General features: G+C 44.1%; 3 protein-coding genes across 16 annotated transcripts in view; 2 read left to right on the forward strand and 1 right to left on the reverse strand.

Moving 5' to 3' along the window:
• xrcc3 (X-ray repair complementing 3) overlaps window positions 1-6,899 on the forward strand; it is a 13,019-nt gene extending 6,120 nt beyond the window's left edge. For 2 of the 5 annotated variants that reach the window (XM_026194314.2, XM_026194316.2), the window contains exons 4-7: window positions 6,015-6,169; window positions 6,237-6,449; window positions 6,514-6,566; window positions 6,652-6,899. In XM_026194314.2, the coding sequence (XP_026050099.1) occupies window positions 6,015-6,169; window positions 6,237-6,449; window positions 6,514-6,566; window positions 6,652-6,883 (653 nt within the window). In that variant the 3' untranslated portion in view covers window positions 6,884-6,899. The remainder of the gene's footprint in view (window positions 1-6,014; window positions 6,170-6,236; window positions 6,450-6,513; window positions 6,567-6,651) is intronic. The other 3 variants (XM_026194315.2, XM_080289519.1, XM_026194317.2) reach the window with 2 other exon arrangements.
• Window positions 6,900-10,667: 3,768 nt separating this feature from the next.
• LOC113006872 (protein Z-dependent protease inhibitor-like) lies at window positions 10,668-18,975 on the forward strand. 5 transcript variants are annotated; one of them, XM_026143101.2, is made up of 6 exons: window positions 10,668-10,807; window positions 16,041-16,332; window positions 16,403-16,684; window positions 17,001-17,274; window positions 17,440-17,587; window positions 18,776-18,975. In XM_026143101.2, the coding sequence occupies exons 2-6, from the start codon at window positions 16,047-16,049 to the stop codon at window positions 18,956-18,958; spliced, it is 1,173 nt and encodes a 390-aa protein (XP_025998886.1). In that variant the 5' UTR covers window positions 10,668-10,807; window positions 16,041-16,046; the 3' UTR covers window positions 18,959-18,975. The 5 variants fall into 5 exon arrangements, with proteins under 5 accessions (XP_025998886.1, XP_025998887.1, XP_080145642.1 ...); XM_026143102.2 differs by having other exon boundaries at window positions 10,705-10,807; window positions 16,008-16,332; XM_080289516.1 differs by having other exon boundaries at window positions 10,733-10,807; window positions 16,013-16,332.
• Window positions 18,976-22,626: 3,651 nt separating this feature from the next.
• On the reverse strand, window positions 22,627-48,953 carry ppp4r4 (protein phosphatase 4, regulatory subunit 4). 6 transcript variants are annotated; one of them, XM_026142650.2, is made up of 25 exons: window positions 48,219-48,953; window positions 39,256-39,329; window positions 33,951-34,053; window positions 33,690-33,877; window positions 33,188-33,261; window positions 32,410-32,516; window positions 32,214-32,321; window positions 31,909-32,030; window positions 31,689-31,811; window positions 30,326-30,468; window positions 30,117-30,236; window positions 29,896-29,973; window positions 29,671-29,754; window positions 29,435-29,608; window positions 29,224-29,329; window positions 28,969-29,116; window positions 28,744-28,888; window positions 28,598-28,636; window positions 28,437-28,508; window positions 28,298-28,361; window positions 28,147-28,224; window positions 27,992-28,082; window positions 23,967-24,028; window positions 23,494-23,884; window positions 22,627-22,882 (listed from the first exon to the last, which is right to left on the reverse strand). In XM_026142650.2, exons 2-25 carry the CDS (start codon window positions 39,284-39,286, stop codon window positions 22,837-22,839), a joined length of 2,697 nt encoding a protein of 898 aa, XP_025998435.1. In that variant the 5' UTR covers window positions 39,287-39,329; window positions 48,219-48,953; the 3' UTR covers window positions 22,627-22,836. The 6 variants fall into 6 exon arrangements, with proteins under 6 accessions (XP_025998435.1, XP_025998432.1, XP_025998431.1 ...); XM_026142647.2 differs by having other exon boundaries at window positions 33,690-33,837; window positions 48,219-48,471; XM_026142646.2 differs by having other exon boundaries at window positions 28,298-28,355; window positions 33,690-33,864; window positions 48,219-48,471.
• Between the last annotated feature and the right edge of the window lie 11,995 nt (window positions 48,954-60,948).

A 60,948-nucleotide genomic window follows, 5' to 3' on the forward strand; every position in this document is an offset into this window, starting at 1 on the left:
CCAAAGAGCTTTCGAAGGACACCAGGAAAAGTATTGTAGACGTGCACCAGACTGGGAAGAGTGAATCTACAATAGGCAAGCAGCTTGGTGTGAAAAAAATCAACTGTGGGAGCAATCATCAGAAAATGGAAGACATACAAGACCACTGATAATCTCCCACGATCTGGGGCTCCACGCAAGATCTCATCCCGTGGGGTCAAAATGATCATGAGAACGGTGAGCAAAGATCCCAGAACCACACGGGGGGACCTGGCGAATGACCTGCAGAGAGCTGGGACCAAAGTAACAAAGGTCACCATCAGTAACACACTACAACGGCAGGGAATCAAATCCCGCAGTGCCAAACGTGTTCCGCTGCTGAAGCCAGTGCATGTCCAGGCCCGTCTGAAGTTTGCCAGAGAGCACATGGATGATACAGCAGAGGATTGGGAGAATGTCATGTGGTCAGATGAAACCAAAGTAGAACTTTTTGGTATAAACTCAACTCGTCGTGTTTGGAGGAAGAAGAATACTGAGTTGCATCCCAAGAACACCATACCTACTGTGAAGCATGGGGGTGGAAACATCATGCTATGGGGCTGTTTTTCTGCCAAGGGGACAGGACGACTGATCCGTGTTAAGGACAGAATGAATGGGGCCATGTATCGTGAGATTTTGAGCCAAAACCTCCTTCCATCAGTGAGAACTTTGAAGATGAAACGAGGCTGGGTCTTCCAACATGACAATGATCCAAAACACACCGCCCGGGCAACAAAGGAGTGGCTCCGTAAGAAGCATTTGAAAGTCCTGGAGTGGCCTAGCCAGTCTCCAGACCTCAACCCCATAGAAAATCTGTGGCGGGAGTTGAAAGTCCGTGTTGCTCGGCGACAGCCCCAAAACATCACTGCTCTCGAGAAGATCTGCATGGAGGAATGGGCCAAAATACCAGCTACTGTGTGTAAAAACCTGGTAAAGACCTATAGTAAACGTTTGACCTCTGTTATTGCCAACAAAGGTTATGTTACAAAGTATTGAGTTGTATTTTTGTTATTGACCAAATATTTATTTTCCACCCTGATTTACGAATAAATTCTTTACAAATCCTACCATGTGAATTCATGGATTTTTTTTTCACATTCTGTCTCTCACAGTTGAAGTGTACCTCTGGTGCAAATTACTGACCTCTGTCATCATTTTAGGTGGGGGAACTTGCACAATCGGTGGCTGACTAAATACTTTTTTGCCCCACTGTATGTGCTCCTGACAGACATGTACCTAAGATAATGAATGCTTTTGGTCCCCTTTCGATATTTGTGAAGTCAGCTATCAGGAACCTTCATTTGCTCCCTGTTAAATCCAGAATTGAATTCAAAATCCTGCTCCTCACATACAAGGTCTTAAATAATCAGGTCCCGTCTTATCTTAATGACCTTATAGGACCACATCACCCCATTAGAGCACTTCGCTCTCGCACTGCAGGCTTACTTGTTGTTCCTAGAGTATTTAAAAGTAGAATGGGTGGGTAAGGCTTCATTTTTCAGGCCCCTCTTCTGTGGAACCAGCTTCCAGTTTGGATTCGGGAGACAGACACTTTCTCTACTTTTAAGATTAGGCTTAAAACATTCCTGTTGGCTAACTATATGTTAGGGCTGGACCAGGTGACCCTGAATCCTCCCTTAGTTATGCTGCAATAGGCATAGGCTGCTGGGGGACTCCCATGATGCATTGAGTTTTTCATTTTCAGTCACCTTCTTCACTCACTATATGTTAATAGACCTCTCTGCATTGAATCATACTTGTTATTAATCTCTGTCTCTCTTCTACAGCATGCCTTTTATCCTGTCTTCCTTCTCTCACCCCAACCGGTCGCAGCAGATGGCCACACGTTCCTGAGGCTGGTTCTGCCGGAGGTTTCTTCCTGTTAAAAGGAAGTTTTTCCTTCCCACTGTCGCCAAAGTGCTTGCTCATAGGGGGTCATTTTATTGCTGTTTTTTTCTGTGTATGTATTATTGTAGGGTCTACCTTACAATCAATGTTCCCTCTAATTTTTCACGTGTCTGAGCGAACACACAAACTCCCTGAGCGATCCCTTGGACCACTGTGAGCGACATCACACGTGTGCACTGTGGTCACGCCAGCGTTTACATTTATGTTAGACTACTTTTAATTAACTGCTTTAGCCCATTTACAATGAAAATGTAAAAAAAAAAAAAATCTAGTCATTGACCTGTGTAGTATGTTAACACTATTGGAAGTAAAAAATAACTTGAAGTCCAATTTCGAAAACACAACTATCTTTTTTTTTTTATTTTTTTTTTTTTAAATATATAAAGCTTTGACTTATTATGAGTCTGTGGTCTGGGAGAGAGTCCTGTAACTCTGTCTGCAAAATATAGTACATAATGACCAATGCTGGGCAATTAATTATATAGTTACGTCTTCAAAAAAGTAACTGAGTTATGCAAACAACATTTTTTGCAGCTATTTTTTTTTTAATGCAGCCAAGGCGTTTTTTAAACTAACATTTCAAACTATTTACAGAACAATCAGCTGTTCTGCATCAAATCTGATGCCACACAAATAATTTGTGCCACTCCAAAAAATAATTTCTGTCCACTATAAGATAAAGGAGAACAACAGCCTGATACGTCTGGGAAGGTTCTCAGTCATCCAGGTCATCGTGGCTCAAGAGTTGGGAGTTCGCCTTGTAATCGGAAGGTTGCCGGTTCGAGCCCCGGCTTGGACAGTCTTGGTCGTTGTGTCCTTGGGCAAGACACTTCACCCGTTGCCTACTGGTGGTGGTCAGAGGGCCCGGTGGCGCCAGTGTCCGGCAGCCTCGCCTCTGTCAGTGCGCCCCAGGGTGGCTGTGGCTACATTGTAGCTTGCCATCACCAGTGTGTGAATGTGTGTGTGAATGGGTGGATGACAGGTTGTGTAAAGCGCTTTGGGGTCCTTAGGGACTAGAAAAGCGCTATACAAATACAGGCCATTTACCATCGTAGTCAAAGGAGCTTGCAAAGAAAAGCGTCTGGACTTCTTTAAGTTGCTTGAAGACGTTTCACCTCTCATCCGAGAAGCTTCTTCAGTTCTAAGGTCAAATGGTGGAGAGTCCCAGATATAAACCTAGTGGGCGTAACCCCCCACAGAGGGACAAAAGGACCCCCTGATGATCCTCTAATCGCCTGAGCCAAGGTGTGAAACTGGGTGTGGGTCCCAATCAGCCAGAGTTTCGGGTGAGTTCATTGTGAAACCTGGCCCCACCTTATCATGCGAATTCCTGAGATCAGATGGCCCAGGATGTGAGTGGGCGTTAAGGCGTCTGGGAAGGGATCTCAAAACTGGATTATAAATGGCAGAGAGTTGGTGTCGTAAAACCACCGCCTCTGTTCAAAGATGGTCGCTCACAGTGGACATAGATGGCTTCTTTCACTCGTCTTTCAAACCATCTGTCCTCTCTGTCCAAAATGTGAACATTGGCATCCTCGAAAGAGTGACCTTTATCCTTAAGATGCAGATGGACAGCTGAGTCTTGTCCTGGGGAGGTGGCTCTTCTGTGTTGTGCCATGCGCTTGTGAAGTGGCTGTTTGGTCTCTCCAATGTAGAGGTCTGGGCATTCCTCGCTGCACTATACAGCATACACCACATTGTTAAGTCTGTGTTTTGGCATTTTGTCTTTCGGGTGAACCAGTTTTTGTCTGAGCGTGTTGCTGGGTCTGAAATGCACTGGGATGTCATGCTTGGAGAAAACTCTCCTGAGTTTTTCTGATACACCGGCTACATAGGGGATAACAACATTGTTGCGTCTGTCTTTCTTATCCTCCCTCGCTGGTGTCTGGTCTTCTTTTCTGTGCCTCTTTGCTGACTTTAAGAATGCCCATTTAATGATGGTTTGAAAGACGAGTGAAAGAAGCCATCTATGTCCACTGTGAGCGACCATCTTTGAACAGAGGCAGTGGTTTACGACACCAACTCTCTGCCATCTATAATCCAGTTTTGAGATCCCTTCCCAGACGCCTTAACGCCCACTCACATCCTGGGCCATCTGATCTCAGGAATTCGCATGATAAGGTGGGGCCAGGTTTCACAATGAACTCACCCGAAACTCTGGCTGATTGGGACCCACACCCAGTTTCACACCTTGGCTCAGGCGATTAGAGGATCATCAGGGGGTCCTTTTGTCCCTCTGTGGGGGGTTACGCCCACTAGGTTTATATCTGGGACTCTCCACCATTTGACCTTAGAACTGAAGAAGCTTCTCGGATGAGAGGTGAAACGTCTTCAAGTAACTTAAAAGAAGTCCAGACGCTTTTCTTTGCAAGCTCCTTTGACAACAGCCTGATACCTGCAGGCCTGACAACAGGAGATGTATCACTCCTGTAACACCTGTAACATTCAGCAGTCGCCTCATTGTTCTGACACACACAACAAAACTATTGACTACACTACACACTAACTACACAGGATTTGCACTAAACGTCTCAAATCTCTCACATCTCAAAACACCGCCATCACTCCTAAAACTTCCCCCCGTTTCTTAACAACTAAATGCCACATTGCCATATCATTTTTTGATTGGTTGACATGGTACTTTTTTGGACGAATAGGAAAGGGAGAGGGGGGTAGGGTTTGTTTTTGCTCACAGGCAGAGAGTGTTTTCGAGCCTTTTTTTCGTATAAAACGCCGTTTTTACCGTTTCTTCCCGCAGTAAATATAAACAACGATAGTATTCAGGAAGAAAACCAAACATTGCAGATATTTTTATCATAATTATGGTTTTACGTGGCCTATCAACTCAATTTAAAAACTAGTATAAAGTCCATACTTTTTCCGTCAATTGTTCCGTCTGTCCTGCTCACATCTCCAATGGTTGTACACGTTGTCATTAACGTGGCTTCACTCCACATCAGCCACGGCGCTTTGCTAGCTAAAACACCGGTGTCAGCATATAAGAACGCTGTCATAGCCTGTCAACGATGTTGATTAGCTGCGTATGTGCGAATGTGAATCGCATTATTGGCTGGACTATGGGATAAGATGGCATCGTTCTAATCCCATATGGGAGCAGCCAGTCACTTACTGACTAACACTGCAAAACAGAATTGTCAAAGTATTAATTTTAATTTCAATTCAGGTTAGAATTTTTGTGCGCAGAGACCGTGCCTACAGTGCGCAATTGCGCACGTGCGCAGCTTAGAGGGAACATTGTTTACAATATAAATCGCCTTGAGGCGACTGTTGTTGTGATTTGGCGCTATATAAATAAAATTGACCCACCTCTCACTTTGGATGCTCATGTCAAATCTCTGGTTTGGTCTTGGTTTTGTCACTTAAGAAACATTGCTAAATTAAGCCCTATTGTATCTCGCACTGAACTGGAGTTGTTATACATGCATTCATTTCATCATGATTAGACTACTGTAATTCACTGTTTACATGTCTAAGCAAAAACTCCTTGGAGCATCTGATGATTGTTCAAAACGCTGCAGCAAGGCTTCCGGCCAGATCATCAAAGTACTCACATGTGACACCGTTGCTAATACAGTTGCACTGCCTCCCCATTAAATTCAGAGTCCATTTTAAGATTCTGGTTCTGACCTTCATGGACAAGCACCAGCTTGCATCATTGAACTTTTAAAGCCCTATGTCCCTAGCAGGTCCCTGAGGTCATGTGATCAAGCCCTACTTGTTATTCAGCATACAAGGCTGAGAACTAAGGGAGACAGAGCTTTTACCACTGTGGCTCCCAGACCATGGAACTCTCTCCTACTGAGCTTAAGATCTGTGGACTCAGTAGTCTCTTTTTAATAACAACTAAAAACACATTTTTAAATTTGCATTTTTGTTAACTTTTGTCTGTTTTTGTTTTATACTTAATCTCTGTGTGAAGCACTTTGTAATCTTTTATCTAGAAAAGTGCTATATAAATAAAAATTTACTTACTTACTTTACCTGTTCAATGACCTGCTGATTTGTAAGTTAATAAATAACCTCTGATATGTCACATTCATTATTTGTGTGTTCGTTGTTGGTTCCAGGTGCGTTGTATGTCTGCACTGAGGACTCATTTCCCATTAAGCGTCTGCACCAGCTGATTGGCGAGCAAGTCTGTCTGCGTTCTGACGTTCCTGCGGACCTTGTAAGCAGTCTTCGCTTCAGCGACCACGTTTACATTGAGCATACCGCGGATCTGGTAAGTCTGATCATGCGACATCTGTTCAGACCCCGTTACAACCCATAACTTCTTGCTCTGTCCTCAGGATTCCCTCCTGGTGTGCCTAACACGCCGTGCCCGCCTCCTACTGACACGCGGTCTGGTGCGACTAATCGTGGTCGACTCAGTGGCAGCGCTGTTCAGGACCGAGTTCCAGGCCGATGATTGGCTAGAGAGGAACAGACAGCTACTCACCTTCTCCTCCATGCTGCATCACCTGAGTCAGGAGTTCAGCACACCTGTGCTCTGCATCAACCAGGTAACACCATCCAGGTAGCACACCAGAGTTCAGTCTCTTATCTCTGACCACTAATCAGTGACAGGTGTTTGTTTTCCAGGTAACAGATGTTTTCAGCCAATCACACAACAGTATGGGGTAAATCAGATATCTTCTTTATGAGCTGATCACATTTTGACCTTTGACCTCAGAACCACTTCAGCATAAATTTCCTCCTACTCAGGCCTTCGCTGTCCACCGTGTCTCCTGCTCTTGGGTTGGCGTGGGCCAATCAGGTGATGGTTCGGCTGATGATGAGCCGTCTCCAAGGAACGGTCGTCCGTGGTGACCAGAGCAGTGCTCTCCGCAGGTTGGAGGTGGTGTTTGCGCCTCACCTGGCACGTGACGGACAAAACGCTGCCGTGTGGAGGGAGGGGCTCAGAGGAGTTGAGAGCTGGACTTCAAATAGAAAATAAACTTTATTAAACAGCATCAGTAGCATCAGATTATTAAAGAGTGATCACACTGTTTCCTGACTGTTCTGAAGGTTGTGGACACTGATGCATTGACTGGGGGTCAGACAGGTGTGTTAGTGGCCTCATATCTCTTTGATCTGGACAGAATGAGCTGGGAGGTCCAGACTGATACATGATCCTGATTTTGCTGTGCAGGTGGACTCTGGTCTGTTCAGGAGCCTATGATTCGGTTCTGGTTGACCCGCTAAAGTGGATTCAGATTATTTTCAGACTGAACCTTTTCAATTCAATTCAATTTTATTTATATAACGCTAGATCACAACAAAAGTCGCCTCAAGGCGCTTCATAGATACAGAGAAAAACCCAACAATCATATGACCCCCTATGAGCAAGCACTTTGGCGAGAGTGGGAAGGAAAAACTCCCTTTTAACAGGAAGAAACCTCCGGCAGAACCAGGCTCAGGGAGGGGCGGGGCCATCTGCTGTGACCGGTTGGGGTGAGAGAAGGAAGACAGGATAAAAGACATGCTGTGGAAGAGAGACAGAGGTTAATAACAGATATGATTCAATGCAGAGAGGTCTATTAATACATAGTGAGTGAGAAAGGTGACTGAAAATGAAAAACTCAATGCCTCATGGCAATCCCCCGGCAGCCTACGTCTATTGCAGCATAACTAAGGGAGGATTCAGGGTCACCTGGTCCAGCCCTAACTATATGCTTTAGCAAAAAGGAAAGTTTTAAGCCTAATCTTAAAAGTAGAGAGATAGTGTCTGTCTCCCGAATCCAAACTGGAAGCTGGTTCCACAGAAGAGGGGCCTGAAAACTGAAGGCTCTCCCTCCCATTCTACTTTTAAATACTCTAATGTCATTTGACATGATTTAGTGACTGAACATATTTAACAGGAAGTGTAATCAGATTACAGCAGAAATAGAAGCGGTGTCTGCAGCAGCCTGAAAGTTTTGTCAGCCTGATCGTTAAGCAGGCGTTCACATCAGCTTCCAGCTGTGACTCGTTTATCCCTTTAAATATGTTACTGCTTTGAGGATCCAGTTTTAAATCTTGTTACGTGTCTTGATGGTTTGGTGCTGCATTCCTGCGGCCTGTGAAACAGCTAATCTTGGATGTTTCTTGATCCAATGTTGATTTAGTAACTTTTATGTACTTTTTCAGCTGAGGTTTTTAAATGTGCTATAGAAGTAATCTTTTTACTTGACATGAATGTCCTAAGTAAAAAAAATATGCTTTTTGTTGAGGACCAACAGTGATGCTGTGTACGAGAAACTACTTTCTAAAGAAGCTTGGGTCCTTTAATGTGTGCAGCAGGATGTTGGAGATGTTCTACCAGTCTGTGGCAGCAAGAGCCGTTTACTCTGCTGAAGGGCAGCATCAGTGCAGAGATGCAGCTGAATCAACAAACTAATCCACAAGACTGCAAGCATCATTGGTCAGAATTTGGAAGTGTTTGAGTCGAATCATGGACAGCCCATCACCCCCACAGTAGAGCTCGTCCTCCGTCAGACTGATTCAACCTCACTGTCACTGCTATCATGTGTGAACACGCGTTTCTATTGTAGCCTCATGCCGCTGCTTTTCTTAGATTTGTGATTATTGTTCATATTATTTATTAATGTAATTTTTTCTCCTACACTGTGTTAGCTAAAAGACAAGCACTAAAGCACTTTTCTTTGCTTTTTTAAACATTTGTATCATAGTATAAGGCAGGGGTCGTCTACCTTTCTGATGAGTGCCATCTAAAATTTCCTCAGAAGTCAATGTGCCATATCAACCATTGCATTAGCAATAAATTTAATAACGCTCTATATCAACAGTTACACACTATATAGAACAACTTTATAGATCTATATTTGTTGGCATGTTGGCGTCGCCTCTGTCAGTGCGCCCCAGGGCGGCTGTAGCTACACTGTAGCTTGCCATCACCAGTGTGTGAATGTGTGTGTGTGTATAGTGTAAAGCGCTTTGGGGTCCTTAGGAACAAGTAAAGCGCTATACAAATACAGACCATTTACCATTAGTACACTATTGTATTTCCGTGGTGCTGATGCTGCGCTGAGTGGACAGCTCTGAGGCATTTGAAGTGTCGGAATGTGGAAATTTCAACATCGCTTGAAAAAACTGTCAGCTAGCAAGGTCCCTCTCACCGTTAGGCTAGGTGATTTTTGGCCAATTACAAGTTGAATCTGGTAATTGGGTAATTAGCTAAGATGCCGTCATTAAGAAGCAACACAACTAATGTGTCTATGCGAGCTAACTTGCGATGTGCATCGGTGCCCTTTATTTTTAATGCACCTTCTCAGAGTAATTCACTGCGGGTCGTGCCATCAGTTAACCCTTTTCGTGCCAGCTGTGGCAGGCGTGCACAGGGTTGCCGACCCCTGGTATAAGGTCTCAAAGGGATTGTTACTTAATTGATCCAAACATTTCATTCATTTTGTAGTTTGAAAACCAAAACCGTCAGACTATTGCCTCGCACGGATCTTTGTTGCAGCCTATCCTCTAGCTCGGCTAATGTCGCCATCCTTTTACTGCGCCTGCAGTTTCACTGCCATAACAACAGGAAACCAACCCAATCTTTCAACATAAAAGAAGCAAGAGAGTATCCCGGTGTTGTGGCAAAAAGTGGATTGCCTGCCAAAAACTGATTTCCAATGTTTGCGTGTGTTTTTTTATTTTTTATGTGTAATATCGTTACGTTGCTAAAAAGTCTTTGGTGAACAGGTATTACAAAGTGGTTATATATAAAATTAAAAAATTACCTGTTTCTCAAGTATCATTGTGACTGTGTTATTGCACTTACATTATAATCAATCAGCTCCCTTTTGTCCACTTACAATATATTTACAGAACTATTTTTGCATTTGTTGCAATTTCAGCTGTCCTCTTGGTCAGATTACTCTTAAAAGATATTTTTAAAGTCAATATTTTTTTTTAAACTGCAAACATAAAGGATACATAAATCTCACTGCCAAAAACTGATTGCGGCTTCTACCTTGTTACAGGAATGTTGTTTGTTGCTCAAGATGACGTGATATCATTCATGAGGGATACATTTGATATATGTTTCACATATTATACACTAACAAGAAGGCAGTTTTTGGCAGACAATCACCGGTGTGGATGGTACAGCCACATTTAGAAAAATAAAAAGCCATTATTGGTCATTTTAAGAAATAGCAGTGGTAATGTGCAGATTACAGCTGTTGTTTCAGGACAAAGTGCCGCTGTGTTAGCGAGGACGTACTTTCCGTTGTAGTAATAAAGGAAACAATTTGTCTTTGGAATCATAAACACAGGGCGGAAATCAGAATGAGGACGATGAAGCAAGCTTCGTCTGATCAGAAGGAAAACACAAATGTAGAAGATAGGATTTGTGCAAAACGAAATGTCTGGTAATGGAGATATGCGAGGTTATCGATGGTTACACCCTCGTGCATGAACGAGGATGGATGATGTATCACTGAGGGACTGATCGCTTTGTTTCACTGACACGAGGAGGGGACAGCAACGTGTTATCTCCACATTCCATATATTGTTCTCATACCCTGTCGTATGATGGTGTTTTGTGATTCACTGAGTGAAAAATTCCACTCTGTCATCTTCTCCAGGTAAGGGGCACAGTCTGTTACCATGGTAACTGACGCTTTCCGGAAGAGAAAAACTTGCGTTTCTAGAACGTGATGAACACCACAAAGCGGGGTGAGATCCTTTATGACCGATCAGCTGATCTTATTGAGTTTAAAAAATAGTTTGGTTTGACGTAATATAAAGTTTCGGCTTTTATTTTGAAATGGGCGTGTCGTACTCTGAGCTGTAGTTTCCGGTGAGGGTCGGAATGGGAGCTGGTCGGTGATGCACATCGCGTGAAGCTTCAGATCGAAAATCAGAGATTGAACATCAGCTGCAGGTCAGACCCAGCGTGTTTGTTTCCTGTCGGTTGTTTGCTGTTGTTTACAGCGGTAGACTCGATCATCAGTAAGATTTGTGATTGATTTTCTTCCTGTTGTCAGCTAATCAGCGATCGATCAGTGATCGAGAATTAATTCACATTAAAAGTCTGATCAGGAAATGGAAACAAAAACAAATGACGTCACGAGATGTTAAGGGCGTGGCCCTATGGACCGATGACGTGGTCGATCATCTGTTCATGTGATTATTGTGATGTCGTGTTTACCTCACAGGTAAGGCCCCGGGCCCTATTTCAGGAAGCCGGTTTAGTGCAAACTCTGAGTAAGTATACCCTGAGTTAACGAAAACTCTGGGTTTTCGGTTTCACAAAGCGAGTTTAGATTAATTCTGAGTGAGTTACTATGACGACACACTCCGTGAAGCTGACCTGCCCCCTAGCAGGTTTACTTCAACTAACCCTGACGTTCTCCGCCTCTTTGTCAGAAACCTGACTGCAGGAAGTGTCAGACATGGCCTGCCCCTTCCTTGAAGAGCCAGTAGATGTTGAAGCCCAAATTCTCCGCAGAGCTCTCCGCCGGGAGAGAGTGATTAGAGCGCGTTTGGACATTTTATCATTTCCTGATGATTTCCTGTGTGAACGTTACCGTTTTTCAGCACAATCTATAATTTATTTGAATAACATCCTCAGGCCTAATATTGCTCATGTGACACATCGCGGACATTCTCTCAGTTCTGTACATATTATTTGTATTGCACTTCGTTTTTTTGCAAACGGGAGCTTTCTGTATAATATTGGTGACGCTGAGCACGTTTCCAAGGCTACCGTCTGTCGGGCAGTCAGGAATGTTACAGTTGCACTGAAACGTCTCCTGTACTCGTTTGTGGTGTTCCCCGGTCATAGACCCACAAGATTTATCAAAGAAGGATTCCACAAAATTGCAGGTATCAGGATGAACAAAACTTAATTCATGATGTGGTGATACTTGAACTACTACTTAAATTTTACATTTATTCTCACGGTTCCCAGGCGTGATTGGCTGTATAGATGGCACTCACATTCCAATCAGGAGCAATGTGAACAGGAAGTCTTTCCACAGCATTAATGTACAGGTACATGGTTCCCTGTAGCATTTCAAACTAACAAATTATGTCATTATAGTAATGGATGCTAATTTGTGTTCTCTGCACTGTGAAGATCATATGTGATGCTGCCAACATTATCACAAATGTGGAAGCCAACTGCTCAGCCTCTGTGAGTGGTGGTGGTGGAGGACCCCCACCTGTTTTTCGGGCCTCCGCTTTTTTTCTAGTGGCTATAATGGGTCACATTTGAGCATACAGAGTAAGCAAATATGTACTTGTAATGTGCTCAGATAATTTCAATAAGTGCTTACAGAAAGAAAATTAGCCTCTAACTGCAATTGATTTACATAGGACAAACAGACAAAGCACTATGGCTCATAATACAATTACACCTTACCTGTTTGGACTATATTTTTATATTTCATTTTTACTTGCTGCCAGGAACGTTTGGGGCCTGTTGGGTTGCACCTGTGCTCACATCACATCACAAAAAAAAATGTATAAAATAAAAAATAAAATAAAATGTAATAAAATAACGTGTTAAATGGGTGTAAATCCCTAGATCAATGTTTAAATTAACACTCACGCATTGACTCTGTCGGCTATATTTTGCCATGCATGCTCCCTTTCTTTTGCAGCTGAGGCTGTGTTACTTTTTTTCCGCAAAATTTGCATGTTATCGGCATATGCTGCCATCAGAATTTCGGCCTCAAGCGCTGTAAGATACATTGACCGCGCCTTCTTTCCCTCCGTCTCCATGGTGACTCACTTAATCTGTGCTCCACTGATCAGGGCTTTATGTATCCTCGTGCGCTCGCTTAATTTGGGGTTAAAGCAACTCTGCGTTGATTGAACTAATTGTTATCAGCCTTTCTGAAACCGAATATTCCGAGTTGGACAGTTCAGGGTTACTCAACCCTGAGTATCGTTTTTAACTCTGAGTTTTCTAAACCTACTTTCTGAAATAGGGCCCAGGGGTCCGTTCTTCGTACCTCGCTAAGTAAGTTAGCTGGATTTGATTGTTGACGATATCGCGTGACCTTGGATCGTTCGGTTCTCCGAAGCTCATCCGGGACTTGCTGTCATAGCAACAGATCCGTAAGCGTAAACCTGCTTGGGAGCAGGCTTACTTTATGTAAACTGGATTAGATCGCGGCCACTCAGGTATGTCCGCTTCATTTATACGAAAGCAACAGCGATATTTTACCACTGTTTGTCCATAAATAAATATTATCAATGTAACTAAAGATAATGCAGCACTTGATTCTTTTATTGATTTCATACAGATACATACAGGTCATTTCCTTAAAAAAGGGAAATGTACTATTAATCATTCTATTTCATGTATTTGATTATTTCAGATGTAATTCATATTTTAGAGTTGTAATTGTAAGTTACTTCATGTAAGCAAGATGAGAGACCACGGCTATAAAAGCGAAGGTGGATTTGGGAAGTCTGTCGCAGCCACCCATTGCGGAAGGTGCAAGATTGATAAGGAGAGTTTTCAGAATTCAGCGTATATTGCGGGATAGACAGGATCCTTTAGCTCAGCGCGACAGTGTGCTCATAGAGAGATATCGATTTTCCCGTGAGGGTATTATTTACTTAACCAACTGGCTGACGAAGGGGTGCAGGACCACCACCTGTCTTTTTTTGCTCTGCCCTTTTCCTGGTTGCTGTTATAAACAAACAAACAGATTATTTCAGGGTCTCTTTTCAAGAGACTAAAAGCAATATAAGTGATAAATATTACCATGCTGTAGAATATTCTTATATTTCACTTTTACTTGTTCCCATGTTCTAGTGGGTCCTGTTGTGGCTCTAATGTGATAGAGGATATAATGTAATATAATATAATATGATATAATGTAATATAATATAATAAATGTACCCTACCGCCTACTGGTGTTGGCCAGAGGGGCCGATGGCGCGATATGGCAGCCTGGCTTCTGTCAGTCTGCCCCAGGGCAGCTGTGGCTACAACCGTAGCTGCCTCCACCAGTGTGTGAATGTGAGGGGGAATGAATAGTGGCATTGTAAAGCGCTTTGGGTGCCTTGAAAAGCGCTATATAAATCCAATCCATTATTATTATTATTATTAAATTACTTACGAGTTTAATTTGTCAGCAACTTTCTGCCAGCCTTGCTTTTGCAGCCTTTGCAGTGTTCCCTTGCATTTTAATTAAACTCTGAAACTCCTGAAATCCCTCAATCAAGAGTTCTTGCTCTGCTGCCGAAAAATACGAAAAATACTGAGCGCGCTCCTTCGACATTTTCGCTGACCAATCAAAGGGTTGCCAATCAATGTTTCTACTATCGATGCGTAGCCCCTGTTAAGCCACCCAGTGATCTCACATTACTTCATCCAGCTATACTAATCGTCAACAACAGGTGTGTTCGGAGAACCGGGATAGCGAGGTCAAAGTAGGCGCGATGATTTGATCTTGGATGTGTCATTTGATCTTGGATGTAGTAAGCGAGGTACGAAGAACGGACCCCAGGTATACAGTGGGGCAAAAAAGTATTTAGTCAGCCACCGATTGTGCAAGTTCCCCCACCTAAAATGATGACAGAGGTCAGTAATTTGCACCAGAGGTACACTTCAACTGTGAGAGACAGAATGTGAAAAAAAAATCCATGAATCCACATGGTAGGATTTGTAAAGAATTTATTCGTAAATCAGGGTGGAAAATAAGTATTTGGTCAATAACAAAAATACAACTCAATACTTTGTAACATAACCTTTGTTGGCAATAACAGAGGTCAAACGTTTACTATAGGTCTTTACCAGGTTTTTACACACAGTAGCTGGTATTTTGGCCCATTCCTCCATGCAGATCTTCTCGAGAGCAGTGATGTTTTGGGGCTGTCGCCGAGCAACACGGACTTTCAACTCCCGCCACAGATTTTCTATGGGGTTGAGGTCTGGAGACTGGCTAGGCCACTCCAGGACTTTCAAATGCTTCTTACGGAGCCACTCCTTTGTTGCCCGGGCGGTGTGTTTTGGATCATTGTCATGTTGGAAGACCCAGCCTCGTTTCATCTTCAAAGTTCTCACTGATGGAAGGAGGTTTTGGCTCAAAATCTCACGATACATGGCCCCATTCATTCTGTCCTTAACACGGATCAGTCGTCCTGTCCCCTTGGCAGAAAAACAGCCCCATAGCATGATGTTTCCACCCCCATGCTTCACAGTAGGTATGGTGTTCTTGGGATGCAACTCAGTATTCTTCTTCCTCCAAACACGACGAGTTGAGTTTATACCAAAAAGTTCTACTTTGGTTTCATCTGACCACATGACATTCTCCCAATCCTCTGCTGTATCATCCATGTGCTCTCTGGCAAACTTCAGACGGGCCTGGACATGCACTGGCTTCAGCAGCGGAACACGTCTGGCACTGCGGGATTTGATTCCCTGCCGTTGTAGTGTGTTACTGATGGTGACCTTTGTTACTTTGGTCCCAGCTCTCTGCAGGTCATTCCCCAGGTCCCCCCGTGTGGTTCTGGGATCTTTGCTCACCGTTCTCATGATCATTTTGACCCCACGGGATGAGATCTTGCGTGGAGCCCCAGATCGAGGGAGATTATCAGTGGTGTTGTATGTCTTCCATTTTCTGATGATTGCTCCCACAGTTGATTTTTTCACACCAAGCTGCTTGCCTATTGTAGATTCACTCTTCCCAGTGTGGTGCAGGTCTACAATACTTTTCCTGGTGTCCTTCGAAAGCTCTTTGGTCTTGGCCATGGCGGAGTTTGGAGTCTGACTGTTTGAGGCTGTGGACAGGTGTCTTTTATACAGATGATGAGTTCAAACAGGTACCATTCATACAGGTAACGAGTGGGGGACAGAAAAGCTTCTTACAGAAGACGTTACAGGTCTGTGAGAGCCAGAGATTTTCCTTGTTTGAGGTGACCAAATACTTATTTTCCACCCTAATTTACGAATAAATTCTTTACAAATCCTACCATGTGGATTCATGGATTTTTTTTTCACATTCTGTCTCTCACAGTTGAAGTGTACCTCTGGTGCAAATTACTGACCTCTGTCATCATTTTAAGTGGGGGAACTTGCACAATCGGTGGCTGACTAAATACTTTTTTGCCCCACTGTACAGCACAGGTTCAGGCTTTGTTTATCTAACACGCAGGACGCCATGACTCACCCGGGCCCCATCTCATTGGTCAGCATTGTCCTCGTACTCCTGCTAAGCCCCGCCTCCTCAGAGACCAGTGCTCTGCAGGACCTGATCAGCAGGAACGCGGACTTTGGCGCCCGTCTGTACCGAGTACTCGCCGCCCGCACTGACGAGAACGTCCTACTGTGTCCGTTCACTTTGTCTGCTGCTCTGACAGTGCTGCTGAGTGCCACCAACGGACAGACCCGCGAGCAGTTGCAGGCGGGACTTACGCTGACCAGGCTGGACGCTCAGACACTCCCAGGTGGGTTTAAGGTCAAGGGTCACCAGATTCTGGTTGTGGTTCAGGTTCTAAGTGGTGCTCCTGTGCTCAGATGTGTTTCAGACTCTGAGGAACGCCATTCCGACAGTCTCTCTGCAGCAGGGTGCGGCCATCTTCCCCTCTCAGAGTGTCCAAGTGGCCTCGTCCTACCTGAACCTGGTTCAGACCAAGCTCGGAGGCACAGTTCAGGGTGTGGACTACACAAATGCTTATGAAGCCATCAACACCATCAACCAGTGGGCGCTGGAGCAGACTGTAGACCAGGTCCAGGATTTCATTTCCGAAGTGGACCATCAGACCCAGCTGCTGCTCGCCGCCGTTACAGCCTACAGAGGTATGTATCATCTGCCAGAGGGCAGGACTTAGAGTGTTGAAGCAGTCCTGCGAGGCTCCACAACTCCACCTCCTCAGTCTTTGAACTAAGGTGTGACAGCTCTTTTGATTGTCCTGTGTTCTTGATCCACGCTCTGCCGGTATGCCAATAGCATGGAGTCCGCATCAACATGCTTAAAATCTCCACACCAATTAAAGTGTCAGGACGTTAATACCGTAGGTCACTAACAGTCCTGTGCATGACTCCTCTGCTGGACGTCAGAAGAACTGCAGCTTGTCTCAATAATATGTTCAAATAAAGTTTCTGTGTGTTTCAGCAAGCTTCACTCCGCCCTTTAATGCGTCGTCCACTCAGGACGAGCGGTTCTATGTGGATAGCTATCATGTCGTCATGGTTCCGATGATGTTTAGGGCCGATAAGTACTTGCTGGCGTACGATGCTGCGGTGAAGGCTGGCGTGCTGAAGCTGCCGATGACAGACGGTGCAGCCATGTTGGCCGTGCTTCCCGATGAAGGTGTGGACGTCACCGCCGTGGAGGAGGAAGTTACGGCTGATAAGATCCAGGCCTGGATCCGCCAGCTGAAGAAGACGTGAGGCCCTCTTCCTTTCCTTTCCTTTCCTTTCCTTTCCTTTCCTTTCCTTTCCTTTCCTTTCCTTCCTTCCTTCCTTCCTTCCTCCCTCCCTCCTATACTGTTCTTCCTCCCACTGGCTTCTTAATTAAAACCAGGAAATAAATGTTCTTCTTTTGTAAATAGGAAATTGGAGGTACAGTTTCCTCGCTTTTCATTGGACCGTTCATACTCACTTAAGGATGCACTGCAGACTCTTGACATCACCCAGGTGTTTCAGGATGACGCTGACCTCAGCAACATGGGTGGAGCTGAAGGGTCCAAACTTAAACAGGTGAGTGTCTGCCACATTAAGAGCTGTTTGGATATGAGGCATCTCCACCTGGAGGGGGTTGTGATGTCATCACAACCACCTGGAGGGGGGTTGTGATGACATCAAAGGGCAGAGTTCAGAATAAATTCTCTTTATGGTTAAACCTGTAATTCCAGGTGTTGGAGCTATTTATTCTTTATTTTTATTATTTTTGAAATTTGTTAAAGCTTGTTGTTGGTTTACTCATATTTTCGGGTTGTTTGCTAGTTTAATTTGTAGGTTAATACTTCTTTTTCTTTTTTTGTTGTTATTGTTTATCTTGTTAAGTCAGGTAGGAAGAACTCTAGGACCATTTTCTGTAAGTAAAAGGACTGGTATAGGACCAGCATGCACTGGGGTGGGCCTATGGTTTTTACCAGTTTTTCCTTCCCACTGTTGCCAAAGTGGCATCATATGACTGTTGGATTTTTCTCTGTATGTATTATTGTAGGGTCTACATTACAATATAAAGCACCTTGAGGCAACCGTTGCTGAGATTTGGCGCTGTATAAATAAAAAAACAAAAAAACAAAAAACAAGAGCCTGGAGCATCTAACATCCAGCCAAAAGGGGTAAAAAGTTGCCGGTCAATCACTTTTTATGTGATCACAAGCGTCCCCTGGGTCATCATCCTTTCTGAAACATAGGACTGAGCCCTGAACTGTGGTCAGAGGTCAGGAAGCCCTTTTCACCACCAAATTTCATAAAGGACTAGAAACCTTTTTGCCCTCAGTTATCTCCTTCAAGTTGCCATTACAGAGAATACAGGTTTAAGTCATTTCAGTGTTCGCTTCACTTTTCAGACCCAGACATTACGTCCATATTTTAGAGTGTCCATGGTCACAGAGATTTGATCACCTGATGATGACATCTGTGTTGATTTATTCAGGAAAGGTTTAAATCAGGGGTGTCGAACTCCAGGCCTCGCGTGCCGGTGTCCTGCAGGTTTTGAATCGCACCCTGGGTTAACACACCTGAATCAAATGATTAGTTCATTACCAGGCCTCTGGAGAACTTCGAGAAATGCTGAGGAGTCATTTAGCCCTTTAAATCAGCTGTGTTGGATCAAGGACACATCTAAAACCTCCAGGACACCGGCACTCGAGGCCTGGAGGTGCCTAACCCTGGTTTAAATAATCGAGATTCTGCTGTGGTTTCTTCTCCACTCAGGTGTATCATACGTCCGTCATCTCCGTTGAAGAGAGCAGCAGTGACACCAGCGCCGGAAATGCAGTGTTCTCCTCACCTCCTCCTCGACTGACATTCAACAGACCCTTCATCTTCATCATCTACCATCAAAGCACCAGTGGCCTGATGTTCATTGGCCGAGTCAACGACCCCACCTGCAAATAAATGGGCCCAAACACCAACCCAAGCCTCCCCGGCGGCAAACAGTCACCCCCCCCCCCCCCCCCGTCCCCCCCGTCCCATCTTCTAATGATGTCCTGTGACAAATATTAGCTAGATATATAACAGCGATTTACATTATTAATTCTGTTAGCGTCCCATTAGCGGCTTGTCTGTAACATTCTCTCTGACATCTGACTGTAACATCTTTATCATTATCAATAAGAGCACAGTCACACTAGGAAAAACAATGGTTGGAGATCACGGTGTGACCGTATGCAGTCACCTTGTGATCTCTGTGAAGCTTTGAGATGGTCACTTTGAAGACAGAAAGTAGTTATTAGAGGAACCACTCCTACTCAGCTGCTGTCTTCAGGCCAACATTGGTGGATTAAGATGTGATAAAGGGTTGATCAATTAGTAAGAAGATTTTCATATTTTGGAGTTCTGTATCCACAGTAAGAAAGCGTCGCTATGAGGGCATCTCTAAAGAATTACTAGGTAAATGGTTCTAGAGCTGCTTTAATGGACCCATAAAGAAGAACAGACACACTCCTGAATGAAAGAATCAACACCCGTGGTCCATGGTGATGTGATACAGAGTTGAGTCATTTTCATTTTATTCCCTCAGACTCTGAAAGATTGCCTTTGATCTCAGTGAATGGAGCAAGACTCCTTCCCAAGTTCACAGTTGAGGCAGGAATGCAGAAGAAAAATCCTTCATCAAAGCGGTCTGTTTTCTTAAGAATCTACTGAGTATAAATTTTTATCACTTCTTTCTTTAAACTGGCCGCATTTTCTGTTGTTGCAGTTTGACACATACATGGCACAGCTGGATTTAGTTCTTGTGTGGTAAACATTTGTCTTGTATTTGGAGAATGCGTAAGTCTTTGCACGCATTAATTGAACCCATTTAACATATTGTGACGTTCAAACATTCTAAAACACTGACATGGCCACATTAATAGCTGCATGTTGGCAGAGATACATTTTGCATTATGGCCTATTGAGGGAAGTAAAAGAAGGAAATATGAATGTAGCTCTGTGTGTGCGCACACGTTTTTGTTGTGTACTGATCTCTGTGAAGAATAAAGACTTTTAAAGCCACTCTGCTCTAAAAGGCAATAGGACCTTGCATCCACAGTGTGTTGGGATTCTCCTTCTTCCTCTCCTTGATGCTCCATCAAGTTCAGTTTTGCTCAGTTTAAGTCAAATCCCAGTATTTGTCTTGATGCATGCTCAATCATCTAGTTAAGGAAATCCCCAAAAAGTTGATTCTGTTCATCTGGACGTTTTCAGTGGGAGAAACGTTTCGTCATCATAAGGTGACTTCTTCAGTCTCAGCTGACTGCAGGTTTCCAACCTTATAAACAGTACATTTGCACAATAACTGAAACTAGCCCACTGAATTTCTCTCTGTGAATGGTACTCATGGCTATTGATCAATAGTGGTTGACCAATGGTCATGACAAGTTGCATATAATTGATCAAGGAACTGACCTCGCAGCCCATTATTCAGTGGGCTGGTTTTAGTCATTGTGCAAATGTACTGTTAGGTTTTGTATTGTTGATTGTCATTTATGCTTAGAAATATCTACTTATATATGCTTAGAGTTTTATAATTAGTTGTAGATTGGTAGAGGTTTGATCCTTGATAGTCTGCAAACTTTGTGTGCATTAGAGAGCACTCTGGGAGCATGGGAGAGGTCGTACCTTGTCTTATTGTTTTATGGTAGGATAAACGTATCTATACCTGTTTTAGGCTAAGTGCCTTTTGTTTAGATGAACTGCTGGACTTCCAGACCAGCAGGTTTAGGGAAGTCATTTATGGGGTCACACTCTGACCCCACACACACACACACTTACACAACACACAGGCAACGTACTCTTTGTTTGTATGTAGACGTCATATGTTAAATATGTTAATGAACCTATGTATATTCATGTAACCTCAATAAAAGAGCAGTGTTACGGGGGAGTGGACGAGAGCAACTGGGGTCAAGCGAAGGAACGGCGTTTGTCCGGTTCTCTCCCGTGCACGAGAAACATGAAGAACTTTGCCTACTTCGTGTCTTGCTTGCTGTGTAATTATATTGTCTTCAACGTTCCAGCGAATAGGTTTGTAGCTTGAACCTATCATGTACTGTTTATAAGGTTGGAAACCTGCAGTGACTTGAGACTGAAGAAGTCACCTGATGATGACAAAACGTTTCTCACTGAAAACGTCCAGACGAACAGAATCAACTTTTTCAGAAGTCCCAGTATCACTGTGGAGCAGGGATATGTTAGGGTTAACGCTCAAAGTGAGTACTGAGTAAAGTGCGACAGGACAGAGCCAAAGTTTTAAGGCTGAGTAATTTATCCATGTTGGCAATCTGTCTGTGTTTATAAGTTAGATGATTGAGTGATAGGTTGCCGGATTACTTACAATCAGCCCCAGACGTGAAAAGAATTCAGTGCAGTCATTGGCTGATTTCTCCTGGTCACATGAAGGTTACTCTCCTGTTTTTTCCTCTAGTGTGACTGAGGCCATAGTTTCACAGAGAATATAGATAATATTCATCAGTAATTTCAGTAAGTTAGCTCTGATATTTTATTTTTGTTTGTTTTAACTGTTGTTTTTTTTAAATTCTTTTCCACTTTTGAAACTTCTATGTGAAACTCTGATGTAGACCTCTCCATCAGCTGCACATTGTGTTTACAGCTGATTAGCATGTTGTGTATCCTGTGCTGTTGCATTTATATTAAACCTATTTAACGTGAATCCTCCGCAGTACTGATGTGTTCATAGGTGCTCACCTGTGGAAGAAGTATTCTCAACCTCCGCTGATGTACAAATATCAAGTAAAAGTACTGCATTACATGTAGGGTTTTTCAGTCCTGGTTTGTTCACCGTGACTGGTGATTGATTATGTATGACTTTGTTAGATAACCAGTAAGGAAACGTGTTAATGCTGCAGGTGGAGTGGGATTGATATTCACTTTTTTCTGATCTTTGGATCATATGAACTTTTATTGAAATGACACTATGAGAGAAGCTCAGAGAAAAAAGTCACAGGACAGCAGCTGAAACCTTTTACCCAGGGGTGTCAAACTTAAATGAGCTGTGTGCCACTCCTGGCACTGTCGTCTCATTGGAGGGCCACTTTAATGTTCAAGTAGTACAAAACAAACAAACAAGAAAACACCCACAAATATTTCCTAATATGTAGTGTTTGTTTGTTTGGTTTTTAAAAAAAATTCAAATATTGTATATTGACAAGACAATTTTTTTCTCTCTCTCTTAACTAACGGAAGCCTTTCATTGAATGACCAAATAAACATGTTGGTCCTCTCTTTCTGGCTAGACATGTGGCAGCACTTCTGCTATCATTTTGTTCATATTTAACAGAATAAAAATGCAGTGTACACATTAGTTTTTGACTCTCACTGAACTAACACAGCCAATCCCTCAGCATGTTTGTACTCTGGTCACATTGCCTTGCTGTCCATTTTTGGCTTTTTAAAGAACTTGTTTTAACATTGCACTCAACAACAAACAAATCCTCCCTAACAAAAAAAGTAACTTCACAGATCAAACTGCATTATATTTCTTCACATTAACATAGGGAGCCCCCCCCCCCCGGGCCACGAGTTTGAGACCCCTGCTTTAACCAATAAGAACACAGCAACAATTTGTGGGTGGACTCTTTTACTGAATCAATCAGGTGGCAGGATGAGATCATCAGTCTACACAGTTCTCAATAGATACAGGTAGAATCAGACTCCCCTGTCTCTGATGAGGTCCTGATGTATTCTGGGTAATGTCCTGAAGCTGAATGGAAACTCTTTTCTGAATGCTGACTGGCTAATGGCCTAGTGGAGGTATGATGATGTCATCATCTTCAGTCTCGTCCCGATTGGACGCTGAAAGAGTTCGACTTCCTGTTTCTGCAAAATATGAGAAAATGAAACCAGATCAGACTTCTTACTCAGTAGCCCTGAGATCAGCTGATCAAAGGTCAATCAATAATCAATAACTTTATTGCTTTGCGTTCATCTGTATGGGCAAAGAAAACCGCCATCATGGTGGTTAGAAAATAAAAGGTGGGGCCTCCTAAGGAGCTGAATTCTGGATCATGGTGAAGGATTTATGTTTAAACTTTAAACAGGAGTGTAATGGGAAAAGATAATAAAGTGTAGATAAAAAATAAACTGTGGATCAAACAGTTTACGATGTGGTTCTTATCTCATGGTAATTCTGTGGTGTCCACAGATGGCTGTTTCTGTCCTCTAATAGATTGACTACTGAAAACTTTGGACAGTCACCGAAGTTTAAACCATTGTTTAATATTTGCAAAGATTTAAACATCAGTAGAAATTTGCCCTTACATTAACTGTCCTTACATTAACTGTATGGAGGAAGAAATAAATAACAGAGCTCTCTGAAAGTTATCCTCAATGATCCTCAAAACTGTTTGGTCCCAAAGCACCTGAACTCACTTTTTCTAATTCCATGTTGTGGAACAGGACCCAGGTTTATGCTAGAACAAAGAACTTACATGGATAGCTTCCTGGACTGGCCTTCCTTCATGCCGCACCCCCGATCCATTGTTTTACTGCGCTGATCCAAGGTACTGGTCCTGTGGTCTCTCTGCTCTAGAGTACTGGTCCTGTGGTCTCGCTGATCCAAGGTACTGGTTCTGTGGTCTCTCTGGTCCAATGTACTGGTTCTGTGATCCATTATATTGTTCCTGTGATCCATGTTAACTGTCCTGTAGTCAAGTGTATTAGGCCTGTGGTCTCTCTGCTCTAGATTACTGGTCCTGTGGTCTCTCTGGTCCAGCGTACTGGCCCTGTCCAGGAGACTAGTGGTGTTGCTACGGATCAGGACTGGCATGGAGGAGGCAGACTGGGCTCCCATGCTGAAGTGAGCTGTCCTTAAAGAGTCATCTGTAAGAGACATGAAAACAGTAAAGACACTCATATAGAGACTGACTTTGAAGTCGATCAGGCCTGAGTGTCAGTAAGCTACCTTTACTGGTCAACATGGAGGCCTTCCCAGATGCAGATCCACTGCTCAGCTCTTTGACCTTCCTGAAACACACAATTGATAAATCAACTAGAATATAATGGACTTCTGGAACCTGACGCCAACACACACCCATTCTCAAACCGATGGATGCATCAGAGTCAGGTTGGATTTTGGTGTCTTTACAGAAGATACATAAACATTACTGTTTTGAAAATGTGAAGCTGGGTGTGCTAGCTAGCAAAGTGTGGAGTAAGGTCTTTCTCAGAGCTTGTTTAGAGTTAAAAAAAAAGTTTCTAATTAAAAGAGCTAATTTTATACAAACCAACCTAAAAAATTTCCAACACACACAAACACGCTAACAAGATACATGTTCATCTGTGGATTAATCAGTGCCATAGAATTATAAGTCTTTACAGTCCAAATTAATGAAAATACAGTCCAAATCAAAAGTTTAAGACCACTTAAAAATGGCATAAAATCGCATTTTGCATTGTTGGATCTTAACAAGGTTCTAAGTAGAGCTTTAACATGCAACAAGAAGAAATGGGAGTGAGACAAAACATTCTTTGAACATGCAATTTATTGAAAACAACGCCTAAACTGAAACAGGCTGTTACAGCTGATCAAAAGTTTAAGACCACACCTGCAAAGAACCCCGTAAACCCCCCAAAACAGAAATCAAATTCCAAACATGAACTCAGTAATGAGTAGCTTCACCGTTATTGCTGTTCATTTCAAATATTCGTATTCGTTGCGGCATGCTTGATGCAAGAGTTTCCATGAGGTGTCTGGGACCATTCTCCAAGTGGTGAAGACGGCCACATGAAGGGCATCTACTGTCTGGAACTGTTTTCCATTTTTGTTAAGTACCCTTACCATCCGTCCTGAAAGGTTCTCAATTGGATTTAGATCAGGGGAACACACATGATAGATGTTATTTTACTGGAAGAAGTACCTTGTCCTGTGGACATTGTGTACTATAGCATTGTCTTGTTGAAAAATACCGATTGTTAGTACACAGACGAGTGTTCTCAGTCATGAAGGATGCTCTCTGCAACATCTGGACATAGCCAATGGCCGTTTGACGCTCCTGCACCTCCTGAAGCTCCATTGTTCCACTGAAGGAAAAAGCACCCCAGACCATTATGGCGCCCCCTCCACTGTGGCATGTAGAAAACATCGCAGGTGAGATCTGCTTGTCATGCCAGTAATGTTGGACACCATCAGGACCATCAAGGTTAAATTTTTTCTCATCAGAGAATAAAACTTTCTTCCACCTTTCAATGTCCCATGTTTGGTGCTCTCTTGCAAAGTCCAAATGGTCAGTTCTGTAGCGTTCAAGGAGACGAGGCCTTTGAAGACATTTTTTGTTTTTGAAGCCCATTAGTCTCAGATGTCATCTGATGATTATGGGGCTGCAGTCGGCACCAGTAACGCCTTAATTTGGGTCAAGGATCTTCCAGTGTCTTGACGGACAGCCAATTGGATCCTCCAGCTCAGTGCTAGTGAAATTTATTTGGATTTTCCACTTGACTCTTCTGCTCCATAAATCTCAGGATCATTTAAGAAATTCCAAATGACCGTATTACTGCATCCCACCTCAGCAGTGATGGCGAGCAGCAAGAGACCCTGCTTATGCAGTTCAACAACATGACCATGTTCAAAAAGGGAAAGTTTCTTTGCCTTTGCCATCAGAATGTCATGACAGTGTGACCTCCTGACAGAAAATGACAATGAATCCACATTTTTGGCCTTTTAAAGGCATGTGGTCCTAAACTTTTGATCAGCTGTAAAACAGCCCATTTCAGTTTAAGCATTGTTCTCAATAAATTTAATGCTCAAAAAATTGTTTTGTCTCACTCCCATTTCTTCTTGTTGCATGTTGAAGCTCTACATGGAACCTTGTTAAGCTCCAGCCATACATAATATGAGTTTTTGCCATTTTTCAAGTGGTTTTAAACGTTTGATCAGGATTGTATGAAGCAGGGACCCTGACATTACACACAGGATACTGAGATGGTGCCTACTGCTACCCCTGATAAGGTACCTGTTGAATATCATTTAGATAAGAAGGTATCGGGTCCGCGAGATCTTCAACGCACACCTCCGGCAGAGCTTCAACAGCATTCCAAGGGAGACTGGGGACATTGAGTCCGAATGGACCATGTTCAGCGTCTCCATTGCCGAAGCTGCTGCATTGAGCTGCGGCCGCAAGGTGGTTGGTGACTGCTGTGGTGGTGATCCCCGAACCAAATGGTGGACACCAGAGGTGAAGGTATCGACAGGCCAAGCGGAATGCGGCACGGGCAGTGGCTGAAGCAAAAATTCGGGTGTGGGAGGAGTTCGGAGAGGCCATGGAAAAAGACTTTCGGACTGCCTTGAAGAGATTCTGGCAAACCGTCAGGCGTCTCAGGAGGGGAAAGCGGTGCTCTACCTGCACTGTGTATAGTGCTGGCGGAGCGCTGCTGACATCGACTGAGAAATTTGTCAGGCGGTGGAAGGAATTGGGATTGGGGCTGCGGCTGCAGTGATGCGGACACTGCACCCGCCCGTCGTGGTGAAGAGGGAGCTGAGTGTAAATGCGAAGCTCTCAATTTACCGGTCGATCTACGTCCCTACCCTCACCTATGGCCACGAGCTGTAACCGAAAGAACAAGATCGCGAATACAAGCGGCAGAAGTGAGCTTCCTCCGAAGGGTGGATGGCCTCCCTTAGAAATAGGATGAGAAGTTCGGCCATCCGGGAGGGGTTCAGAGTAGAGCAGCTGCTGCTCCACATCGAAAGGAGCCAGCTGAGGTGGTTCGGGCATTCGACAAGGATGCCTCCTGGGCGCCTCTTGGGTGAGGTGTTCCGGGCATGTCCCACCGGGAGGAGGCCCCGGGGCAGACCCAGGACATGCTGGAGAGATTATATCTCTCGGCTGGCCTGGGAACGCCTTGGTGTTCCCCCGGATAAGCTGGAGGAGGTGGCTGGGGAGAGGGAGGTCTGGGCCTCTCTGCTTAGGCTGCTGCCCCCGTGACCCGGCCTCGGATAAAGCGGATGAAGATGGATGGATGGATGGTATTGGGTCTTTAAGATAAGATGGAGCATGATTATTCAAGACTTTTATGTGTTAAGTAAGGATTTTAAGCTTGATTCTGGAAGCCAGTGAAGGGAAGCCAATACAGGAGAAATATGCTCTCTCTTTCTAGTCCCTATCAGTACTCTTGCATTTGGGTTAACTGAAGGCTTTTCATGGAATTTTTAGGACATCCTGATAATAATGAATTACAGTAGTCCAGCCTTGAAGTAAGTAAATATTTCAAATTTTAGAAATATTACACAAATGGAAGAAAGCAGTCCTAAATATTTGTTTAATATGTAAATTGAAGGACATATCCTGGTTAAAAATAACTCCAAGGTCCTCACAGTGTTACTGGAGGCCAAGGTAATGCCATCCATTGTGTATCTGTTGCCATAAGGATAATGTTTATATAATTTTTTGTCAATGTCATAGCTGTAATTGCAAGTGGAATCTGTTACTTTTTTTTTCATTTAGTTGAAATGGTGCTGATTTTATTTTGAAGGTCAAGCTTGCCTAAACAATTATTGCACTGCTCGTGTGTGAGAGTGGGTATAAGCTACCGGTAAGCAAGTAGGAAGCAGGAGCGTGCAATGTGCTGGGTAAAAGCTTTAACTAAAAAAGTGGACAATTGTAAAGAAACTTCAGAAGAATGGCAACCAGTTCATTTTGCGACATGCAGCCAACGAGGCATTATTAGCATGATCTTTTTTTTACTGTAATAAATGTTATTTTACATGTGGTCTTATTTTGTATTAATGGTCTTTACTTTGTCAATATTATATATAATATTCACAGTTGGTCACAGATGAGATCTTTGTATAGCAGAATTCAAACCTCAGGCTAGACTCAGAATGACCTTTGTATCAGCCTTGTTAATACAGAGACACACATTTTTTCTGTGCTGCAGAAGGTTTACATGTATGTAATTAAGGGTGAGGGTGGAGGAAGTTGATGTTCTTACAGAGATCTGTCTGAGGTCACAGGTTTAGATGTTGTCGGCTGACTGGTGAGGGACCGACTCCGTGACAGCTTTGCCTTTCTCATCTCTTTACCTGCACAGAGAGGAGATCATCATCACCGTCATCACCATCATTAACATCATCATCATCGTCTCACCATAGGAGGATGAGGCGCCTGCAGATGAGGACACAGACATGGACTTGGTGGCAGATAGACTGGTCTTGCTGTCTCTTCCTGTCAAAGAAACATGGTTTACAGACTGAACTGCAGGTCTAAATTTCTGCTGAGACTGCCCCCCCCAGCTCACTTTTTCTCTCCGGGTGTTTGTCAGAGTTCAGTTTTCCTTCATTCTGCTGCCTCTCCAGCTGTTCCTGACAACACAAAGACATTTTTATAACAAAGCAAGGCAGCTCAGGCTGTAGTCTAGTAGCAGGTCTCAGACTCACCATCTCCAGCAACAGCGTCTCCTCCTTCTCCTTCTTCTGGTCCAACAAGTCCCTCTCCTGCCTCTTATGAAACTGTCCACAGACACAAGACATGAAGGAGGTTAGAGGTCAGTAGTAAACCTGTATTCTCATTTCAGCTCCATGTTAAAGCAACTTCTTACAGGTTCTGAGAGGTCTAGTTTGTCCAGTTCCAAGACTGTCTGGAAAAGACGATGGAAACATTGATCACCTTCATCAACAACACAGTCAGAATCTGAAGTCTGCAGACCTGAATATCTGGAATAGTCTGGACTCTGGTAGGCGTTACCTTGCGAATCATGGCCACCACATCTTTGTCTTTCTCTTTGCAAAGCAGCTTCTGGACGCAGAAGTCAAGTTTCTGTAGCAGCTGTTTGTCAGCTGGCAGACGAAGCGAAGAACGCAACCTGGGCAGCAACTGGCACAGCTTGTACCTGAGAGCCAGAAAGGTGTGTTTAGTAGGATGTCGGACAGATTTGCCAATGTCTCATTGGACGAAATGAGTATGATGTACCTGACATTGGCAACTGGGTCATGGACTAGCTCCAGTGCTGGAATCAGGAAATGTTTGTTGAAGTATTTTCTGGAGAAAATCTCTGTGGCAGTTTCACAAACATCTAGGAACCTCAGACGATGCCAGTAGCTGCGTCCCTGAGCCAGATCTGAGATTATCAGATTGTCAGCATTTACATGTTAGCTGCATTCCTATTGATGTTCTGCTGTTCAAATATCAGAGTAAAAGTGCCAGAAGAACCAGAAATGTTCTGACCTTGTATGAGTCGCCCCATCATCTCCTGACGCTGCTCCTGTTTGCGGTTGTAGCGCAGGAATGTGCAGAATGTGCGAGCTGCCGCCTTCTGTACCGGCAACACTTTCTGCAACCAAAACAGCAGTGTTATTGTCACAGGTTCACCTGTGGGATACTATGGGATATTGTATGTAGCATGCTGTGACGTGGTGTGGCATGTGGCAGTGCTCACATTGGTGGTGAGGATAATGAAGATGCGAGGTGAGAAGCTCTGGTGTAGCAGCTCTCCAGGAAGCAGTCTTGCCAGGCAGCTATAACGTTGTAGCAGCTTCTCGTGAAGCCGCCAACGTAAGGAACGTCCAATCTTCTGTTCAGCTAACAGTAGTCCTGCCATCAGATCTGGGAACTTGATTAAAGGAAGCAATGAGAGATAAACTAAAGTGAAAATGAAAATTTTTATTTTCTCACCTTATTGTCCAACGTCTGGTTCTCTCCTCGTGACAGAACTGCCTCCAAAGTTTCTTCTACATGAGTCATCAGAGCATCCAGCACCTCAAGAGAAAATCCAACATAACACTTTATTCAAATAAAACCTGATGTATGATTTTCTAAACTGTGACATCACAGAAAGTTATTGGCATTTGGCCCTAAATCCTGATTGATGAAACAGTGATAGTGGGTATTGCCGCTCACCTCCAGTGCATCATCCTGAAGCAGACACAGAAGTTCTTTGTGGACCAGCTGGACTTTTGAACCAAGCAACTTGACCACCTGACAGCAAGGTGGGAAAGGAAGCAGTCAATCAGAGTGAGGCAATCATTTAGCAATTTTATTTGATCATTTATGTCTTTCTTTCTCAGCCAAAAGGCCCAATCCCTGAGGATAGACCATCTGGAATCAGGCCTGGATCTCACCTGGTGGAAACTGGCAGCTGCGCTGCGCCGGACACAGACCTCTGGGTCACTACAAAGACTAGAGAAAGAAGGGTACAGCTCCGATAGGAAATGAGCTGTGTCTGCAAAAACCACCATAGCCTGCATGGAGAGAAGAGGAAGTGACCCCACCACCTAAAGAGCTGATGAACTGTGAGTGTTTGTCTGTGGGTTTGTGTGCACATGTGTACCGGCAGGTTGTAGCAGCAGTTGCAGCGGATAAGCGTGGATTCGTTGTTGCTATCAGTCTGGTTTCCATCAGTCTGCAGTCCAGTGGTACACATCTCCTTAAATGTCTGCAGTAAATGACTCTTCTGCTCATCTAACAGTGAGCCTGAAACACGATCATCAAACAGTATGATCCACAGAAGTGATCTAAAACAGAGTGTTTCAGATCACTTCTGTGGATCACAACAGACTGCTCTTTTCAAGCACTCCTTCCAGGTTCCTGTCCCTCAGCAGGCAGTGTTCAGATATTCTGCAGTGCTGGTGTTCTATAGGGGCAAGGCTTTCACACCGGGTGTCACGGTCTGGCTGGGGCAGACCGTATGTGTTGCAGAGGAGGACTCAAACGCAGACCAAAACGTGGTGTGGATTAACAAAACAAGCCGTTTATTGAGGTTAGCAACGAGGGTACAAAATAATAGGGCATCGGTGAAAACTAAACAATAACCTAAACTGGGTGAACTAATAACAAAACATGAAAAACCTTAACCATAGTGAACTGACATGGGTACCTGGAGATGAGACATGGATGAGCAGACGACCTGACAATGGCATGAAGAAAACAAAAGGCTTAAATACAGACATGAGGTGATCAGGGGAAGTGGCGACACATGGGGGAAAACAGCTGACAGACATAAACCTAATGACAGGACCAGGAGAGGAAAGCTAAATACAATAAACAAAGAACACATGACATTGTCAGAATAAAACAGGAAATACTAAAACATGACAACACAACTTAACAGACCTAATATGTGATGAATAAATACAAAACCCCAAAACATAGAAAACCCAGGAACAATAACTGCCTAAACTAAAGGCAGATAGGAAATAACACAAACTAAATCACATAACAAAATGAGACAAATACAAACATGAACTCAGAGCGCTGGGTCAGAGACCCAGCCTGTGACACCGGGTAACTTTAGAAGTGTAGAGCTCACTGAACTCCCAGACTTGCTGCTATTTGCAGCCTTTCACCTGATATGTCTTAACCTCCTAAGACCCAAACTCTTCCACCGCATGCGTTTTTAATTTCTCTTTGATATTTAGGTTGATTGGGACTTGATGAATGTAAAAACAAAGAATTACCAGATTTTTTTTTTTACCTAATTTTTGTTTCTAAGAAAAATGAGAGCCACATATGAGGATATTCATTTAAAATTTCCATAGAACAGTAGCAGTATAATGTCCTCGTAAGTGGATATCAGGCCCTTGTAGAGCAAAATTGAGTATTTTGGTCTAAATAACCCAAAATGTGATGTCCATATATGTGGACACCAAAAAAAATTAATTTAAACAAATGACTTTTGTTTCTACTGGTCCTACCTGCCAATTCATTGCAGAGCTTCCCAAACCGGAATGACAAAGATGCCATAATTGCTTCATCCTCCTGCAGCGAGGCCTCACACACCGCCATCACCAAAGGAATGACAACGTGGAGTTGGTCATCTGAGAAGAAGAATTTTTAAACCAGCTGTTTACAAATACACACTGAATAGACTAAAATACTGGGCCACCTATGCATACCGCATGAAATCTGACTTACCGCTGTCCATCATCTCCATTAGGTTGATGATTGTGTCAAAGGCAGCAAGGCGGACACTGCTGTCCTCATCTCCAGCAAGTTCCACTAGATCAGGAAGAAGCTCTGTCCTGGTGTCATCCACCCTGAAAGAAAAACAGCACATATGTTTGGTAGGTGTTGGGTTTTGTTTGATTTTTGGTTGCTTGGTTACTGTCTGGCTAGTGGTTGGTTAGTGGTGAGATTTCATCTGGTCGGTGCAGGGCTTTTGATTGGTCAGTGTTGTGTTTTACCCAATGATTGTTTATTCAGTATTTGCTTGCAATTACCCAGTGGCTCTCGCAATGCTCTCCAGCTGACGGCACATACAGGCTCGGACTTCAAATTCCGGGTCCTGACATAAAGAACGAGCCAAAGGCAGCAGCTCCTTCTTTACACTGATGCACAGAAACAGAGTTAGTATTAGACCAAATGAGAGAACTCTTTGTATTATAATACTACAGAGTACTACTTGCTGCAGCTCACATGTAGGAATCAAATTTGCAGGCAACTTTTCCTAAAATGCGACAGCTAGCCAGCCGAGCCTGAGGAGCGTGAGACAGCTGAGACTGATGTAGTAGGGGGTTCAGCACCTGTGGAGACAAAGAACACATGACATTGTCAGAATAAAACAGGAAATACTAAATTTCATTGACCATATAAATCTGGTAAATAATCAGTTCAAGTCAATTCTTTTGCAATTAAGCCTAATCTTAAAAGTAGAGATAGTGTCTGTCTCCCTCCTATTCTACTTTTAAATATTGTATGAACAACAAGTAAGCCTGCAGTGCGAGAGCGAAGTGTTATAATGGGGTAATATGGTACTATAAAGTCATTAAGATAATAATAATAATAATGGATACTTTATTGATCCCCATGGGGAAATTACTTGTTTTTCTCTGCATTTGACCCATTCACTCAGTGAAGCAGTGGGCAGCCCACTAAGCAGGTGCCCGGGGAGCAGTGTGTAGGGACGGTACCTTGCTCAGGGGTACCTCAGGGTAGCCGTTAAGTGGATTCGAACCGCCGACCTTCCGATCATGGGGCGACCACTTTACCTACTGAGCTATCCCTGCCCCAAAAGATAAGATGGGGCCTGATTGTTTAAGACGTTGTATGTGAGGAGCAGGATTTTAATTTCTGGATTTAACAGGGAGCTAATGAAGGGAAGCCAAAATAGGAGAAATATGCTCTCTCTTTTTAGTCCTTGTAAGTACTCTTACTGCAGCATTTTGGATTAACTGATTAGCCAGCATTAACTGACCTCTTGTTTGATGGTTTCTTTGGGCAGAGCGTTGATAGCTAATAGCAGAGTTTCCAGCCAGGCGTTGCTCACCACTGTCAATGAAGATGGCAAAATCAGTAACAAACAAGGCAACTTTGATGTCAGAATGTCAGATATACAGATGTTTTATACCTGTATGTTGGCAGTATAAAAATGATGTCATTATTTATAAGCCATGGAATATTCTTAAAATCTGGAGCAAGCAAAAGTTGCTTTTATTGAATATTGTCTTTGGGGTGTGAGGTTAGAGCTTATCCCAGCTGTCATACGTACACCGTAGACTGGAAAGGTCCATCAAAGAATAACACCACAATTATAGCACTTACACAAAAATCGCAACCACACACCTTCTCATCAGGACCTACAGATCTCTACAGGGAGAAAGGACCTGGACACATTTGAAACTGTTATCAATGAAAGGAGCCCAGCAAACCAGGGTTTCTTTTTTTCTTGTTGTCACGTCTGAAGTTCAGGTTTTTACCTGTGTCTCTGTGGTTCAGGTGCAACAAGACAATCTTTAGGATGGAGTAAGTGTGGGTGTGGATCAGTATGATGTCATCTTGAAGGATAGTTAAAAATGACGCCGCTGCAGCCAGCTGGATTTCAGCTCCAGCTCCGTTCAGAACCTCCTGGGTCACACAGACAGGACAGGTTACCTGTAAGACACACCTGTACATTGCACCTGTCATTTTGTGGCCATACTCTGATGTCCTTGAAGTACAGTGTGACAGAGGTAACTTACCCGAACTTTTGGTACCACTCTACGAAATGTTTCAGCTGGATTCTGTCGGACGAGACTCGAGAGGTTACTGATGACACTGACCCTCTGCACCTCCTGACCAACACTGAAGAGCCGAGGGGAGACAGCGGGGATGCAGAGTTGACATAGAAGGGGAGACGGAGGGAAGAGAGAGGGGAGGAAAGAGGGGAGATAGAATGAGTAGTCAGAATGTTTCCAGGTCAGAAAGGTGTGGATTGGTCTATGGTAGCTGCTTTGCACTGTTCAGTTTCATCTTCTACTGCTGTTACTACTGCTGAAACACAACAAACTACTGCTCTTTATTTGATGTTGTTTATTATATTGTTTATTATATTGCTCTCTTTTTTTTGCTTGTTTTCTCTTTTTTCTTTCTCAACATGTGATCTAGGTGATTGATATATGTATTTTTTGTCTGTTTGTTTTGTTGGTTTTTGTTTTTTTGCCCTTTATCACCGTTCCTCTTCCCTGCTGTTTTTCTTTCCCTACCTCTCTTTCTTTCTCCCTTTTCTTTCCCCTGTCCCATGTGTAGCAAGTGAAAATAGAATAAAATAAACAATTGTGGTGGACCACTGGAGGGCTCCACTCACACCCAGTTCTCAGGAAGTGTTGTTGCTGTGTTTTGGAGGGAAAAGTATTCAGTTGTGTGGTGATGAGTAATAAACTAGCAGTGTTAATCGAGAGCTCTCGTGTCATCTGTGTTTACCTCCACAATGGTAACCCCTGACTCGAACATGGTGCAGTCCGATGGTGGCACCGACTCCGCTCTGGATGCATCAGCAGCCGCCAGCCCTCTGCCTACGGCTGCAGCTGCGTTTGCTGTGGCGCTCAAGCTGCCAGACTTTTGGCTTCACGATCCCCCGTCGTGGTTCGTGCACGTGGAGGCTCAGTTTGCTCTTCGTGGCATCTCGGCTGATATCACCATGTGGTGGCCTCTCTCAACCCACTAGCCACCCGTCGTGCGTTGACTCTATTCCGGGACCCACCCACCCGAGGGAAGTATGCCGCCCTTAAGGAGTTGCTTCTTCGGCGCAATGCCCTCTCCAACGCAGAGCGAGCCGAGAAGCTCCTCTGCCTCTCAGGCCTGGGTGGCGGTACGGCTCTCGAACTGATGGAGCACATGCTATCCTTTCTCGGACCGGACGACGGGGGATTCCTCTTCGCCCACATCTTCCTCCGACAGCTGCCGGCTGCCGTGAGAGCCGGCCTCGCCAACTCTCCGCTTCTGGGCACAAAGGATTATCGCTCACTGGCTGAGGACGCGGATCATATTCTCCTGGCTACCCGCACTTTCCACGATCACGACCTAGTTCCAGCCTCACCGGCGGCGCCTTCCACTTCCCCGTTGACCTGCCCCGACGTATCCGATCCTTCGCTGACGGAAAAGATCGCGGCACAGCAACACCACGGACGGGACCTCTGTTTCTACCATCAGCGTTTTGGCGCCGGAGCGCGCTGCTCTCTGCTGCCTTGTGCTTTTCTGACCCTGGGACACGGGCCCCGCCAGCGCGCTGTAGCGGCCGCCACTGCTAGCGACAAAGAAAAACTGCTCTTCATAGAAGACTCGCGCTCTGGGAGACGTTTCCTAGTGGACTCCGGCTCCCAGAAGAGCCTCCTTCCCCCGTCCGGAGGCGACAGTTTAGCAGCAGGCTGCGGACTGCAGCTTATTGCAGCTAATGGCTCTCCCATCGCAACGTTCAGGGAAAGGTTCGTGACTGTTTGTTTTCATGGTCAGGATTTCCAATGGACCTTTGTTGTTGCCACTAGCTCTGTACCTATTTTGGGCGCCGATTTTCTTTGTGCCCACGGACTGCTGGTCGATGTCACTAACAGACGCTTAATTGATGCCCTGTCTTTTTCTTCAATACCCCGTTTCACTCGCACCATCGAGCCCCTGAATCGGGCTAATTTTGTGACTTCAGGGAATGTTTTTCAGCGTTTGCTCTTGGAGTTCCCTTCACTGACTGTTCCTAATTTCTCGAACACGGCAACGAAGCACAGGGTTGAACATTATATTCCGACGGTCGGTACCCCGGTGTTCGCACGCGCGCGCCGCCTCGACCCTGCGAAACTCTCCGTCGCTTGGGAAGAGTTTGCCGCAATGGAGCGCCTCGGCATAGTGCAGCTGCCGAATAGTTCCTGGGCTTCTCCGCTACACATGGTGCCCAAGTCAGACGGTCGGTGGCGGCCGTGTGGGGATTTTCGCCGTTTGAATAATGTTACAGAGAACGACCGTTACCCCATTCCCCACATCCAGGATTTTTCCGGCCACCTCGTATCGTCAAGGTACACGAAGACGAAAGGCAGCCCGCGCAAGACAGTCTGGGCGGCGCCTTTCAGGCCGAATGGTATGCGCGAAAAATTCAAACAGGCCGAAAGGGGTAATAACGGCAGTTTTGGGGACGTCTTCGGTGCGCACGGGAACCCGCTGATACCCCCGCACCAAGTCAATTTTAGAAAAAATCGAGGTGCCTTGATTTTTTCTAAAATTGACTTCAGCGGTTGATGGACTCTGTCTTGCGCGGGCTGCCTTTCGACTTCGTGTACCTTGACGATATATTGGTGGCCAGCTGTTCTGAGAGTCAGCACGCGTCCCATCTGCATCAGGTTTTCCAGCGCTTGGCGGCACACGGCCTGATCGTCAACTTCTCCAAGTGCCAGTTTGGCTTGCCGGTTCTGGATTTCTTGGGCCACCGCATTTCCGCTGATGGTGTGGTTCCGTTGCCAGACAAGGTCCGGGCCGTTTCGGCTTTTCCGCGTCCCGCGTCCGTTAAAGCGCTGCAGGAGTTCTTGGGGATGGTCAATTTGTACAACCGCAGAGCTGCGCACCTGCTGCAGCCTCTCTATGCTGCCTTGAAAAAGGTAAGGTAAAACAGGTAAGGACCCAATTGATTGGCTCACTGAACGCATCCAGGCATTTTCTGGGGCCAAGGCCGCGCTGGCAAACGCCGCCCTGCTGGCCCACCCGTTTCCGTCGGCGGAGATTGCGTTGACCTCCGACGTGTCGGACGTGGTGGTGGGCGCAGTGTTAGAACAGCGGGTCTCCGGTGCCTGGCCACTGCTCGCTTTTTTTAGTCGCACGCTTAGAAACAGTGAGCGCAAATATAGCGTTTTTGACAAGGAGTTGCTGGCCCTGCACCTCGCAACGCGGCATTTTCGTTTTTTCTTAAGGGTCGGAGCTTCACCGTGTACGTTGATCATAAACCCTTGACATTCGCGATGTCCAAGGTCTCTGATCCGTGGAGCGGGCGCCAGCAGCGCCAGTTGGCAGCCATTTCCAAGTTCACAACTGACATTCAGCACGTGGCTAGTAAGTCCAACTGCGTGGCTGACTGTCTATCCCGCGTGCTGGTTTCTCCCGTTTATGTTGGCATAGACATTGAGGCTATGGCCGCTGACCAACAGGCCGACCCGGACGTCCTTGCCCTTCGGTCTGCGCAAACGGGCCTTGTACTGGAGGACAGACCCGTGTGGAACGGTGGGCCTAGCCTGTTTTGTGATGTTTCCACCAGCCGTCCACGCCCTGTAGTTCCCCTTTCGTGGCGTCGTTGCATTTTCGACTCCGTACACACCCTCTCTCATCCAGGCGTCCGGGCCTCGGTCAAGCTGGTCAGCTCTAGGTTCGTTTGGCCGGGCCTTCGTAAATCGGTGAAAGACTGGGCAGCCGCGTGCATCCCATGCCAACGTGCTAAGATCCATAGGCATATAGGCGCCCCTCGAATCCTTCCGCGTTCCAGGGAGGCGTTTTGATCATGTGCATGTGGATCTGGTTGGTCCTCTGCTGCAGTCACAAGGTTTCACGCACCTTTTAACTGTAGTGGACTGCACAACCAAGTGCCTCTGGCGTCTACTACAGCAGCAGCAGTGGCCAAGGCATTTTTGTCAACGTGGGTTTCGCGTTTCGTTCCCCCGCCGACATCACCTCAGACAGGGGCCCCCAGTTCGTTGGTCTGCCATGGCTGACGGCCTGGGGGTCAAGGTCCACCAAACCACTGCGTACCACCCACAGGCCAACGGGATATGCGAACGTTTCCACCGGTCGCTTAAGGCCGCTTCTCTCACAGATGGCAACTGGGTTGACCACCTTCCATGGGTTTTACTGGGGTTGCCCTGCGCGGTTAAAGAAGATCTCAGGGCTTCCTCGGCTGAACTTGTCCTCGGTCAGCCCCTCCGGGTCCCTGGGGAATTCTTGCCCGAGAGCCCACCCCCGTGCTTCGCTCCCTATGTGCTGTCTCAGCCGTTCTGGACGTTTAATTAAAGCAAGGGTTCTGGACTAGGGGATGACCCTACTGGGTGTTCGGGGGGGGGGGGGGGGGGGCATGTGTGGTGGACCACTGGAAGGGCTCCACTCACACCCAGTTCTCAGGAAGTGTTGTTGCTGTGTTTTGGAGGGGAAAGTATTCAGTTGTGTGGTGATGAGTAATAAATGAGCAGTGTTAATCGAGAGCTCTCGTGTCGTCTGTGTTTACCTCCACACAATAAAAGCAAAGGTGAATCAAATAGACCAAGGCCGGGATGGTCCATTTGATAAAGTAAATCCATTGGGCATCTTTCTTTGCCTTTAGACAATAATTCTGATGGCAAAAGAACCAAACGGGACGGGGGGGGCAGTGAAGGCAAGCACTACGAACATATTACTTGTGATCTCATGAGGCTTGTTTGTGTCTCGTTTTTAAAAAAATATATTTTTGTTGTTTTGCTTCTGTTTCTTTACTTAATATTTATTTGAGAATAATAAAAAATATTGTTGATTTAAAAAATAACAAGCAAACAAACGAAGACGACCTGAACAGGGCAGGTTTATGGGTTCAGATCTGCTCCAGACTCCAGTCGGAGTCCTGTAGGCTCAAGTCCTGTTTATGAATGAGTTCAGTGAACTAATTTAAACCCTCTGGGATTGGACTGCTGATTACTTCCATTGTTCAATTAGCTCCACAGTTTACTGGGTCACAGCAAAGGAGGACGGGTGGAGGACAATGCTTTCAGCTCCACCCAAGGCATCCAGAAATCCACATAACTACAAAAGCTTTTGTATTTGTTCTTTACTGTAAACATAGCTGAACTTATTTTAGTCTCATTGTAACCTATTTAACTTAGAGAAAAAGAAACTCTGTGGCAGGTTAAAAAGGATTATGGTTATAGTCTCAGCTTGAACTCTGCTCCAGTTTCTTCATTTCCCCACAGGAATGAACAGATCTGCACCTGGAGCTGTCTGACAAACCTGGGGCACTAGGTGGGGTTTCAGTTTGAAGTGCTGTTGACCTGCGCATAAACCTTTGCTGAGACTCACCTGAGGAGGTAGACAGCTCTCTCAATGTCATTTAGGTCTTCATCCACAGTCAGCTGATCAATCTCTTCTGCAGTCTGATGGGAAAAACAAAAATACAAAGTCAGCTGATCAGAGTTACCTGTTTGATATGATTGTGCTGTCCTTAGGTGAGCTTTAATGACAGTTGACCCAACACAGACCCTAATCATATATGAGACCATCAGAGGTAAATATGACATTAAAAATCTCTAAAACTGCATTCAGCTTATGAAGCATAGTCTTTGTAAGATCTTTGTGTCTGCAGTCTCTGGTGGTCTTTCCTGGCAACCTCTGTGGTGGATATGCAAATGTTAATTAAGCTTTCTGTGACTCCAGGAAAATGTTTGTCTTGAGGTTGAGCTTAGACTGACTGACTTCTAAATTCTTCTAAATTCTGTTCCTTGGGACTGCTTGTTTTGGTTTTTGAGGCATTTCCCCACCCAAAAAACACCAGAATTTTTGGAGTGGGGAAAACACCAAACAAGGTGATCATTATAATGATCACCTTGTTTTCATGCAGTTGCAGCACATTGGAAACAGTTGTGTTTGGACATGGATTGGGATCATTTTTTGAGAACATTGAGTGATAGGATGTAAAAGCAAAAAAATAATGCATTAAAATGACCATGCGCAAACTTGCAGGAAACGAGCACAAGAGCAGTTTATGGGAGGAATGAATTTGATTGGAGAATTAGGGTCTTAAGGTCACTGCCTCGGTGAGAGTGATTATGAGTACGAGAGGATCCCAGAATCAGGTCTGAGCAACAGTTAGGAATTCAGAGGTCAGTTAAGGGCTATATATATGTGAGGGAGGAGGGGGTAGTATTTGTTAACAGTCTGAATGGCCCAGTGGAAGAAGCTGTTTGAGAGGTGCTTGTATGCACAATAAATTTCTGTTGCAGAGATGTGGGGGTCTGATTTATTTGACTAAACAAGGGGGCCCAAGCTCCCATAAAGTAGGGCGAAATATTTTTTCTCTGAAAAAATATGATTCATGCCATAGAATAACTATTACTACAAAGGTCCCACAGGGTAGTAACAATAAATAACGTTAACTGCATGTTAGCACAGTAAGTACTAATACAGTAAAATTATTTCTCTGTAAAGTACACATTTTGCATTAAAATGTTTGTTGTCATCATATGATAACATGACAAGATGTGAGAAGTTAATGATAAGTCTGTGATATTGCCTGCCACACAGACTAAAGCTAATCAGACCTCTGTCAGACCTTTGTCAAAGATCATAGCCAGAGCCTTTTAAGGACCTGGGTATTAATACCTGTGGTAACTACAACTAAAAAACAAAAAAACACAAAAAAACCCCACCTGTGCTTAGAGCAAGCCATAAAGAATGAGAAACAGCAACTCCAACTCTGACCCTATGATTGTCAGCTGGAAAAAACAATGGAGTGCCCACTCCGGGTCAGGGATGAGTTCAAGTATCTCGGGATCTTGTTTATGTATAACTGTATAGATCAGTGTTTCCCAACCACTGTGCTGTGGCACATAGGTGTGGCGTGAGAAATGATTAGGTGTGCTGTGGAAGATTATCTGGACCTCTACTAAATGGTTGAGATCCCACTTAATGGTTTACGTATTTGTCATGCAAACACAAGTACAGTAGAATTTACAGTTGAAGAAAAATCAAATAAAGTGCCAAATTATAATTAAATTAATAACAAAAACTATCCCGGGCATTGGATACAGATTATTTCAAGTAGCATGCCAGCAAACATTGCTGGTTTTCATTCCATCAAAGGAAAGTATTATATCAAAAAACAAAATATATATTTTTTAAATCTGCAACTATGAAAAAGTGCAAAACACTCACATTCAGGCCATTTCTGATTGAATGCTACTGTGCAAAATCATTTTTGCTTTGCAAAAAATAAAAATAAAACAAAAACAGTGCAAATCTGGTTTGTTGACTTGGTTCAGACACAGCCAGGTGGAACCTTTTGAGAGCCATTGGTTTCTGGTTCTGTAGGGCACAGGAACTCGTGTAGACCAGGAATTCAAGTCAACGATGTATCCGAACAGCAGAATATGCCATCTCCTTAACTTGTAACTTATAACTTATAACTTGTCTTATACAGGTGTAATAGCATATCAGAAAACTCAGTTCCTCCCATATGCTAATTATATGTAAGGATGAGTGATGGGCATGCAATGGTGATCTTTGCGTTGGAGTTTTTGCTCCACCTTTTGACAGATGAAAGAGGCATGAACCCACAGGCATTGTTTAGAGGGTTGACACATTTGTTGTCGAACCATTTTACTGCAATCAGACCTTCTTCAGATCTGTAACCACAGGCCCTTCTTCATTAGGTTTTGGTCTGCCATCAGGGGAGCTCCACCAGTGCAGTTTGGCCATACAGTACCTGATACCCAAGGAGGTGTGCAAGTTCTGGACCAAGCTGAAACTTGTGAAGAGCTGAGGTTCTATTTATCAGTTTGCATAGTGTTTTTTACAACTTTGACTTCTAGAGGTAGCTTCTGTTCCTCTTCACTGAGGGCAACATATGCAAAGGGGACAGAACGTGGACGGAAGAAGTGTGGGGTGACATCACTCTTCACATGAATACCAGCTTTCCAAACTTGAGAAGCTGGAGAAGTACCAAGGGTTCAGCGAAGAGCTCAAGAAGATGTGGAGGGTGAAGGTAACAGTGGTCCAAGCGGTAATCAGAGCACTAGGTGTAGTGACTCCCAAGCTAGACAAGTGGCTCCAGAGATCCCAGGAACAACATTTGAGATCTCTTTCCAGAAGAGCGCAGTGCTAGTAACAGCTAAGATACTGCGCAGGACCCTCAATCTCCCAGGCCTCTGGTAGAGGACCTGAGATTGGAGGATAGACCGACTGCAGGGGTGAGAGGGGAATTTTGTTTTTTTGTTTTTTTTTTAAAGTTCCCATCTCGTCCTGTCAGCTTGAGGGTCCACCACTTCTATGTCTGGTTGGTTAGCCATCACCAACTTGTCTGTCTATCTGGAAGTCTGTCAGGATTTTAGCTCGGTCATTCTCGACCAGATGGCCAGTAATGCGTTACAAGTAACATGTTACTGTAATCCAATTACTTTTTCAAGTAACGAGAAATGTAAGGGATTAGCATTGCAAAAAAGTAATTATATAACTGTTACCTTCCCGTAAGCATGCTGCGTTACTGTGTTACTAAAGTGTTGTGATTTTGTTTGTGAGAGTGTCTCATGACAATGATGTAAGCACGTGCGGTGCACGTGGCAGCAACAGACGTGTGTCGATCAACAATGGATAATATGGAGTGTGGGAGAGAGTACAACCATGCAGCGTTTAAAGGGTGGATGTACTGAAATTACTTTAAGTTTTAGTCCGTAAAAAGTGACAAAAACATTAGCGTCCGCTGTACACTCTGCGTGGGAAGAAAACTTCTTTCGACAGCGAAAAATTTAACTTCAAATCTCAAGCACCTAGCAAGCCGCCACGGGAGTGTGAAATTCACTGAGAAATCTCTAAATCCTCCCACTGACACGACACTGACAAACCTCCATCGGCCCCCCTCCTGCTAAATGGGTGAAAATGCATTTAAGAGCAACAGGACTTAGTGCCACTGAATCTTTGATTTTATTTATTTTTTGCTGTGTTTTACTTGAATCTATTTGAAAGAGCGAGTGTTAACACAAAACATTATTTTATTTTATATGCTGGAATATGCTGCCCCAAGTGGAGGAGTTCAAGTATCTCGGGGTCTTGTTCGCGAGTGATGGGAGAAGGGAGCCGGAGATCAACAGACGGATTGGGGCTGCAGCTGCAGTAATGCAGCCGCTGCCTTTTTTGTTTGTTTGTTTTATGAACTTGCCAATTCCTGAGCATTGCTGTAATTCTGCAGTAAAGCTATTCCACAGTTTTACTCCATAAATAGTTACGCAAAAAGTTTTAACATTTGACCGTGCTTTAAGGATCTTCAGATTCAACTTACCGCTTAGTTCATAGTCTCCTTCTCTGTCATAGAACATCCTCTGTATATTTCCTGGTAACATATTGTATCTAGCTTTATACATAATTTTTGCCGTTTTGTATTTTATAAGATCCATAAACTTCAATATTTTTAATTTCAAAAACATGGTGTTAGTATGGTCTCTATATCCAGCTTTACTAATCATCCTGATTGCTTTTTTTTAAATTTTACATATTGGTTGAAGTGAAGTTTTATATGTGTTTCCCCAAATTTCCGCACAGTATTCCAAATATGGCAATATAAGTGAACAGTAAAGTACCCGGAGTGATTTGGAAGGCAAACAATATTTAACTTTACTCAGTATGGAGACACTTCTTGACAGTTTAGCTTGTAAATACTTTATATTAGGTTTCCAGCAGATTTTGTTATCTATTATCACACCCAGAAATTTGACATTATTTACTAATAACTTTGCTTCGGCATCTTTTTTATAATTTCCGAATAACATAAATGTTGTTTTTTCCAAATTTAATGATAACTTATTTCTATCAAACCATGTTTTCAGTTTAATCATTTCTTGTGTGACAATTTCCAAAAGCTGCTGTAAGTTCTCTCCAGCACAAAAAATATTTGTATCATCTGCAAATAGAATAAACTGTAATATATCTGATGTTCTGCATATATCATTGATATAGAGGATAAACAGCTTTGGTCCCAATACTGACCCCTGCAGCACTCCACAAACAATGTCCATACACTCTGATTGATGTTCCCCAATTTTCACAAATTGCTTCCTGTCTCTCAAATAACTCTTTACCCACTCTAACACCACTCCTCTAATGCCATAATACTCCAATTTATCGAGTAATATTTCATGATTAATTGTATCAAAAGCTTTTTTTAGGTCGATGAATATACTAGCTATACATTGTCTTTTATCTATATTGTTAGTGATATTTTCGATCAATTCTATTAATGCCAATGATGTTGATCTATTTGATCTGAAACCATACTGACTATCCGTTATTATTTTGTGTTTGTCTATAAATTTGTCGAGTCTATTAATAAAAAATTTTTCCAGTATTTTTGAAAATTGAGAAAGTAGAGAGACAGGCCTATAATTTGTGAATTGGTGTTTATCTCCATTTTTGAACAATGGTGTTACTTTAGCTATTTTCATTTGTGTCGGGAATGTACCAGTTTGTATGGACAAATTGCAGATATGTGTTAAGGGTTTGGAAATGCCCTCTATCACTTTTTTGACTATTTCCATATCTATGTCATCAGAGTCTGTAGAGTTTTTTGTTTGTAATTTCCCAACAATATCAATGATTTCCTTTTCTTCTACTGCCGTTAAGAACATTGAATGAGGATTGCGATCAATGAATCTGGTTTCTTTCTCTACCGAATCTGTCATATCAGGAATTGTTTCAGCCAAGTCTGGCCCAACACTTACAAAGAATTTGTTGAAATCATTTACCACATCGCTCATATTATTAATGTTTCTATCATTATTAGTGAAATACGAAGGATAGTCTGACTGTCCAGAGCCCTTTTTAATGATGGTATTTAATGTTTTCCAAATCCCTTTAGTATTATTTTTATTCATAATCAATAATTTCTCATAGTATTCCTTTTTACATGACCTCAAAATACTCGTTAATTTATTTTTATATTTCTTATATTTATTTTCAGCTTCTATACTTCGGTTCATTATAAATTCTCTGTATAAGGTATTTTTCTTCTTACATGCATTTTGCAATCATTTTGTAATCCATGGGCATTCTGCATATTTTTGTTTTTTACTATATTTCCTTACTGGGCAACGACTATTATATAACATTTTAAATTTTCCTAAAAAAATCTCATAAGCTTTATCAATATTTTTTTCCCTATACAGCGTCTCCCATTCTTGCTTGAGCAAATCATTTTTAAATGCATTTATTGACTCTTCTGTTCTCATTCGTTTGTATTTTACTATATTTTCCTGTGTAACCTTCCTATAATTTTTATTATACACTATAAAAACAGGTAGGTGATCACTGATATCATTTATTAAAAGACCACTTATGGATCTATTTTCTATTTCATTTGTAAATATATTGTCTATTAAGGTTGCCGATTGTGCTGTGATCCTGCTGGGTTTAGTGATCATTGGACAAAGTCCCAAGCTATACATTGTATTAATAAACTCCTCTGTCATTTTCTGTTTGCTTGGATTTAATAGATCTATGTTAAAATCCCCACAAATGAAGATGACTTTTTGGTTTGTCCTAGTGAATATTTTATCTACCCACTCCTTAAAAATTTCAGTATTTGAACCTGGTGTTCTATATATACAGCTTACAATGACATTTTTCTCTTTTCCCATACTAATTTCTATTGTTACACACTCTAATATATTATCTACCGCCATCGACATTTTTTCTACCATCTTGTATTTTAAATTTTTGTCCACAAACAAGGCCACACCACCGCCATTCTTATTCTTTCTATTTATAAGATTTAATTCATATCCATCTATTACAAAGTCCCCACCTTTCTCTTTATTAATCCATGTCTCAGATACTGCAATCACACTGAATGGATGTGTAAATTTGCTTAAATATTCTCTTATTTTATGAAAATTTGCATATAAACTTCTACTGTTAAAGTGAATTATAGATATTTTACCGTCCACCTTGACAGTTTTGTTGAATTGATCATCATTATGATAATAGCAGGTATTTTTGATGTTAAAAAAGTTCAGTTCTGGATCAATGTCCTGCTCTGTGAAATGTGTTTTGTATTCCTTGTTTGCTGGTGAATTTATCTCCTGATTAGCAATCCTTTGTGATAACAATGTATAGATCCCAGATAATGAGTTACTTGATTGTTCCATCCTTAAATGTGTTACGCTTTTAGCTCGTTGTTGTCTTCTATTACCTGCTTGGATGACTGTAGATTGTTAGCCCAGCTCCTTGTCTTTGTAGTTATATTACTTGTTAATGTTTTCCAGATCCTGCATGCATTTGATGACCAACACTTTAGCTTCCTCCGGTGTGCCGTTAAGCTTAATAAATATTTTACAGTTTGTAGTCCAGGTATTCTGAATTTTTCCCAGTTTCTTTAAGTGTCGTGCTTTCTTCGCCATGTCAGCGTTGGATTTTGTTAGATGGTCATTCATGTAGACATTCGATCCTTTTAGTTTCCTCCCCTGCTTCAGCAGTGCATTCTTGTGTTTCCTGTTTACAAATCTCATGATGATAGCTGGTTTATCACTAGCCTTTGAGGGTGTGGTGATGTATTGCATCTCTGTGTAGTTCTTGAGCCGCAGCATGGCACACAAGAAGGCATTAAGGCATATTTATAATTGAGCTATTTGTAAATATTAGAGCTATTTCTTATATTATGTAAACTTTGGATTATGTAGTATTATTTACTGTCTGTTATTGTTATTGTCTTGGATCAACTGTAACCCACACAATTTCCTTACGGATTATTAAAGTATTCTGATTTAAAAGGGTCGCTAACATGGCCTAGAAAATCACTGAAGGACCTCTGTAGCATCCGCTGTCTCAAAAAGGCACGCAACATCTTGCAGGACTGCACAAACACAGGACACCAGGTGTTTAAGCTTCTGCCCTCTGGCAGTTATCTTGTGTATATGGTATTTATTTATTTGCTTGTCTCCATCATCACTGTTCCCACCTGACCTGAAGTAAACATGACTCCTAAAGCCTGTAATACAACAAAGGACATTACTAATGATTACTAATGATCACTGATTATACAAAACCTTACACACACTTTGATCTGTTCATATAGATCAGGGTGAGGAACTCCAGGCCTGAAAGGCCGGTGAACCTGCAGGTTTTAGATCTCACCCTGGGTCAGCACACCTGAATGAAATGATTAGTTCATTACAAGGCCTCTTCAAGACATGTTGAGGGGGTTATTAGCCATTTAATCGACTGTGTTGGATCAAGGACACATCTAAAACCTACAGCACACCAGCCCTTGAGGCCTGGAGTTTCCCCACCCCTGGTATAGATCATAATCTTGAGCTCATACAGCGTTCTGCATTCATGCAGCAACAACTCAACAGGAAGTAGTTTTATTCCAGCTGTGTGATGTTCAGATATCAGCTGTGAGTTTAACAGCTATAAAAACTATAAATATATCAACGGGTTATGGATGAAAGCACATCATTTCCCTAGGGATTAATAAAATATTCTGACCCTGAAATGGAAAATGCAGTTATGATGAATGTTCTCATGATCTGCTTCACTTTGTTTAATATGTTGCCTGTTTTCATGAACGATCAGATGCTATGAATTAAGATTTGGCGTTTTCTGCTCCCTTTCCTAAAGGATGTTCCAGTGTCTCCTCTGCTAAAGGAAGCAATAAAGGAAGCACTGAAGCTCCTTTCCTTAGTGTTTGGAAAAATGGAACAGCTCTTGTTATGGGCGCAACACAGATACTTCCGGGTCACGTCTGTCAATGAGGAACTGTCCTGAGCATTCACACGTGCAGGAAGGTCGTAAGAGGACACGGAGAGGCTCACCTGAAGTCTGACTGACCACTGTCAACCATAACAACACATACACATGCACACAGTGCAAGTGTGTTTGTCGTCATCACATCAGCTTTCTCCCGTAAGAACACCCAAGCTCCGCCTCCTCTCTCAATGTCATCATGGTGAAACCCCGCCCACACAGCTACAGGTGTAAGAATCAGGCAGCGCGTTTATCTTTTCAGTTACTGATCAGTCATGAATAGCGACTGTCTTAAATTAGATCAGAGACAGCTTCACTCTGTTTCTCATGATTACTGGTTAATCGATCAGTTATTGGCCGTTTTTCTCGATGCACCTCAGACCTGTCTGTCTCTCTGCAGACAGACAGGCGGACAAACTGCGTCATGCTGCGGGTCTCCCTTCTGCTTCCTCCACTGAAGCTGCTGATCTTCCTCCCACTAACTCACCCTCCTCCTCATTACTTTACGTTTCTCTCTCTCACACACACACACCCACCTTCAGGCTCCTGCGGATCGGCCTCTCGATGAAGGCGAGTTCCTGCAGCTCCTCCAGCGGGCCGCACAGCACGCCGGCCGGGCTCAGGGCCATCCTGCCGGGTAACATCTGGCTGTTAGAGGGGGGGCAGTCGTATCAGCTCCGACCATCCCTGTTGAGGGGGCGGGGGTTGCGGGGCTGTCACTAACCGTTTCCAAGGAGATCCCGGCTCGAGCTGAACGTCACTCCAGACTCCGTTCAAAAGTCTGACAAAGTCTCACGAACGCGCTCATTTGCACACGATGCAGCTATCAGAGATCCCAAACAAAACCCGTCCACACACTCACGGCACGATCTGCGGTTCGGCGCTCACAGAACTGCGATTCCTCCAGAAAAATCCCCCGTAACATCCCAAACTGTCACACTGTTACCGGGATGTGTCACACGTTTCCAAGCAGATCCAGTGCAGCGCAGAGAAGCCAGCCAGACTGCGTGTAAAAAGCTCCAGTTAACTCTTTTATTCCCCGAGGACTCTTCATTCACACCACACTCAGTCCAAAAGTCCGCACACGGAATTTATTCGGAGTAAATCCAAAGACTGAATGCAGGAAACCGCACAAACCGGGCGCGGGATGAATCAGATGGACCTCCTCTCCGGTTCGTCGCATATCTCCAAATATTCTGACAAAGTCCAGATCTTCTCCACCTGCTTCAGCTCCTCAGGGCTGCGGTGGGAGCGTCACGCAGAACTGCGGCTGCGCTCCTCCGTGCTCCTTTGAGTCCGTCATCCTCGACAGTGCACAACCGAACCGAATCGCCCACTCTACGTTCAGTGCTGGTCTGTCATACGCAGACCGGTACCGGACAGCGTCAAAGTTCACAGACGGTATCAGACTGATTTTCACACCAAAGGACGAAGAGGAGGAGGCTTCATCACCGTGAGTGACCCGTGAGCAGCAGAGCGGGCTGAGCGAACCTAAACGGAGTCATGAGGATGCAAGCCCGACCTGAACCGGGACCGAGAGATGAGCTGCAGGGCGTTAAGCTGGAGGCGCAGTGCAGCAGCTGATCCGTCTCCATGGAAACGACTGTCCGTGCTAATTCATAAAGTCCAGAACGTGTCTTCGATCTAGAACCCGCTCTCATTCTGAGCTGTCCCATCACCTGTAAACGCACCTGAAAGTTCAATAATCATCAAATAAAACTATCCACGTCACGTGCTTAAAATCCGCATTAATTTGTTTTATTTTGCAGGGTCAGGGTCACTTCCTGCATTCAGGGTTTTCTTCTTTTTTTTCTGAAATGTTTCTTTTTCCACGTGAACATGAAGCTCACAGCTTATGGGATGAATGCCTCACCTGTTAAGCTCTGAGATTGTTTCCTGTGTTCAATCATCATTTTAGAGCAGGTAATCACAGGTTAGCCCTGTTGGCCCTTTGTTAGATGCCTGGAGTTTCTGAATGACATGTAGTTGGGACAGAGCAGGCAGGTAAGCCACTTAAGTTACACTATCATACCGAGACAAAAAACACATAATGCAAAAAGATGGGGACAGGTGAGACCAGACAGACAGGAGGAGAAGGAGGAGGAGGAGAAGAAGAACAGGGGCTGACCTTCAGCTGCAGTCTCAGTGTCAGAGTTGGCTGACAGTCCGGCTCATGAAAGCTCAGAGTTGATCAGACCCTCAGACTCTGAACCAGAACCTTCTGCTGCACACCAGAGAGTGCTGCTTCCTGATTGGATGGTTTCACAGGTAGTACCCAGTCAACAGTTTGTTTTATTTTATTTTTATATGTTTGAATTTGTGGAACTTCCAACCACACTTGAATCCACTTGAATGTTGTTTTGTTTTTATCATCCAATTTGATTGTAATCAAACACTCAGTTCTGTGTTTACCAATTTTTTTCTTTAATGATTCTGATTTTGAATTAATTTAGGTTACATTTGTGTGTTTGAAATCATTGAATTTAAATGTGTGAGATGGGTTAGTAGTTGAGTCTTTGAAATTTTATCAGGCTGCTGTTGACTGACCGGGTTTAAACGATTGATACACAAATCAGTTAGTAGTTGTCTGGGCTGTTGTGAGTCTGGTTATGTGCATCGATCCTGTTTCCATCTGTGTTGTTGGTGAAGGCTGTTTTTCGGGTGCAGGACAGAAGATATTGCTGACAGCAGCTCTCGCAGTGTTTGAATTTTTGTCTTCAGCTTGGAGGAAACAAACACCGCTGACCCGCAGTCTTGACATCATTCAGCAGCAGCTGAGGCCAAAACGCCATCATCTTGGATGACCCGCTGCTGTTCACACGCTGCTGGCATTAACGAGAAACACAGAGAGCAAACCGTTTCCTGTTCCCCTGTCTGACATGGCAGTCTCTGAGCAGAACCTGGATGACTACAGTATCTACAGTCACCTGGCAGACGAGGAGCTGCTGCAGATCGCTGTTGAGAGAAGCTTGTCTGATAAACAGGCTTCATCATCATCATCATCCAAACAAACCCTAACCCAAAGGGGTGCAGACAGTTCCTGCACCTGAACCTGCCCCCCACATCCAAAATTGTATAAACCCTCCCACAGCCCTGTCACAGTTTCAATTCAATTCAATTCAATTCAATTCAATTCAATTCAATTCAATTCAATTCGATTCAGTTTTATTTATATAGCGCCAAATCACAACATAAGTCGCCTCAAGGCGCTTCATAGATACAGAGAAAAACCCAACAATCATATGACCCCCTATGAGCAAGCACAGTGGGAAGGAAAAACTCCCTTTTAACAGGAAGAAACCTCCGGCAGAACCAGGCTCAGGGAGGGGCGACCATCTCCTGCGACCGGTTGGGGTGAGAGAAGGAAGACAGGATAAAAGACATGCTGTGGACATGCTCTACAAGGTCTACAAGAGGTGAGTCAGTTTGCAATGAAATAGAGCTCAGAGGATGGAAACATCCACAAACATCAGAAAGCAGCAAGAGATCAATAGACGTTTCAGAGTGAGTGTCAGACAGTCTGGAGATGGTTGCAGGGTGTGTGTGTTGGGTGGGTGGGTGGGGGGTGGGGTTGTTTCTGACTTGCTCTGTGCTTGTGACTCTGTCGTTCTACTCATGTTCTGTGTTTGTTCTGACTATCTGTTGGTTCTGTTATGGTGGTTTTAACTCTGTGTTATTCCAGTGCAGCGGCTCTGTGTTGGATCTGACTCTGGCTCCAAGTCTGTGGTTCTGAAGGTTTGTGTGTTTCCTCAGAGAGGTCAGTTCATTACAGTCCATCATCATGAATGGGGATGCAGAGGCTCTGATGGAATTGGTCCAGAGGCGGTTAAGCAGCCTTATGGAGCCAAATGATAAAGGCTGGATCGCTCTTCGTGAAGCTGCTTATTATGGACAGCTGCAGTGCATTAGGATCCTGGTCAGAGGTCAGGACACCTACTGCTTTCTGCTTCTCATTAAGCCTCTAACAACGCCTCTTACCTGATTCAGCCGTTAAATGTGATGTTAATCACCAATAAAGCTTTACTTTGTGTTTTGGTTGATTTGTCATTTTTGTCTGTGAAGGTTCTCAGTCATCCAGGTCATCGTAGTCAAAGGAGCTTGCAAAGAAAAGTGTCTGGACTTCTTTACGTTGCTTGAAGACGTTTCACCTCTCATCCGAGAAGCTTCTTCAGTTCTAAGGTCAAATGGTGGAGAGTCCCAGATATAAACCTAGTGGGAGTAACCCCCCACAGAGGGACAAAAGGACCCCCTGATGATCCTCTAATCGCCTGAGCCAAGGTGTGAAACTGGGTGTGGGTCCCAATCAGCCAGAGTTTCGGGTGTGTTCACTGTGAAACCTGGCCCCACCTTATCATGCGAATTCCTGAGATCAGATGGCCCAGGATGTGAGTGGGCGTTAAGGCGTCTGGGAAGGGATCTCAAAACTGGATTATAGATGGCAGAGAGTTGGTGTCGTAAACCCCCGCCTCTGTTCAAAGATGGTCGCTCACAGTGGACATAGATGGCTTCTTTCACTCCTCTTTCAAACCATCTGTCCTCTCTGTCCAAAATGTGAACATTGGCATCCTCGAAAGAGTGTCCTTTATCCTTAAGATGCAGATGGACTGCTGAGTCTTTTCCTGTGGAGGTGGCTCTTCTGTGTTGTGCCATGCGCTTGTGAAGTGGCTGTTGGGTCTCTCCAATGTAGAGGTCTGAGCATTCCTCGCTGCACTGTACAGCATACACCACATTGTTAAGTTTGTGTTTTGGCGTTTTGTCTTTCGGGTGAACCAGTTTCTGTCTGAGCGTGTTGCTGGGTCTGAAATGCACCGGGATGTCATGCTTGGAGAAAACTCTCCTGAGTTTCTCTGATACACCGGCTACATAGGGGATGACAATGTTGTTGCGTCTGTCCTTCTTATCCTCCCTCGCTGGTGTCTGGTCTTCTTTTCTGTGCCTCTTTGCTGACTTTAAGAACGCCCATTTAGGATAGCCGCACGTTTTGAGTGCTTCCTTTACATGTGTGTGTTCCTTCTTTTTTCCTTCAGGCTTAGAGGGAACATGTTCTGCCTGGTGGTGTAGGGTCCTAATTACTCCAAGTTTGTGTTCCAAAGGGTGATGGGAGTCAAAGAGGAGGTACTGGTCCGTGTGTGTGGGTTTCCGGTAAACTTCGATGTTGAGTTTGCCGTTCTCTTCAATGTGCACAGCGCAGTCCAGGAAAGGCAAACAGTTATCCTTTGTGTCTTCCCTGGTGAACTTGATGTTTTTATCCACAGCGTTAATGTGCGCAGTGAAGGATTCCACTTCTTGTGTCTTGATTTTGACCCAGGTGTCATCCACATATCTGTACCAGTGGCTGGGTACTCTTCCTTTGAAAGAGCCAAGAGCCTTCCTTTCCACTTCCTCCATGTAAAGGTTGGCTACAATAGGTGACACGGGGGAGCCCCTTCGTTGTACTTGAAATATGTAGTGGTGAGGCAGAGGTCTAACAGTGTGCAGATCTGATCGGGTGTGAAGTTGGTCCTGTCCTCCAAGGAGCTGTCTTCTTGTAGTCGTTTTCTGACAGTCTCCACGGCCTCCATGGTGGGTATGCAAGTGAAGAGAGAGACTACATCAAAGGACACCATGGTTTCATCTGGATCCAGGGTAAGTTTCTGGACCTTGTCGGTGAAGTCGGTGGAGTTCTTGATGTGGTGTGGGGTGTTCCCCACGAGAGGAGCAAGGATGGTAGCAAGGTGTTTAGCAATGTTATAAGTGGCTGAGTTTATGCTACTGACTATGGGTCTGAGTGGGACAGCTTCCTTGTGGATTTTAGGAAGTCCATAGATGCAGGGTATGGCATCCCCTGGGTAAAGGCGGTGATATGTAAGGCGGTCAATAATTTTGTCCTTTTCAAAGTCTTGAAGGCAAGCTATAACTTTCTTTTTGTAGCTGCTTGTGGGGTCTCGCTTTAGGGCTTCGTAGGTATTGTTGTCACTGAGGAGAGTAGTGATCTTTGTATGGTAATCTGTAGTGTTTAGGACCACGGTGCATCTTCCCTTATCAGCTGGTAAAACAGTGATGTTGTGGTCTTTGCTCAGGGAAGCGACGACCTTCTTTTCCTGTATTGTGAGGTTGGATGGAGGGACTGGAGAGCGTGGCTGAGACTTTCATCCGGATTTGCTCTGCTTCTGTCTGTGATAATTTGTTAATCCGTATGGCAGATTCTGTGGCTGTGATGAGGTCCAATATGGGCAACTGTTGTGGAGAAATGGCAAAATTGAGTCCTTTGGCTAATACTCTCTTTTCAGGTTCAGTGAGAATCCTGTCTGAAAAGTTCTTAACCCATTTCTCCTGACTGACTTCAGGTGTGTTTTCTTCTCTGGGTTGTGTAGGTTCAGACTGAGGAGTGTGTGTTTTTGAAAGCAAGGTGTGAAATTTCCTGCGTTGTCTTTCTTTTCCTTTACAGTGTTGGGCCTGCTGAGCCTTGTCCACAAACTTGTAAACCTCTTCTAAGATTGGAGAGGGTAGAAGGATTTCCAGTTCCTGCAGGGTCTGGCTGATCTTGATCTGGAGGGCATTTTTGTTTCACATTTAAAAAAACAAAAAACCTTCTGCTCGAACCTTGAGCTACGGTTGGGCAAACCCTCCAGTTTTATGTCTGTAACATGACATCTGACTTCAAATGTTTCTTCTTCAGATTTTCAGCTTCATTCACCTGCTTATGTTTTTATGTCCACACTGTTCATTCATGATGGAAAAATGTGCTGATATGCAACACAATGTTAGGCTTCTTTATTAATTTACTGTAAGGGTGACATGATCATAACCTTCTGGGAAATCCAGATTTTTGTTTCCTGTACATGGACCCTTTGTACAGGTCCATGCACATGTAGTTAAAATAGTTAACTTGTTACAAGACGAGATAAACATTCCTTTATAGCTCTCCTGAAACACCAAGTGCTGGCTATGTCCTCTAGAGAGGGTAAGGGACAACTGATGATCTTTTGTGCTGTCTTAATGACTCTCTGCAGGTTCTTCTTGTTCGCTACCAAGCAATTAACATACGAAACTGTGATTCAGTAGGTGAGGACACTCTCTGTGGTGCTGTGGTAAAAAGCTACCATTAGGTTCTTATCCAGATGGTTTTTCCTCAGCGTCCTAAGGAAGTGGAGTCTTTGTTGCAGTTTGTCAGCCAGGATTCCAGGAATGATCGTATTGACTGATGATGGTACTCAAGGTGGCAGAGCTCTTTTTAAAAAAAATAACTCAGCCCTTATGTAAATACTAGGCCTCTTAGGTGAGTATGTTTATCCAATCAGTTTTCAGGAATCCCTACCAGCTTAACATTCTTACTTAAATATGGTCACTTTTTACTTAAAGAAAAAAAACAAACCCTGCAAACCAATAAGTGAGGTCAGAGATGACATGCCTGGTCAATGGTTTTTCACCACATTCACCCAGTGATCAGTCAATGTGAGATCTGACCTCTAAACCACAAGACAGACTCTTCAGGAGAGGTCATGTGGAGGTCAGTGATGCTTCAGCTTCACGTGTGATAATAGGACAGGATGCTTACATTAAAACATTTGACTAAACTTGCTAAGAAATTAAAGACATCTGTAGACCTTGTTACTGAGAGCAGGTCATAACCGAAGGAAGTCTTGTAGAACAGACTGCTAAAAGAAGTAATACCATTAGTTAATGATTCAGTCTTGAATATGATCAACCTCTCTCTTATAATTTCCTATGTACCACAGGCCTTCAAGCCGGTAGTAAATAAACCATTACTTTAAAAGGCATCATTTGACCCTTTAAGTAAGGCCAATCTCTAACCTTCCTTTCATTCCAAAAATTCTTGAACGAGCAGTTGTCAAACAGCTAACAGGTCATCTGCAAAGGAATGGCTTATTCGAAGAGTTTCAGAGCCCATCACAGTACAGAAACAGCTTTAGTGAAGGTTCCAAATGACCTTCTTATGGCCTCTGACAATGGACTCATCTCTGTGCTTGTCCTGCTAGACCTCAATGCAGTGTTCGATACTGTCGACCATAATATCCTATTAGAGCGATTAGAGCATGATGTAGGTATTACAGGTGCTGCAATGCAGTGATTTGTATCATATCTATCTAATAGACTCTAATTTGTTCATGTAAATGGAGAGTCCTCTTCCACAGAGTTCCACAGGGTGCTAGGACCAATTCTGTTTACATTATGCTTCCCTTAGGCAGTATCATCAGAAGGCATAGCATACATTTTCGCTGCTATGCAGATCACACCCAACTCTACCTATCTGTGAAGCCAAAGAACACACACCAAATGGTTAAACTTCAGAAATAGAATAGAATAGCCCTATATTGTCATTGTACATGTACAACAAAAATGTGGGTTACTCATACCATGCCTCAGATTTGTGAGATGATTGGACAGAGCCTGAGAGTGGGGGGATAGGGCTTGTTTACAGTTGGAATGGCCCAGAGGAAGAAGCTGTTAGTGTTAGTTAGTGTCTGGAGGTGTGGGACCTCCATGGTTGGCAGAGGGCAGCCAGTGATTTTTTTGGGTGGTGTTAATTACCCTCTGTGCAGCCTTCCTGTTTTCAGTTGTGGCCCCTGTGTACCAATCACACAAGCAGTAGGAAAGCATGCTCTCCACTGAGGAGCTGTAGAAGACCAGCAGCAGCTTTTGGTCCAGGTTAGTCTTCCCCAGGACACGGATCAAGTGTACCTGCTGAAGACTAAAGACTCTGGTCTGCTTCCCCCAACTTCCTTACTACACCCCCACAAATTGTCTTACAGTATGGGTGTCAGACTTGTTAAAATCCAGTGGCACCAAGGCATTATACAATAAAATAATGTGATTAGTACATAAGTAAAATAAATTCCTATACAGGGGCAATGGTGTTGTGAGTCTAGGTGAGATCAGCAGAGCTGCAGGTGCCCAAAAACCTGAAAGTGGAGACGTATTTCACCCATGCTCCGTTTATAAGGAGAGGGGAGTGGACCTGTGTGTGCCCTCTGAAGTCCATGATGAGTTCTTTTGTTTTAAGGACATTTAGCTTCAGGTTATTTTCTGATCCCCAGTGGGACAAATTCTCTACTGCCGTCCTTGTACACTGTCTCATCTCAATCACAGATCAGCCCTACTACGGTGGTGTCATTGTCGTACTTGACGATCAATCAGTTAAATGAGTTCAACTGATTGAGATCTGTCTTAAAGACTTAAAGAACTGGATGATGACTGTCCTGTTTCTCCATCCATCCATCTTCTTCCACTTTATCCGGGGCCGGGTCTACTCTGAACCCCTCCCGGATGGCCGAACTTCTCACCCTATTTCTAAGGGAGAGGCCAGCCACCCTTCGGAGGAAGCTCATTTCCATCGCTTGTATCCGCGATCTCGTTCTTTTGGTCACTACCCACTGCTTGTGGCCATAGGTGAGTGTATGGACGTAGATCGACCAGTAAACTTAGAGCTTAGCTTATACACTCAGCTCCCTCTTCACCACGACGGACTGGTGCAGCGTCCGCATCACTGCGGCCGCAGCACCAATCCGTCTGTTGATCTCCGGCTCCCTTCTCCCATCACTCGCGAACAAGACCCCGAGATACTTGAACTCCTCCACTTGGGGAAGGTACTCATCCCCGACCCAGAGTGGGCACTCCACTCTTTTCCGGCTGAGAACCATGGCCTCAGATTTGGAGGTGCTGATCCTCATTCCCGCTGCTTCATACTCGGCTGCGAACCATTCCAGTGTGAGCTGGAGGCCATCACCTGATCAGGCCAACAGAACCACATCATCTGCGAAAAGCAGAGATGAGATTCTGAGGCCACCAAAGTGAAAGCCCTCCGCCACTTGGCTGCACCTAGAAATCCTGTCCATAAAAATTATGAACAGAACCGGAGACAAAGGGCAGCCCTGGCGGAGCCCATCACCCACCGGAAACGAGTCCGACTTATTGCCGGCAATGCAAACCAAGCGGTTCGCACTGGATAGGGATCGAATGGCCCGTAGCAATGGGCCAGACACCCCATACTCCCCCAGCACCTCCCACAGGACACCCCGAGGGACACGGTCGAATGCCTTTTCCAAGTCCACAAAACACATGTAGACTGGTTGTGCAAACTCCTATGCACCCTCAAGTATCGTTGAGAGGATGAAGAGCTGGTCCAGTATTCCGCGACCAGGACGAAAACAGCATTGCTCCTCCTGTATCTGAGGTTCGACTAGCGGACAAACTCTCCTTTCCAGCACCCTGGCATAGACTTTCCCAGGGAGGCTGAGGAGTGTGATCCCCCTGTAGTTGGAACACACCCTCCGGTCCCCTTTCTTAAAGATGGGGACCACCACCCCGGTCTGCCAGTCCAGGGGTACTGCCCCTGATCTCCACGCAACATTGTAGAGGTGTGTCAACCAGGACAGCCCTACAATGTCCAGAACCTTCAGGAACTCGGGGCGGAACTCATCCACACCAGGGGCTCTGCCACCAAGGAGTTGTTTAACTGGCTCAGTAACCTCGCCCCTGGTGTTTATACACCTCTCTGTATTTAATCATGAATTATTATTATTAATCTCTGGCTCTTTTCCACAGCATGTATTCTACTCTGACTTCCTCACCTCACCTTCCTCCTCGGAAGTCAGTTGGATTAAGGAGGTCTATACACAGTGTAGGTAGAGCACAGCTTTCCCCTCCTGAGACGCCTGACTGTTTGCCAGAATCTCTTCGAGGCAGTCCAAAATTCTTCCCAGCACACCCTCACTACGCGTTTAGGTGCACTGGGTCTGTCCAGCTTCTTCCACTGCCACCTGATCCAACTCACCACCAGATGGTGATCAGTTGACAGCTCTCTCTCTTTACCCGAGTGTCCAGAACATATGGTCGCAGGTCTGGTGATACGATTACAAAATCAATCATCGACCTGCGGCCTAGAGCGTCCTGGTGCCACGTGCACTTATGGACACTCTTATGTTCGAACAAGGTGTTCGTTATGGCCAAACTGTGATTTGCACAGAAGTCCAATAACAAAACACAGCTCAGATTCACATCAGGGAGGCCGTTCCTCCCAATCATGCCCCTCCAGGTCTCACTGTCGTTACCCACGTGAGCATTGAAATCTCCCAGTGGGATAACAGAGTCTCCAGGTGGAGCACCTTCCAGCACCCCACCCAGGGACTCTAAGAAGGCTGGGTACTCTGAACTGCTACTCGGCGCATAAGCGTAGATGACAGTCAGGACCCGTTCCCCGACCCTAAAGCGCAGGGAACAAACCCTCTCATCCACCGGGGAGAACACCAACATACCAGCAGCAAGCCGAGGGCATATTAGAATACCCACCCCAGCCCGCCGCCTCTCACCAGGGGCAACTCCAGACTAAGACAGAGTCCAGCCCCTCTCCAGGACACTGGTTCCAGAGCCCAAGCCATACGTAGAGGTGAGCCCGACTATATCTAGCCGGTACCTCTTAACCTCACGCACTAACTCAGGCTCCTTCCCCACCAGGTAACCCTATCCCGGGCAGGGTAAACTATTCCCTCAATGTTTTTTCTCATAAGGGTGTCCTGTTTCTAAATTCAGATAAAAGTGAGGTTATTGCACTCAGTCCTAAAAATCTTAGAAATATGGTATCTAACCAAAGTCTTAGTCTGGATGGCATTATCTTGGCCTCCAGTAACACTGTGAGGAGCCTTGGAGTCATTTATGACCAGGATATGTCCTTCAATGCACATATTAAACAAATATGTAGGACTGCTTTATTCGATATGTGCAATATCTCTAAAATTGGAAATATCCTGTCTCAGAGAAACGCTGAAAAACTAGTTCATGCATTTATTACTTCTAGGCTGGACTACTGCAATTCATTATTATCATGATGTCTTAAAAACTCCCTGAAAAGCCTTCAGTTAATCCAACATCCTGTCAGGGATTGATGAGAGAGCAGATTTCTCCTATATTGGCTTCCCTTCATTAGCTCCCTGTTAAATCCAGAATTTAAAATCCTCCTCCTCACACACAAGGTCTTGAATAATCATGCCCAATCTAATCTTAACGACCTTGTAGTACCATTTCACCCCAATAGAGCACTTCACTTTCGCACTGCAGGCTTACTTGTTCTTCCTATAGTATTTAAAAGTAGAATGGGAGGCAGAGCCTTCAGTTTTCAGGCCCCCCTTCAGTGGAACCAGCTTCCAGTTTGGATTCAGAAGACAGACACTATCTCTATTGTTAAGATTAGGCTTCAAACTTTCCTTTTTGCTCAATGATATAGTTAGGGCTGGATCAGGTGACCCTAAATCCTCCCTTAGTTACTCTTCAATAGGTATCGGTTGCTGGACGCTTCCCATGATGCATTGAGTTTTTCTTCTTCACTTACCCTTTTCCCCCCTTACTGTGTTTATACACCTCTCTGTATTTAATCATGAATTATTATTAATCTCCTGCTCTTTTCCACAGCATGTATTCTACTCTGTCTTCCTCACCTCACCCCAGTCATTCAGCAGATGGCTCCACCCCCCTGAGCCTTGTTCTACCTTCTTCCTGTTAAAAGGAAGTTTTTTCCTTTCCACTGTTGCCAAGTGCTTGCTCATCAGGGGTCTTCTGATTGTTGGGGTTTTCTCTGTATGTATTATTGTAGGGCCTTTACCTTACAATATGAAATGCCTTAGATGACTGTTGTGACTTAGTTCAATATAAATAAAATTCAATTCAATTGAATATGAGGCACACGACTCTCTGTACAAATGAATAGGATCTTATTTTTTATGGTTTCCACTTTCTGTGATGTGATTTCGTTTGCGTTTGCTGCATGTTCTCTGCATGTTTAGAATGATAGGACATGTCTGACTTTAGGTCAGAAGGGACTTCAGCAGATGGATGAGCAAACACACTCAGTATGCTTGTTTACTCAAAGGAGGGTTTAAAAAAACAAAAAAAACAATGCAGAGGGGTTCTATGAAGCACAGTCTGACATTTTACCTTTCTCTGCACTAAGCTGCACCTGACTCAGTGAACAGGGGTACCTTAAAGCATGGTACCGCTCTGATGCTGGCCAGTCAGCGAGGCAATGTTTCCAGTGTCGAGTTTCTTCTGAAGCATGGAGCTGACCTAAACATCACCAACAAGGCCCAGGAGACACCGCTGTTTGCAGATGAATTGTGACATCACAGTGACATAATACAGAAAGTGCTTTAGTGAAGGTGTCATAAGTACTACCTTCAGAGGTTTGAATAATATATATTTAAGGAGCTTGGAAAGAAAAACGACTTGATTTCTTTATGTTTCTTTAAGACATTTGATAGGTTTGTAGCTTGAACC

Source organism: Astatotilapia calliptera, chromosome 15 (genome assembly GCF_964374335.1).
Source record: "Astatotilapia calliptera chromosome 15, fAstCal68.1, whole genome shotgun sequence".
NCBI lineage: Eukaryota > Metazoa > Chordata > Actinopteri > Cichliformes > Cichlidae > Astatotilapia > Astatotilapia calliptera.

Coding starts and splice junctions, on each gene's coding strand:
- LOC113006872 (XM_026143101.2), top strand. CDS start 16,047: ATGACTCACCCGGGCCCCATCTCATTGGTCAGCATTGTCCTCGTACTC. Junction 16,333..16,402: donor GGACGCTCAGACACTCCCAG/GTGGGTTTAAGG, acceptor TCCTGTGCTCAG/ATGTGTTTCAGACTCTGAGG. Junction 17,275..17,439: donor ATCCGCCAGCTGAAGAAGAC/GTGAGGCCCTCT, acceptor TTTTGTAAATAG/GAAATTGGAGGTACAGTTTC.
- ppp4r4 (XM_026142645.2), bottom strand. CDS start 48,326: ATGTTACCCGGCAGGATGGCCCTGAGCCCGGCCGGCGTGCTGTGCGGC. Junction 29,330..29,434: donor TCATTATCCTCACCACCAAT/GTGAGCACTGCC, acceptor TTTTGGTTGCAG/AAAGTGTTGCCGGTACAGAA. Junction 22,883..23,493: donor CAGTCCAGGAAGCTATCCAT/GTAAGTTCTTTG, acceptor CATATTTTGCAG/AAACAGGAAGTCGAACTCTT.